The sequence below is a fragment of the Pogona vitticeps genome, chromosome 3, assembly GCF_051106095.1.
Source record: "Pogona vitticeps strain Pit_001003342236 chromosome 3, PviZW2.1, whole genome shotgun sequence".
Taxonomy (NCBI): Eukaryota; Metazoa; Chordata; class Lepidosauria; order Squamata; family Agamidae; genus Pogona; species Pogona vitticeps.
In genome coordinates this window covers 69,083,887-69,155,975 of record NC_135785.1, presented here as the reverse complement: position 1 = coordinate 69,155,975, position 72,089 = coordinate 69,083,887, and the positions used below count along the sequence as shown (strand labels likewise).

At 40.2% G+C, this 72,089-nt stretch overlaps 2 long non-coding RNA genes across 2 annotated transcripts; both read left to right on the top strand.

Moving 5' to 3' along the window:
* The first annotated feature begins 17,886 nt into the window (after positions 1-17,886).
* Positions 17,887-29,598, top strand: LOC144588383 (uncharacterized). Its single transcript, XR_013543916.1, has 2 exons — positions 17,887-18,105; positions 20,353-29,598. It is a non-coding gene; the product is annotated as an uncharacterized LOC144588383 (long non-coding RNA).
* Positions 29,599-32,780: 3,182 nt separating this feature from the next.
* Positions 32,781-51,422, top strand: LOC140705498 (uncharacterized). Its single transcript, XR_012084892.2, has 3 exons — positions 32,781-33,099; positions 34,275-35,360; positions 37,323-51,422. It is a non-coding gene; the product is annotated as an uncharacterized LOC140705498 (long non-coding RNA).
* Positions 51,423-72,089: the final 20,667 nt, after the last annotated feature.

Below are 72,089 nucleotides of genomic sequence, written 5' to 3'. Positions count from 1 at the left end.
CTGTTTTGGCTGTCTGGATGTGACAAGACACCTCAATGAGCAATTTTCAAGCCACATGAGGTTTCTCGCCTTCAATGCAAGTGAGACAATGGGTATGTTTTTCCTCCACAGCTTTGTCAATTTGTGCAAATTGTTCCTGTCCGAAACTATTGTCTTTTCTCCTTGTGGAACTAAGTGCGTACATATATGTACACACACAACAATCGTAGAAGAACTGGCTGATTGATTCAAAACAACAAGACTCAATATCCTGTTCAATATCTACATGCAGATGGAGCTCCAGTTGGGGAAGCTGATGCAGCATGTGATGGGTCATGGACAAGGTACCTCTTGTCTATGACCAGCATGTCATCAGTCCATGGCATCTTCTATAGATAAAGTCTCATGCAAGCAGATACCAGCCAATCCATACTTTGGAACTTGTTTCTGAAATCCATGCAACAAGGTAGTAGGTACTGCATTTTTCTTCTCACAAATATGAAAATTCTAGTCGATGCATAGAAAATTCTTGCCCTCTTGCTGGTCAGGAGAAAAGAAACTGTGTCCTGTAATTCTCACAGGCAAGAATGAGAAAGGCAATGATTTGCACCTCCTTCTCAGTGTTGCTCTATAGGTATAGAATTTCCTGCACTGAGAGACCTGGTTGATTCTCCTTTTGTATGCTCTTTAACACTGCATGAAAACCATATTGTTTAGGCATGTGTTTTGATAGGATGTCTTCTGAAAATTTGGTATATATTTTGAGTTTTTGTTTCTATGGTTTCCTTGGAATTGTTTTTTAATGGTTGCTAGTTTTTAAAATGGACTATGAGGTCAAATACCTAATGGGCAAAGCCACAAATGGACCCTGAAGGGAAAAGAGAGAGAGAGAGGTTCCTTATTAAATGATTTAAAAAATGTCCTTATAAAACAATGATATATCCAAGCATTATAGTTTAGAATAACTTGCAGTGCATAACAAGCATGTTTACCATGACTAATGCCAAATCTGTAGTATGATTAATTGAGGTTTTAAGGTATGTTCTATGCATAATCCTTTTTTTAAAAAAAATAGTGAGTTGTTCCACAATAATTAATGCCTATGTTTATCATGCGCTCGAATCATGCACTTATATGGCTGTTCTTTTTGTGCCTCTGAGGAAGATTGTTGCCAAGGTGTGTTGAGCATTGCATTGTTTTACAACAAAGAGAGGAGCTGTGTTCCATCTGTCCAGATGTTGGACGTTAACTTCTATTGGGTTGAGACAGCATGGGTAGTGGCCATCTCAAAACAGCTGGGCTACTGTTTTAGTACCATTTTGAGCCTTCGTACCTTTTCCTCTTTGCCATTTCTTGTTTTTTATGCTTCTTTTCTTTCCCTCTTTGGAGAGAAAGGTGGGATACTGAAATAATAAGTGAAGGGTTATTCATTCCAAGGTGTGCTTTCCAAATGGGGCAAATGTTTTCTATATGCAGCTTAGCTAGGCATTCAAGGCTGGCCCAAGAATCTTGGCTGTCTGAGGCAGAGCAGCAAACAACATCCATCTGTCCTCCAAATCAAAATACCCATTTCCAAGTATGTTTTTTTTTCTTTTCTTTTTGGACACTTTACCAAGGAAGGAAATGCTTTCACCTCTTCTCAGACAGTCTCTATAGAGATAAAAGTACTGGACAACACATTTTAAGAAAGATGGCAACAAACTGGAGCATGTTTAGAGAAGAGCAACAAGGATGATCAAGGGACTGGAAATCAAGCCCTGTGAGGGAAGACTGAAAGCCTTGAGAAAAGAAGACTGAGGAGAGATATGACAGCACTTTTCAAATACTTGAAAGGTAGTCATACAGAGGAGTGGCATTTCCACAGGACACGTAATAATGAGCACAAGTTACAGGAAGCTAGATTTCAGCTAAATATCAGGAAAAACCTCTTAACTGTTACAGTACTATGGCAATGGAACCGGGAGGTGGTGAGCAGTCCAACACTGGAGGCATTCAAGAGAAAATTGGACAAGCACCTCTGAGATCTGCTTTGATTTGGATTCCTGCATTGAGCAGGGAGTTGGACCCAGTGGCTTCATAGGCACCCTTACAACTCAATTATTCTGTGATTTTATGACAGGGAGGGAGATAGGACTAGAACTCCCTCCCTGCTCACACTTTCAGATCAAACCCTTTCCTGAATACCTGGGTAGGGTTGATCAATATTCATTTCCACACTCTCACTACATTCACTGGAGTTTGGCATATTACCTTTTAAACCATACCATCTTATCCAATAAAGACAGAGTGCTGGCAAGAAGTAGTAAGTTATTTCAAATTTCAACAAAATGTAATAACTTCGGGCATTATGGCAAAGTCTTTTGGCCTCAGTAAATAGTTTATTGAATAATGCCACTGATGTTAGTTGTATTTTATTAATTAACAGAGGACACATATACAGAAGGGTGATAAAAAAAGAAACACATTGATTTTCATTTCAATCCCTGGTAAAAGAAATATGTTGATTTTCATTACAATCCCCAGTAAAAGAAACACATTGATTTTCATTACAATGTTGTTTTTGTTGGCTCTTAACTTTCCAGACCCACCACGCTTTTTCTCCAAAGAGGAATGGAAAACTAGGTGAGAAAACTCTTGAATTTTTTATGGTGTGGTTGGAACATTTTTTGACTACATGGAAGTCCCATCATCAAACCATTTAAATCTAAACCACCAGAGGGCCCACTTCATGGTCTACTTTGCATAAAATCTAGACTCAGCAATTATGTGAGGTATAATCATGACATTTTTGCCACCCATAGAATTAGAATCCAATTACAACTAGGTATCTGTCTTTTGTGTTACTGCCTGAGGAATAGCAGGATTGAGAGAAGTGGTTCAGTTCCAAAGAGTGGCCAGTGTAGGAAGACATACCCTACCAGCCTCTCTTTCTAGAAGTCTCTCTCCTTTCTCTTCCAGTTTAATGCTATATTAGAGAGCCACAGAAACAAACTGCCGAAACTGGACAAAGCCTCTCACCTAGTAATGCTGGCAAATCATAAACAGTGTAACTTTTGAAGGTGAATTGCCCGAAGTTAAGAAATCACCAAAAACATCACCAGTTGTGTATGGAGTTGTGTGGCTTAGCATGCAACTGATCATGTTGGTGGTGATTTCTGAACTACAGTGGGGTCTTGACTTAAGAACGGCTTGAGTTAAGAACATTTTGACTTAAGAACCGCTCTCACAGGAAAATATTGACTTGACTTACATACTTAGATTTGAGTTAAGAACTGAAAAAAAATCATGTGGGAGGCAGGGAAAGTGCAAAATTTGAACTTTCCGTTAACTGTTGGCCAGTGAAAAGGGTGCCTGTCTGCTTCCTCACTCCTCCCAGCGTTTAGAGAGTGGATTGGGAGACAGTCTTCAGACTGCCTGGTACTGCCTGGACTGTATTTTCCCTGCCTTTCCTGAACCTTTCTTGACCAAAGAAAAAAAGAAACAAAATATCCCCCTCTAGTGGTCGAAGGCGGAATAGCAGCTTCCCATTAGTTTCTATGGACGGAAAAGAGCAGATACGGATCAAATGGTTTTCAATGCATTCCTATGGGAAATGCAGATTTGACCTGAGAACTTTTTGACTTGAGAACCGCCTTCCAATACGGATTAAGTTCTCAAGTCAAGACCCCACTGTACACAAGAGGATTTTGGCCAATGGCTTGTGAACTAAATTGTTAATGACAGGTACAGTAGATCCATTAACTCTACAGGACTTACAAGTTCCTTTCATTCCAAGTGGATGTTCGTTATGTGCCATCCAGTCATAACCATTGTCTGAAGGCCTAAACAGAAGCAAAATAGTACAATAGAATACTACCATTTCCCCACAATTTAAAGCCAAGAGCATAACAAAATAAGATTGTATGTAGAAGTTCAATGAGGATGGGAACAAATATCTTTGAACATGGAGTTAAAAACAATAATCTGAAAACCCTGTCAAAAGCAATCTATTTTTGTTTTTTATATGTATATAAACAGAGAGAGAGAGAGAGAGAGAGAGAGAGAGAGAGAGAGAATAGACAGTGGTGAGATCAGTGATTTCTCTCTTAGTAAGCTACTCAAGTTTCAGGCTGTGCATATATATATAAACTGTGGGTCTTTTTCAGTCTTATTTTTGTTGTGTTTCTCAAAATTCCTTCAACATTTTTGTCTATTCCCAGTTTCAAATCTGATTGTAAGATGTTCTTCTTTCTCCACACATGGAAATTCATGCACATTTTTTTCAGAACAGTAGACACACCAAATTTGGTCCTTGAAGTACACAAGTTCTCCTGATTTCCTTTCCCATTTTATGATGGTACCAGAGAAGCACTCTAGTCCAGTGACTGCCTGCAAAAACAGTTCATTTGTTACATTTCAGATAAGATAGACTGGCCCATATCCTGTTACTAGTGTTGCAAACAACACTGTAGTAGGTCCCTTGAATAAATGGGGATTTCATGAATCATTTCTCTACAAATTCCATTGATTCAAATGGGCCTACTCTAACCTTGATTTACTATGTAAGTCACAGCTAGAGCATGCCCATTTGAATCAATGGAACATGACAAGAAACTGACTAACCAAATCCCTGTTGATTCAATTGGTCGACTATAGTGTAATTCCTTGCGCTAAGCAACAGGATTTTGGCTAGTAACTACACATAAAAGAATTTATATCCAAAACTTACCCTATTGAGTAAGAGAAGCAGGCTCTCTCTGTGTGTAGATCTGAATACACAGATCTTGCATTGGGGATAAGATACTTTATAGGTGAATTACAAAAGGATCAGAAAGCAGAGGCTATATGTTGTAGCTCTACAGCTATGCAAACTGAAAACTTTGCAATCCTGATTAAACATGGAGCTTTGTACAGAACATGGCTAAATAGGTTACTTAGGTGTACTTAGAGAAATCTCTGTAGGAGAGCTTTTGCTCTGGAGAAAAAGGACAATGAATGACTAAAAACTTCAGACACTGTATGGCTGTGCAAATTTTAGATTTTATTTGTAGGCACTCTGTTGTTTTTCAGACAGCATAGCAATAGCTTGTCTATGACAGACATGTGGTGTCAATTAGGAGCACCCACCTCCCTATCACTTTTAGTTTTATTATTCCTTTTTATTGGCTCTTATAAGGATAAGGAAATGGGTACTCTCAGAACAAATGATTGCCATATGGATAATATAGAGCACCACAGAGTGTCATATCTTACCTTATATATCATTCAAAAGCCACCACGAAACCATACTATAAAGCTCACAAAGTTTCTTAGCATTAGCTGTCAGATACCATCCTTGCTGTAAGTCTAACTTAATGAAAATTGCCTTATTTTTTAAAACTTTTTAAAACTTTCTCTGCTCAGCAATTAAGACTTACAGTGCCTAAGCAGTGGAGTACAGGGCAGCTAAGTCTGCTTAGAAAGAGAGAAAGAGAGAGAGAGAGAGAGAGAGAGAGAGAGAGAGAAAGAAAGATAGATAGATAGATAGATAGATAGATAGATAGATAGATAGATAGATAGATAGATAGATAGATAGATAGATAGATAGATAGACAGACAGACAGACAGACAGACAGACAGACAGACAGACAGACAGACAGACAGATAGATAGATAGCTTTTTTTGGGAAAGTAAGGAAAGCAGGCCTTATATACATTTTGGCTATACTCACCTAAGCTCATACTCTCCCAAGCTGGAGCCAGAGCCAACATGAGATGTCGGGCTGCCGGACACAAAGAGGAGGAGGTCCTCATTCCTCAGGGCAACAAACTAGATGACAAGAGCCTGTTAAGTAATGAATAAGATGGCACCTCCTCTTGTTCCCAGTGTAAAAGTCACCTGAATGTGAATTCGAATCATACTTTGACCCTGACGAGTCTGCAATATCCTTTGACCATAGAAAAGCAATAATAGAGGTTGTAATTAAGTTTTCACCCAGAGATTTCTGAATCTCCGGGTGAAAACTGCCTACTGACAATGCTCAGTTAAATGTGGGTAGTGTAGCTTCCAGAAGGCAAAGATGAAACATAATGATTTCCTTGTCTCTTAGTCCTTACGTTTCTGTTTTACAAATGGGCAAGATAATTTTCTGGGCAAAACCTAATATAGAATGCCTGGCAGAAAAATAGAACAACAGACATTTCCAACATTGGCTGAAGTCCAGTTGGCACAACAGTGCTGCATAAATTGTGATCACCCTGCACTTTTAAATTTTATTTTTATTTATTTTAAAACTTCCATTTTCCTGTCTTAAGGTTCTGAGGGATCCCTTTTGCTTCGGAAAAGCCTTTGGTAGCCTTGGAATAGGGAGACACCTTGCTAACTGGAGAATCACTGCTAGTGGGCCCACTGCCAGATCAGGACTGGTGACAATGATCCAGCTGTGATTTTTCCAATTTTAAAGGCTCTCTTCCATCTCAGATTCATTTAATGAAGGTAGCATAGTGTGAAGAAACTGAAGATGTGGGAAATATGAAATTCAGTTGCTGGACACATCTATGTCTCTGTGAGTACATGGGAAGCTGGCCGAACAATGGCAGTTCAAACCTTCAACTTATCTTGGTACTGAACACTTCAAAGAAAGGACTAATAGTGAGAAACAGATGCTTCTTTTCAGATATTTTGTCAAAGGGAATATAGAAGTTGCCCCAAAGGGGCTTTAATGCTTGAACTGTCACCTGTGATTTGAAAGAAGGCAGTCTGCTTCCTTCACTGAGAGTTGTGCAAATTTGAGCTGTGACAGAAAGGGAGGTCAAGAGGCTGCATTTTGTCCCAACAGAACATGAAAAGGGACTAAGATGTTGTTAGTAATATTTGTGTAATGGTCCATTTACTTGTATAAAAGGGATTACAAAAACTAGTTAGCCTAGCATGTATCTGGGGAGAAAAGCACTTTGCTCCCCTGCTATGCTGGATAGCTCAGTGGTTTAGGTATGTTGGATGCAGAACCAGAGGCTGGGAGTTCAATTCCCCATTGTGCCTCCCTGACAGGGGCTGGACTAGATGATCCATACAATCCCTTCCAGCTCTGCAGTTCTAAGATGCTGCTGCTGCTGATTCCTTGATGCCTAGAAAGGGCTTGGTCTGACTCTTAAGGAGAGACTGGGTCTTTTTGCCATCTTATGTAACTGTGCTGAGAGGATGTACACTGTGCATGTCCTAGAACTATGCTATCTCTCTGCTAAGGTATGATAATTAGATTGGTGAGATACATTTTTATCATTTTCTAGTGTGTTTTCTCTTGAATGCTTTTATAATCTATCTCTGCATTAGCTCCTATATTTAAAATATTAAACTTTGCTTGTAACCATTTGAAACATTTATTATCTTGTCCTTTTTAACTCCGTCCGTCCGTCCGTCCGTCCGTCCGTCCGTCCGTCCGTCCGTCCTTCCTTCCTTCCTTCCTTCCTTCCTTCCTTCCTTCCTTCCTTCCTTCCTTCCTTCCTTCCTTCCTTCCTTCCTTCCTTCCTTCCTTCCTTCCTTCCTTCCTTCCTTCCTTCCTTCCTTCCTTCCTTCCTTCCTAGTTGTTAAAAAGGAGGAGCCTCTAAAGAAAGAGGTGACAATCCCAATTGTACAGTGAAACACACAGGGAATCAAAGCTAAATTTTAAAGAGGTAAACATTCAAAGCTATCTCCTCAGATGGGAGTTCTTGTCAAAAACCAGCTAACCAATCAAGCAGCCAGCCAGCCATCTAACAGAATACTCACCCATCCCTAATTTCACCTCCATCATAAGTTCATAAGGTAGTTTACACAAGCCTTTGTTGCCTGTGGATTCACCTTTCAAAGGAGGATAATAATTCTTGTGAGGGTTTTTTATTTTAAGGTAGCATCAAAATCTATAACAAACCACCCAACAAAAAGAACAGTGCTCTATTTTATGGGATTGTGGTGAGAATTTCTGTGATCATGTATGTGAATATGTATGAATACAAAGTATTGCTGTAAAGACCCACGACTAGACAGTTGTTGCAAATATTAACAAGGACACGATCCTATAACGGCCCTGTGGGAGAAAGTTCCATTGAATTCAATGGCTAGGATCTTATTGAAGGAACACAAATTGGAAAGGACAATCATGTAAATATGTCCCATGACAGCAGGTTGCCCTTCAAATTCCTGGACTTTCACTGGTTGAAGGATGGGTCATACAATGGTGATCTCCATGGAGTGCAAAAGTACTATAGGATTCCTCATACACTAAGTCTTTCTTAATAGGACCCTAGCCAGTGAGGTTCCCTTTCCAGGAGATAAGATAGATGTAGGCTTCTCCTGTGAGATTTACATATTCACAGGATGGAAAAAAAGGCCAGAGAAATGCAGCTTTACTTCTCAATGCCATGTAAAGAAACCTATAGCTTATTACAGTTTTGCAAAGTCTATGGGGCACCATTGCTGAAGGAAAAGGCTAGCAAAGGAACAGAACTCCCTGTGCATCTGCCAAAGTCTCACTCAAAGGAAAAGCAAGCGTTCTCCCAAAAGCCTCTGTGTATCCTTACAGACAGTATTTAGAATTGCCTTGCATTTATCTTTCTATGAAGAATTCTCTGTCAAGTTGTTTATAAAGGGGGATGTAGTGACACTTGCTGTAAACACACATACATTTTCCAGGACAGGAAGATGGAAATCAGAATCACACCAGAGCACCACCAATCATTTTAAGCAGCTAAACGCCTTGAGGTGGTTATATTTGGAAACCCCACGTTAGAACAACCTTTTATTTCTGAACTTGCTTATACCTTTCCTTTTGAGATAAAGTCCTTAAGGGTCAAAATAATGTGATGCATCAAATCATTTGCCATTTTAAGATTCATTTATTTTTTTAAAAAATAACTTATTTAAAAATAGCTAACAGAGGCTCTGAGTTTTGTCAGAGTATTGTGATAGGAGCAGAGCTTGAAAATGCTACTTTTAATTGAATGTAGCATCCCACAATCAGTAGAGTTATACTCCGTAATGTTGGTGTGTTTGTGTGGAATTCTAGGCACTGGGGTTCAAAAAATTACTTTTAAAAGTTCTGTTCCACATCAAAAAGTTACTACTGGTCTTTTCCCTGTGCCATCTGCTGAAATATTCATCTCCAATATTGTACTAACTTGGAAAAGTTATAGCCTGGAAAGGCTATCTATATGCAATATGTAGTGATCATTTTCTGCTAACAGGCTACCAAGAGTTTGGAGTAAAATTCTTTCCTTAGAGGAGTTTCAAGATTTGCATTATTTACATATTAGGTTTATAGGGCCAGCCCTCCTATTAGGCAGAGTGAGGATGGACATATATGGCTCTGTCCGCCAATGGAGGGGAATGCTCAAGGAGCTGTCACCATGCCCCCCATCCTTAGCAGCAGACATGATCTGCCTGAGTCAAACTCCTTATTCTGCCCAATATCAGGACTGGACCTGCTTTGCCAAGTGCAGCCTTGCTATAGCCAACAAAACTGTTATTTTCTTAGTTTCCTTCAGATATTAAACATTTTTAACAAGTAAAACTATCACAGCAAAGGCTATTCAAATGCACTGTCCCTCCCCCCCCCCATTTAATTTCGTTCTCTCTTCTTCTTTGCCTTATGTCTAAGAAATGGCCTTTAACCTGCACTGTGAATTCCTTGTCTCAAAGGGGGCGGGCGGGCTCTGAAATACTGCCCCCAATTTTATTTTATTTTGTTTTTTAAGGCACAAAGCTTGACTGGAATATCGGAATGTGTGTGTGTGCATATGTGTGTGTGTATACAGTACATATATATACCTGTAGATCATTAGTTCTTTTTCTAAAATAGTCTCCATGTAATTTTTTTCCCTTAGCTCTGAGCAGATTCCTGACAACTTTATTTTCATAGCCCAATTTTTCAGCAGATTCAAGCACAGGCTGTCTCCCTAAGTGTCAGGTGTGTGGGTGGTCTGCTTCATGCGGAGTGTCTCCCGCCAAATGTGAATAGAAAACAGCTTTTTGTTCCACAGACTTTTGGACTTTAACCTTAACTACTTACCAGGATATAATCATCCACACATTCCCTATTGCCAGTACATAAGCTATTAGGCTGCCCAGCACTACAGCTGGAAACGGCCCTGCTTCTCTCTGGTGGCTAATTTAATCAGCAACATCAGAGCAAGAAGGTAGCTCATCGTTTTTGTTCCAATTATGATGACTTGCATCATTTCCACAATCCAAAGACTTGCTCTCTCTGTGTGTGTTGGAATACAACTGTTCAAGGAAGAGTCATTTTCTTGTACCTCAAAGACCAACTCATGTTCTGTTTTACAGTGCTTTAAATAAACAGAAAAATACTTAAGAATATTTAGACACAAGGGTGTCCTGAAACATTTTGATGTTATTATAGTGTTCACAGAGTATAAACAGAGAATGAATTAATTTATTCTATGCCAGGATGAGTCCTGAGAAGAAGGGAATTCTGATTTAGAATGGAAGCAGGGGAAGCAGGAACAGCAGTGGACCATGCCTCTCCACTCTGGAAAGCCGAAAAACAGTATGTTTCCGCCATTTTATGTGCAGGCACCTAAATCGGCCCCTGCCCAATATGAATTAATAGGACTTTTGTCAAGAGCAGCCAAATTGCAAAATGGAAATATTGCTAGGTAATGCCCTAAATCCTGTTGCTTAGCAAAATAAATTGCACCAGAGATAGCCCCTTATATCCATGGGATTAGGTGAGTCAACTCTGTAAGTCCCATCAATTCAGATGGACTTCCTTAACTGCAAATTACTGCGGTAAAGTAAGTCAAAGTTAAAATAGGCCATGTGAATCAATGGAAATTATGGAGGAGCTCTTAAAATCCCCATTGATTCAATGGGCCTACTCTAGTGCAATTTACTGTGCTAAGTCCCCACCCATCAATGGTCCTGAGGCTTTCACTTCATCACTTTCATCATTAGGAAGCCATTTGGGGCTCAGGGTGGGAGGGAGAAAGTTTTAACTACTGAAAATCAGCACTTTAATTGCCTCTACTGTTTTTGTGATCTCTTCCGTTCCAGAAGATGGACATACCTCAAAATGGTCGTAAGCCGAAGCACCATTTCTCATAGGAATGCACTGAAACGTGATTAATCCATTCTGACCAAAGAAAAACATCACCCCCCCCAAAAAAAAATCATTGCAAGACTCATTGGAAATGCGATTAATCCTTTTTGGCCTAAGAGTGGGGAGGAAAAGCAATCAAGTGTGCAAGACCCTTTGGAAATGCACAGAAAACAAACTGAGCAGATCAGAAATGCACAGAGAACACAGGGACCAGGTCGGAAATGCAAATAAAGTGAAGGAAAAAGCAAGGGAAGCATGCAAGATGCATCAGAAATGGGGGAAAAAACCCAAAAGAAACCATCCCCCCAAGACCCATTGGAAAGGTGGGGAAAAAGGCCAACAAAAGAAACCCCCCAAGACCCATCAAAAATGGAAAAAACCCAAAAGCAACCAACCCCCCAAGACCCATCGGAAATGGGGAAAACCCCAAAAAGCAACCAAACCCCCCAAGACTCATCAGAAATGGGGGGTGAGGGAACCAACCAACCAACAAACCACTCAAGACCCATTGGAAATGGGGAAAAACATTCCAAAAAGCAACCAAACTCCCCAAGACCCATTGGAAATGGGGGGAAACCCAAAAAAATAAACAAACTCCCCAAGACCCATCACAGCACAGAAACATGCCCTCCAGCCCAAAACCATGGTGCAAAAACACCCAGAACAGTCTTTAAAAAGCAGAAAAAGCACCTTACCTTACCAGGCAGCTTGAAGCCTCCCTGCAAACACATACTCACTCAGAAGCAGAAGTGAGGCAGTCCCAACCCTCCTCCGATCGCACACTCTCTAATGGTTGGGGAAAAAGAGCTACAAAGACGCAGCCTCATTGCCACCTACAGTTAGCAATTTGAAGTTCCCACCTTTTCCCCCTCCCTTTTTCTGTTCATAAGTGAAAGCTCTGGTCACAAGTAGAAGCAAAATTTTGCAGCTGGAGTTGGTCGTAACTCAAAATGGCTATAAGTAGAGACGTTCGTAAGTTGAGGCACCACTGTAATTAAAGACTTCCTCTTTCCTGTCTCGTGGTACCCAATGACTTTCCGATGATGAAACTGATCACACAGGAGCCTTGGGAATTTTGGGAGAGAAATTAGAACTGTTCCATTTCTGAAAAAATGCTGCTGCTGATGACATCAACAGCTTTACACAGTGTATGTTATGGCAAGATGTTAGCCTATTTATCAGTGTGTCTTTATCTAGCTAGCTAGCTACCCATACACATGTGCTCAAATAACAGATTGGTAGGCAATTTTGTTTGGGTGGCACTCTCTTCCTTGTTTAGGTCCATGATTATATTTGTGTATTTCTAGATCTCCATGAACGGAATTATTGCTACGAATATGGAAATGCAAACACCAAAGACTAAAGATGGAGGATGTGATGCTCAGTTGTGTTTAAATGTATTGTTTATATGGTTTGGAAAGTAAGTAATGAAAGACGGTGAGTGAGGAGCATGGAATTTTGATAAGAATGATTCTGATTGGCGGGGACAAACTAGGGGAGTAGAGTATGATGAGGTCTAGGAGCAGTCTGGTGTGGAGAGATCAGGGAGAGGGTGATATTGGAGTCTGCATCTGAGTAGAAATCTGAGAGAGGACTTTGAGAAAGAGCGACAGGGAAAAGGTAATAGGGTGAGTGAAGGATTGTGTTGAATGCATTTGAAGTTTAACAATAAAGGATATCCCTTCAACATTTATTTCTTTTGTTTGAACTAAGTGGTGCTGAGTTCAGTACCTGAGGACAGGCTTTGTGCTATTTTTGTCTACAAATATATAAATTCCTCTTTAAGACCATAACAAGCCATTACACTTGATGCAGCACTCTTTCCATAAATGGTAGTTAATGCATGAGTATAGGACATAATGCATAAAGCAATATATAAGTGTTTAAAGCAATAAAGATTGCTATTATAGTCTACAGTTTTAAAACTTGCCATTATAGTTACAAATTTAATTCTTTGCTTTGCTGTTTCTGAAAAGCAACTAAATCAGTAAGCCTGTTGTTTCTTAATTCACCAAAAAAACAAAGCAACATAGAAACATACGCCCCCAGCCCAAACCTACCCTCCAAAACCCACCCAAAAGCAGCATCTTACCGGTCCAAAGCCTCCTGGGGGTCCCCACCACCACCATCGCTGCCTTCCCCAGCCTCCAGAGGACTCAGAAGGCACCCCACCACCATAATCTTAATCTTAATTGCTGCTGCTGAGGTCTTCTGGCCTTGGGGCCACGCATGTAGAAATGGAGACCGCCTGCCCTTTGCAAAGATGGTGGCTGTGGCGTCATTTAGGGTAGGGAAGATGCAGCTGCCTTCTTTGCAGCAGCAGCAATTAAGGTAGGAGGGTGTCGGTGAGGGGTGGGTGGGGCTGAAGGTGCGGGTTTACTCATGAGTAACATCTGACAAAGGCATATGTCTACTCATGAGTAAGAACCACATGAGGCATGGGTCTACTCCTGAGTAAGCGTTGCTGAACACCCTGGGTGGGACGTGTAGGTCAGAGGAGCTCCGTGTGGCAGGAGGAGGAAAGAGAAGCGGCCGGGTGCCTGGTGCTTTGTAAGCCGGGGAAGTCTCTGAGGGTGTCAGTGATGGTGGGGTGGGGTCTTCTGAGGCCTCCAGAGGCCTGGGAAGGCAGCAGTGGGGCCGGCGGGGCAGTATTCGCTCCATGAGATGCACACATTTTCCTTCACTTTTTATCATGAAGTTACAGTTATACTGTAATGTAGCTGCACCTGTGTTTTGGATAAATATGTGAATCACATGTAACTAGTTGTTTTTACCCACTCTGATTTTGAAGAAATACATAAATGTTTGAGTATGGTCCTGAGTGTAAAAATAAAGAGCTCCTTGTTGCATGCAGAAAAAGGTAGCAATGAAGTGTATGTGTGTTTCTGCATGTACAAAATGCCTTATATCTCAATAGAAGGTTGTTCACCACAATAGAAAGTGAGTAGCACAGGAGACTTCACCTCCGATCAGGATAGCCCTTTCCAAATAGCAGATGATTAGCAGTGACAATATACTATATTGTTTGAATAAATGCCTCTTAAATCATGAGAAGCTGGTTGGATAGCTCAGTGGTTTAGGTATCTGGTTGTGGAGCCAGAGGTTGGAAGTTTGATATCCCACTGTGGCTACTGCACATAGAACCAATCTGTGTGACCCTGGGCAAGCTGCGCAGTCTCAGAGTTCCCCTAGAAGAAGGGAATGTTAAACCACTTCTGAGTATTCTCTCCCTGGAAAACCCTGAAAAGAACTGATTTCATGGTATGTGGTTATTATTGTATCATGAGATGGGTTTGATCTCCAAACATTTGCTGATAGAGTTTTGGCTTTGAAGTCAAAGACTTTTCATTACTTTTCATTCATTTCAGTGAGAGGTTTAGAGGACATAGTCCTAACCACATTTTGTTAAGAAACTTCTGCTTCAAAAGTCTGATTTGTAGACTGTTGAAATGAATGACTTGAATGGGCTTTGGACTAGTCCCAGACCATACACATGCAGAAGTAATGGAAACATTTTCTAATGCTTTGTTTTTGCCATTCATAATTATGTTCTGTTTCTGTGCTCATTTAATTAAAATGTTGGTGTGTCACTAGGAACATACATCATTTCCATGCAAGATAATGCAGAGCTGCAGAGGGATCAGGTCTGCATTTTTCAAGGCTTTCCAACACATAAGCAGAAAGTATGTTCTCATTTTTCCCTTGTTGCTGAATGCTGTTAAACAGAGTTAAAACAAATAACCATCTATAGAGTTAGTAACATAAGCCCGCAATCTGGAAATTAGAAAACTGTTTCTCAAGTCGAATGCCCAAAAGGAACTATATTTCACTGGCACAGCTTGGACTCTTTTGAACCATTGTCCGGGCAAAGAGGCACTGGAAATTGTCAGTCACAGTCGTGTAAATCACCTCTGGATCACTCTACTTCCAGTAAGGTTAAGAAAGCTGTTTATTGTTTTCAAGGGAATGTTATAGGACCTACAGGAGCTAAATCAAAGGAAATGTACTGCATTCTGGTTCAATGTTATCGTTAAAGAAAAATTCTGTTTAAAGCAAAACTATAAATTTGTGACTGCCTTGTAAGAGGTCGACATTTACACTTCTGGCCTCAGAGCACTTAAAAACAATTTCAAGATGGGCTTGCCAAGTCAGTGAAAACATACAATGCATGTAACTGTTAGGATCTCACCTACCCCTCATCTGTTTGAGTTTCCTTCTGCCCCGTGTTTTTAAAACTCTTCTACATTTTTCACTTGACTTCTATCCAATTGTGGCTTTCAGTTCCTTGTGAAACAGATTTGATAAGCAGTGATGATACTTCATGCTCAGTGGCAGAGGAGTGATACAAACAACACCGCCCGCTCACGCACAATCCATACAAAGTGGATACAGACATAGCACTTTTTATTGACCAGAGAGATATTTAATGAAAAAGAACCCAATAAGCACTGAAGTGTTTGATTGATAAACAAGTCAAGGAATACTTTATTACTTTGAACACATTCCAATCTCCAAAGCTGGATGAACTGCATCCAAGAGTATTGAAGGAACTGGCTGAAGAATTCTCCAAACCACAATTGTTTTCTTGAAATCATGGAGGATGGGTGAAGTGCAGGATGACTTTAGCAAAGCTTTTGACAAATTGCCCAGGAAATTCTGATTAACAACTAGGTGTGGGATAGAACACCTGTCCTGTGAATACACAGTTGATTACAGAATTGATCTCAGACAGTGCTTATCAGTAGCTCCTTTGCAAATTGGGATGAGGTAACAAGTGGGGTACCACAAGGCTCAGTCCTGGGGCTGATGCTCTTCAACATTTTTATTAATGATTTGAATGAGGGAGTGCAAGGAATGCTTATCAGATTTGCAGATGACACAAAATTTGGTGGAATAGCTAATACTTTGGAATACAAAAACAAAATTCAAAAATATCTTGATAGGCTCAAGCACTGGGCTAAAAACAACAAAATGAAATATAACAGGGATAACTGCAAAGTTCTACGCCTAGGGAAACAAACAAACAAACAAACAAATTATTGTGAAATGTAGGGTACTTGGCTCAGAGTGAGAACTGTCTTGGGACTGTTGCTAATCACAAGCTGTATGTGAACCAAGAGTATGACATGGTTGCAAAAAAGGCAAATGCTGTTTTAGGATGCATTAACAGAAGAATAATCTCCAATTATTTTTAGCACTTGTTAGGTCTCACCTTGAGTACTGTGTCTAGCTCTGGACACTTCACTTCAAGAACGATGCTGACAAATTGGAACAAGTTCAGAGGAGGCCAACAAGTATGATCAAAGGGATGGAAGCCAAGCCCTATGAGGAAAGAATGAAAGAACTGGGCATGTTTAGCCTTGAGAAAAGAATACTGAGGAGAGATATGACAGCACTTTTCAAATACTTGAAAGGCTGTCATACAGAGGAGGGACAGGATCTGTTCTCAGTCATCCCAAAATGCAGGTCACGTAATAAGGGGTTCAAGTTAAATGAAGCCAGATTTCAGTTGAATACCAGGAAAAACTTCATAACTATTAGAGCAGTACAACAATGAAACCAATTAATTCAGGAAGTGGTGAGCACTCCAGTGCTGGAGGCATTCAAGAGAAAATTGGACAACCAGCTGTCAGATACACTTTGATTTAAATTCCTTAATGGGGGGGATTGGGCTCCATGGCCTAATAGGCCTCTTCCATTGTTTTACATTTCTATGGTTCTATGGGTAATTTGTCTAAGACATATTGACAGAAATTCAAACCTTCTGCAAACACAGAGCAAAACCACTGAAATAAAATATTTCTAGCATGATTTGCATCTCTTGTTACCAGTTTCAGGGCACAAAAACAACTAGCTGATGTCAGCAATTTATGAGGCCCCAAGGCCATGCAGACTATGCTAACTGAACCTTCAGATAAGCCTTCTTCAACCTGGCACTCTCTTAAAATGATGGATTGTAGGTATCATACCCACTACTCATAATTGTGGGAGTTTGGGCTCTACACAAATGGAAGGCACCAGGTTTGGGAAATATGTCATGAACCATTAAGGCACTAGAGATACTGATTTGTAGCTGCCATTTGATTGTATTATGAGCCATTGGCAGAACCAAGTTAGAGCAATCTAATAAGGCTTTTGAGATAAGTGAGATATTTAAAGAGTGGTTTTACCATTTCCACCCATTCCCACCATGGCCGAATAGAGATTTGGACCCGGGTCTCCTGAGTCCTTGTCTGTCACTCTAGCCACTATACTTCACTGGCTGTTCACCATTTAATTATGACTGTGATACTGTAGTATGGCTATATCAAATATTCAATCACTGTTGTAGATTTAGCTAATTACTCAGTGGAAAGCAATCAATTGAAGTGGCATAGATTGTCACACAGTAAAACACACCTCTCTCTTCCTGCCACATTGGCTCCATTTGCTGTTAAGTGACTGATTTGCTTTATCTCACTGGCTCATTTTTGATAAATTGTTCCTCTCTTTATTGTGCCTTTTGCTGACTAAAATTGTTCATTGATTCGAATTTTGCCAGGAAGCATATTTATTTTATTCACAAAACACATGTATTATGATTGCATTGCATATTTAATTCATATTGTAAACAAGAAACGTAACAGCACTATTATTTTTACTGCCTATTTCATTCATATGCATGTGAGCAAGAACTAAAATTAACTTCCGTTCCATTAAAACCACCTCATTATTTCACCTTAACACATATGCATCATTTGCGGTTTCAACAGTTACTGTTCTATTACCACTATCATTACTGTCAGTGAATCAACCACAAAGCATCTTTGCAGCAGAAATACAAATGCACACAGGTATCCCTAGGGTCAGAGAGAAGCAGATTGGTCTGCCTTCACTTTCAGATGGTTTTGTGAACAAATCAACCCCCAATGCCAGGAGGGCCCCACAGTCAGGAAGGCTCTGAGCCCAATAAACAGAGGCAGGCAGGAAGCAACACCGTCACTTGGGCAGATACAGCCTGTGAGACTGAAGGCAGGTGATCTACGTCACCACCACCAAAGAAAAGGCAGAGGATCATTTAGGACCACTCTGAGGTAAGTGTGAAATTTCCTGCACAAAGTGTATTTCTTTATTAGTTCACAGAAATTATGTCACCATCTTAGAGGGAACACTGAAAGAAACCAAATGTTGCATCCTCAGTGTACAAAACTATTGTTCTCTTGTCTTATCAAGGTGGCAAAATGTTGACCTGCTCAGAGAAAGAGTCTGAGTCACTTAGGATGTAACCGTTTACCCCTCCTCTGAAAGGACACATGGCTATTGTCTTCCACTCCTCCTTGCTGTATGAAAGAGAGCCTATAAAGACTCTTGCTTGCCCAAGTCCAAGGGCAGCCCCTCTCCTTCAGGAGGCAGTAATGATTTTCTGTGTTGGCACCAGCTTCAGGAACCCTGCCTAACTGAACCCAAAGGAGGGGTTCTCATCACATATGAGTGCATCTGCATGTTTATTTTTGCTATCTTGTACCATGCTACCTCCTTGTCAATTATGTACACACTACACCTTCTACGGCACCAATGGCTTTCTCCTAGAATTCAAAGAGGAGAAGCTCATTGGGTCTCTCTGCCTGGTTCATAACTTCCAATTAGCATGCCAAGAGTGGGTCCCAAAACTGCTATCTGCCTTTATTGTAGGCAGCAAATGAGCAGGGGGAAATTTCCAGAGCAGGACAGCACCAGCAGAGTGGTTAACCACCAAAGGGCAGCACTAAGCATTCTTGCTCACAACAGAGGCAGAAAAGTCCCAGCATGCAGCCAGCAAAAGCAGAACATGTAGGATAGGAACATCCTGTAGTATCAGACCTTTGTCTGCTTCAGCAGTTAACAATTGTGGACGTGGGAAAACTAAACGTTGTAAGATGGACAATTCTAGTACCAGCCCAAATCACCCAATGCTTTAAGCGAAAGAATGGCATTAGATGACTAGGTGGTACTTGCCGGTCTTACTGGATCAGGCATGGAGCCTCCAAACTGGGGAGCAGGGTCTAGAGCAGTGGTTCCCAACCTTACACCTCCATGTGTTATTAGGCTAAAACTCACCAAAACTACTAGCTGTGTTGGTCAGGATTTCTGGGAGTTGCAGTCCAAGAACATCTGGTGACCCAAGGTTGGGAACCACTGGTCTAGAAGCATGTTTTTGTTTGACAGCAATCTTAGGATCCATTCTCGCTGATTGGCAGGGCTGCAGTGTAGTATAAATGAACAAAGTAGACTTAGCTGCCTGCTGCAGTGCTCCGCTCCACCCCTTTGCTCACCTACTTGCTTGCCCACCCATCTCCACTAGGCATACAAAAGAAAGCTATCAGATTTGCGAACTATGTGAGATTGGAGAAGCTCCTGCTGCGACAACCAGATGCTTTCAGCAGTCAAGAAATTCTCTCTTCTTGTGTAATGTATGGTTTGGCCCATGGCATATAGGCATGCTTATCACTTTATGGGCCATGGGAGCAGGGACAGCTATCCAGCTGTCGTACTGATTCTAGACAATATGGAAACACTTCCCCAGGACTCAAAGATCCCTGAGGGAAGTCATCTGCATTGCCTATATCTTGCTGTTCGCTACGGGCCAGAATAGTATCCCCTTTGAGATGCCTAATAATGTTGGACAAAGGTGTTTCATTTTCAGAGTCAAGTTATTTTGCTGACTGGATGAAAAGACAAGATGGTTCCTCCTGTTCTATGTGCAGGAGCTGACTGGGTTAGCAGTTGAATTTCACTTCCACATTGGTCATGGCACTGCTTTTTCTCTCACACCTGAGAGCAGCAGGCTAGCTTAGGAGGCACAGGGTAGGCGGTGTGGCACACAAGGCTTTGCCTTGAAAAGACCTTGCCACTGCCTCCCACCTCTCAGCACCTGCCACCGGAAGCATTCTGCCAAATGCTGGGGCTGGCCCTGCAAATAGTTTTGTTTCTCTGAAGCTGTGTTGCTGTGGGTATAAAATAAGAATCATTGGACTACAGCTTCCAGGCAACCCTAGGCAGCATAACCAGTGGGAAAGAATACTAGAATCTGCAGCCCAGCAACATTGGAGGGTTGTCGTTTGTCCATCCTGATGTCAAGTAAAGTTAGAAAAAGTAAGAAACCAGGAAGAAAGTTAGTGCCCGATAATAGTATTTAGCAGTAATAGTAGCTAGTAGTAGCTATTTATTTACTGTTGCTAGTTATTCAACTATTTATTTACTGCCTTTTGTTTTACAGAACTCTAAACCAAGATCGGTAACTATTATCTCTGAAATTTCCAGTCATTTCTTTTCATCCATTTTATTACACATTTTGATTCCAGGAATGACACTGAAGGTGGAGAAAATTAAGGAAATTATGAATTCATCATAAACATTTGCAATTCTGGCCCAGTAAGACTCTTCAAGAAGTGAAAGGAATAAAGTTGTTCCACAGGATGAGAATTCGGTATGGTAACAGAGAAGACTTGGCAAAGCTTAATTGTAGTTGTTAAGAAAAAACACAGATCAATAATATGTGGTAAGATATATGAAATATTTTCCTCTCATCCCACATGAGAAGATTGTACAGCAGGGATGACAAGACTAAGCAGGTCCACCGAAGGTTTTACATTTTATATGCATCAAAATGAACATTTTTTAAAAAAATCACACCCATACCTGTTTCTTTAGAACTAGGAAGCAGAGCAATAGAAGGGTTTGTCCAAACAAGTTTTGAATGATGAGATACTGCTCTACAGATATTTCAACAGCACTGAAATGTGAACTAAAATATGAAGCAATTTGGAGCAAAGTGCAAGTTGAAAGTGGAGCCACAAACCAAATCATAATATCACAAGAATATGTTTGCATAGGGGAAATGGATCTTGGGAGTGGCCAGTATCATTCCATTTGAAATTACAGGTTATTTGCATCACTCCAAAGCAATAAAGATTGCAGTCCTATGCACACATACCTGAGAAGAAGCCCTGGTAAGCTCAAGTTGAAGTTGACGTTCCTGAATTAGATTCCAGGGCCACATTATGTAATACATAATGCAATCTGAATATTACCATGAATCACTATGGTCGCATCATCTCTTTTCATTAATGTTTCTCTCTCATGTGTCAAATGAACTGTGATGGGTTCACAGGACTGTATGGCTCAGTCCCACCAAGGCCCTCCACCTTCTGCATATTTGGTCAGGGTGTGAAGGGACTCCATGGCTCAGAATATACTGTACACAGAATTCCTTGATACAAGAAGAAATCTAATGGAGTTGGCAGGTATCTCCTTAATAAGGAGAAACTCTACACATACAAACTGTGGGAGGGACATGAAAACTCATGGGGCAGAGCTGGTGAATGGCTTTCCTCATTTTGCAGGGATTCTCTAGACCCCCATATTGTTTATTTTCAAGCTGCTGTTAAAAGCACAATAACAGGCACTGTCATTCTGCCCCCCCCCAACAAGGCTATCACTACTGTTGATTGACAGGCAGCTGAAAAGAAGAGCCCAGCCATGTCTTGCCAGGCATAGTCCGGCCTATATTTTTGTCCTCATTTCCAGCTTAGTACGAATAGCAACATCTTCACCAATGTTTGCACTGCTGTTTCCATTGTTAAGGGACATGGTGGCACTGTGGGCTAAACCGCAGAAGCCTGTGCTGCAGGGTCAGAAGACCAGCAGTCGTAAGATCAAATCCACGTGACGGAGTGAGCGCCTGTTGCTTGTCCCGGCTCCCGCCAACCTAGCGGTTCGAAAGCATGCAAATGCAAGTAGATAAATAGGGACCACCTCGGTGGGAAGGTAACAGCGTTCCGTGTCTAAGTCGCACTGGCCATGTGACCACGGAAGATTATCTTTGGGCAAAACGCTGGCTCTATGGCTTGGAAACGGGGATGAGCACCGCCCCCTAGAGTCGGACACGACTGGACAAAAATTGTCAAGGGGAACCTTTACCTTTTACCTTTTCCATTGTTAAAATATCTATAGAAACCGTACCAGATTTTCCTGTTGTCCAAGGAGCCCCGGTTAGCTGGGTTCTACTGATTATAGGGTTGACTCTAGGTCTGAGGGGCCCCTTTGGGCAAAGTACACTAAAGTGGGTCCCTTCTTCATTGATGAGACCTGGAGGGCTTACTTTTTTCAGGGTCATGGTTCAAGACATCCTTTTGCAGCTTGGCCTAACTCTGTTTTAAATTTCCTAGTGATCCAGTGTGATATTAGGTCAAAGGCAGTGATATTAGGTCAAAGGGGAGGTGACCAAGACATGTGAACCCAGACTGGTTGCTTTTTTTCAATACTATTGTTTTTCAGGATGATTCATAGTTGCTATTTTATTATCCGGGCTTCCTCATCTCTATCCCTGAACCTGGGCTTTTGGCCAGGTGGCAAAAATAAGGGATAAAAATACGCTACCAACTCTGACTTGGATTCCTTTGGTAGTTTTAGGCTGTTGATCAAATAGTCATGCAGGGGCTCCATTTTCTGGACAGCATGAGGTATCACTTCACTTACTTCAAAGCAGACTGTACCTGGGTCCTCGCCTGCTATTTGTTGTGGAGTGGGGCTTTGGATATCTGCCTCCTTAGCCATTATGCAATACTGCACGTATGTCATACCCCTTAAAAAGTGGGAGTACTGACCAAGTACTGGAAACTGAGCTCATTATAAATAGTTATAAATAGACTAGTATTTCAGGCTTCTTTCTCACATCAAACGTTTCATGGCATATTTATGAAAAACAGGTAAATATTGTGGAATGAAAAACTTTGTTGTCTTATGTATGTTTTTCCCCTTAAAAGTGTTGAGAGTTCAATTAGCCAACAAAAAGATCCTGTCTGCATTCTAAAATAACAATGAACATGTTTTTGCAAACTGTGTAGATTCCCAACTTCAGAGTATAGCTCTTAGGAAAATGGTCATTTCCAGTGGTTAATGACCTGTTAGTCTGCTAACCATCAGGAGGGGAAGCCAATGGTAGTTAACACTTTAGGAAGCACAGCCGTTGCTAATAACTGTAATGAACCATATCTAAGGCTTGTTATTACTAGTTCCAGATAAGGGCAGCATAATAGGACCATTCCACCTGGGGTGGGCAATTAAAATGGCATAAAGACACTGGACCGATGAAGGATACAGTAGTGGACTAGTACCAGAGATTCTATGTGATTAGTAATTCCTGTTTTTTCAAATATCAAGATGTGAGTGCTGATGCTTATGTAGACAAAATGGCACCACACATACGCAATAGGAAAGTATCAGGTTGTTTGAAGGGTACCTGAGTTTTATCTTGAGGAGAGAAAAACTTAAGGAGGAAAGACAGCCCCCCCCCCCAGCTCAGTGGTATCTGATTATGTTTCGTGGCCCCTAAATGAATACATAAGCTTGGCAGATGGAAGTGAAAATCATGAATATCTGCAACTTTCCTGCCACATTTCCAACTTAAATGTGATTCAGCTAGCCCAAGACCCTTATCTTAAAAATAACTGGGCAAAATTACACAAATCATCCATGAGCATTGGCATTGGACAAAGTATTTCATAGCTGTTATGGAATGTTTGAGTGTTCATGCTTGCTCAACTAAGCCTTCAGGAGTTTGATTACTAAAGGGTGTAAAGCACCCTTCCCCACCACACTATGGTTAACGCAAACATTTTTCTTCACAAATTTATCAAACTGATTAGCAAGTGTTTGTCTATGGATGCACAGTTCAGTTCTTAACATGAATGTGGGGAGGGGAGAAGGCATTAAACTTTCTACCTGCAATATCCAAGTCTCGACTACTCACCAAGATTAGTGCGTCAAGTGCAATTGAAAAACACTTTAAGGACATGGACAAGCTGTGCAACGTGGTGCCTATACGTTATTCCTGGATCTGATGGCTATTCTGGTGTTTAGACATAATGATTTATCTAATAACAAAGGGGGGTTTTTTTGAGCCCAGAGAGGAGTCTTTCACTGTCAGATTCCTTTAGCTTTTTTCATAGTTGTTGTTGTGTCACCTCTTCTTTCTTGTTGAACTACCTCCCCCTCTGTCCAAAAACATAATTTTCCAATGTGACAATGATTAATGTGCACTCTTTGATAAACTATTTAATTAGCATGCACTAATTAAAATAAATGCTATCTCCTTTCTTATGTTCCACCTATGTACATTTGAGATCCATGCTTCCATTGAGTTGTAAGGCTCACTGGATGACCTTCGACTAGTCATATTTTCTCTCAGTCTGACCTACTCCATCAGGATCCTCTTGTGAGGATGCAGTAGCAAGGATGAGAGCTGTGTCTTGAGCTCACAAGAGGAAAAGTTAGATATAAATCTAACTGGTGAATAATTAATATAGCTTGATGAATCAAAGCGTTTGGCCATGGAGTTTGAATTCCCACTGTGCAGCCTTGAAGAGATACCAGTCAAAGTCATTAAGAAAAAATCATTAAGAACATGTGACTGATAGGGTTATGCATCCCTGGGCAACCTGAACAGAGCACCATTAGAAGAAGATATTGGCAAGCCAGGGCTGAGGAGGACTTTATTCCTAGAAAATTCTAAATTAGGCAGAAATGACTCAGTGGTCCAGAGTTGTTAATTAATAAATAATAAGCATGGTAGAAGTGATTTGAGCACAGTCAACCTTCCTAATGTAGAGATCATGTGTTCAGGCTACTTTCACCCCACTTACAGCACCATTCTGTGCATGTTTTCTCAGAATTAAATCCCCATCCGTGCAAGGGTTTTAGGCAAGTATTTTGCTGCAGTTTTGATGCAGAATGGAAGCTGTGGAAGTGGCCACAGCTATATGGCAGATTGCCAATTGCACGCCAGTCACATGACCAGTAGATAAGTCAGCACCTTGGCTGGTTCTGCATCTTCCATTTGTGAACTAAAAATCCAACTGTCCTTGGTGTTTTCAGAACTGAAATCCCAAACCACTGCCTATCTCCATCTAAAGTAACAACTTATGTTCCTTCTGACTAGTCTGTGTTTTTGTGAAGAGTAGATGGAATCAACCTAAGCAGATTTTGCTTACAGTGCCATCTCTTCAAAAGAAGTGAGGAGGAAAAGTACTGTGTATATTACTGTAGGCATCGTGAGAAGAAAGCCCAAATATTAAACAAACTAATAAATAAATGTTCTTAATATGTGCAATTGGCTTGCTTCTGACCTATGGCCAGTGACCTCATCATGTTCCCAAAGTAGGATAGCCTACATTTAGGGCTTTTCCCCCTTTGCTTCATTGAGGACTGCAGGCTTGACTTTGATCTTGAATCCACTTATTTGTCTTTCTGGAGACCTATAGTATTTGTAAAACTCTTCTTCATCACCATATTTCAAATGAATCCATTTCTTTCCTGTCAGCTGTCTTCAGATTTCATATCCATTCCTATTAAACCAGAACAGCACAAATGATCTTTACCTTGCCCTCCAGTGACACATCCTTATACTTGAGCCTCTTATCTATTTCCTTCTCAGTTGCCCTTCTGTATCTCAATCATCTTCTGATTTCTTGGCTGTAGTCTCTATTTGGATTAATTATTGGACCAGTTCAAAAAAATCAATCAATAAACTATGGTTTTGTGTGTAGAAAGATTAATTCATAAGGGAATCTGTACGCAGAAGTTTATTTTCATGCATATTATTCTCATTGTACTGAGAATAGCATCTTAAATACAAATGTTAGTCCCAGCTAGACTAGGGTAGACTAAAATCAATGGAACTTACATAAGGATCGATTTACCAGGTTCCCATTGACTCCGTGTGTCAATTCTAGATGGGGCTAACAATTGGATTTAGACCAGTAATTGGGCAGCCTTAAAAAATTACAGTAAACAGGTTTATAAATACTGTTTGCAATCAATTGGGTGACTGGCTTTTCCAAGTAGATTTTGTTTAATATAATCCTAAATAATACCTGAAATTTTTTTTAGAGCTATGTGATCTTTTTGAATATAGTTTTGTCCTAGATTCTTTAGATACATGCTTTTTGTTGTGTTAGCAGTAGTGTGTTCTTGGATTTGATGCACACACAGCTAACAGAACAAGCATGTGTGTCATATACTCATGGGCTGCTGTTTATTGTGGTTTAGAGACAATTTTGTGCTGTGTGTGGGGGGTTTTTCTCCCTGCTTATTTTCTGAGCTTTGCAGTCTGAGTGTAATCATACTTTTTTAAAAGCTTAAAGAAAGTCAGCAGCAGAGCTCTGCCAGCTTTGTGATGAATTACAGTCCTTTTGTTTTGGCTTTTAACAGCGATAGTGCTCCATTACTTGTTTCAATGTAAGTACTATCAAAAAATGACTTGACAGCAAGTGGGAAATGGTTTCTTTTGAGATCATACCAAATAACATTTTAAAAAAAGATTGGGAGCCAAGGAGAGTCTTCGAAGTGACAATTGGTAACAATAAAAAAATATAATTGGTTCTGTTCCCCCACTCCCCACTTATTTTGTAGAAGGAAGGCATAATTTTTTATAGTTATTTGCCTGAGCATTTACTACACTGAGCTGCAACGCAAGAACAAAAGTATGTGCCGCTGCAACCAGCATTTTGCTGAGAATAGAACATATTTTTTCCTGACGGTGCATCTTTAAGGTTTGTATAACTACACATTCCTCCATTTTTCATTATTTTTATTGTGTGGAAAGTTACAGCTCCAGACATGGAAACAGCAAGAGTATTTAGGGTTTTCGGAACTTGTTCCAGCTTTATTGCTTCAGTGTTTGCTATAATGAGATTATTCACCATATAAAAACAAAATAAAGAACAGATTATTGAATATAATACAAAAAAATACAATATTCTCTTGATATTCGTGATATCTCATACTATTATGCAAGCATTCATTGCCCATGGGCTATCATTCCAGATCTTGGATTCAATGGGAGCATGGCACAGGCAATATTTATTAGACCATCTATTAGCCAAATCAGATTTCACAAATGTTGCTGAAACCTCCAAAGTGTGTTTTTCTCATCTATTATAAGTAATCGAGTCTACTGACAATAGGAAATAGAAGTTACTTAAGTTCAAGAGGGCTTATTTTTCTTCCATTCTCCTGTTTATAAAGCCATAGTAAAAAAATTTGGAATTGTGTAGTGCCAGGTAGGCTAACTTATTTCATTCAGTTTGTGGGAGACTGAAATATGAACTACGAAGTCAAAGCCCTTTGCTTCAATCTTTCCTGAAGAGCTTCTCTGTTCTGGGTCCGCTGTTTGTATTCCCATTATTTCTCTCATCAATGACTCCACCATTCTGACTCTTTGCACCAACGTCCTCTCACCTCCTCAGTGAGACCTTCTTTCACATTTTATATTGCTTATCCATCATCACTACTATTTATTTCGGGCATGCAACTACTTCCCCAAGTGCCTATCTTCTTCCTTGCTTCTTTTTCACTGCTCTTCTCTTCTTTAAAAATGGCTGGAAAGGGTCACATATGAAGTTAGTGAGGAACCGCCTTCTCAGTTTACTTGAGGGCTGAAAATGTCTTGTACTTTTCACTTCCTCTTCTAGTTTTCTAGTGTCTTTCCAAAAGATGAAGTCCACAATCTTCATTTGTCTAAAGCAGCATTCTCATATATGTAGATTACAATCAGAGCAGTGTCCATCTATGTACAGAGACAAAACGTTCCCATGGTTTCTACCCTTCTTCATACCTATGCCCCTAGTGATGGAAGTATTGGACTAGAAATCCATCTTCATTGCATTGTTATTTGTCCTGGCAGAGAACATTATTTTAAAAAGGCAAAGGAAGATGGAAAACTCTGTCTGGTGATGTCACAGAAGATATTGGCCCTATATCCTTGAATTATAACTGTCATAACTGGAAAAGGATGGATAATTCAAAGGGACAGTGGACTTTGATTTAGCAATTGAGAATATCATGACCCATGGCAAACATTGTTGAAATTTGTGATTTCTCAGTGGTGCAGATGTTCAGGGCATGTTCAACAACATTTCAAGTTAGACAGAGCCCAAGAATTCTTATAATTAATTCCTAGTAATAATAGATGAACTTGACTTGATTTGGGATGAGTTCAGCTAAAATGAGTTATTTCCCAATTTCTTTGAGATGGAAAAAGACACCCAGCTCTATTTCTTAGCTTAGTTCTTCAATTTGCATCACACATCATTAGGACTGCATTTGCAACCAGTTCCAAACCCCTCCCCTCCCTGTCTTGTGAGATGCTAAATACACTTGTGAGGCCTTGGACACAACCTTGCTCTATCCCTACGCCAAATGTAGCAATGATGACACCTTGCTTGAGACATCTCAAGCAAGGCTTACTCATTTCCCCCTCTTGCATTTTAAGGCTTATAATTGCAGTACTCATGTATGTGAGGTAGAATTAAATAATGTCATTCTGCCAGGGGAAATTATATTCCATTTTCAGACACCCAGATGCTGACTACAGATAAAGAGGGGAATCCAGCACAGTTTCTAGTTGCACTGGTTGCCTAGAAAAGGACCACAGCAGCAGATGCACTGCTGCCTACACAACTGGAAAAATCAAGACAAATTTGCTACTCCAGGGTTTCCTTCCCACTTACTAGACCTTGACATTTGGTCAATGTTCTCCAGCATTCTTGAGTTCTTTTAATAGATGTCAAATTACGTTGAAACTATAGCTCTGTTCAAGCATTACTCCTTGAAAAGGGGGAGGGAGGTAACCATAGGGAACCCACACATAAGTACTGCCCTCAGGACACCTGTCCAGAAGTCAGGAAGACACTCACACATTTAACACAGAGGTCTGAAAATAAGCTTATAATGGTACTTTGTTAACCACGATCACACCACTCTTGTAATAAGCCTCATCAGAGCTTCTGATTGCAGAAAACTTAACCATGTTCAAATGAAAGTGTTCGCTGACAACTTGTACTTCCATTATTTCTGGACTTTGGTTTCATCACTTATGTTGAGTTAAGGGTTGAAAAAGGAGGTCCCTAAAAGAAAAGCCAGTTTGGAAATGATATTGTGTGACCTGAAATACCTCCCCTTTTTCCTCATAAAGGCTGGAATGGCCTGCCATTCCTCCGTTGTACCTCTATATATGTTCAGATAGAATAAGATTCAGGAAAATGTTCCACTCTAAGGTTTGAGCTGATTTTTTTTTTTTTTAGAGCCATGTACCTGGTCTTAAGCTGAGGAGAAAGGTGGGATAAATGCAATTAATAAAGAAGAAAATTAAGGCTGAAAGAGGTAAGCCACATATGACTTAATTAATCATGGAGGCAGCTCCCTAGAATGGTCTTAGTACTATTGGTAATCATGGCACAACACACATTTATGTGTTTTACCCTATAATCTAGTTTTAATGCATTTCATTTTAGCTTATATGCTTGAATGTGTAAATATATGTATAAATTAAGAATACCTGGAATTCTTTTTAACCTGAGAACTCTATCACAAGAATGGGAGAAGTACAGTGGTGCCTTGGCTTATGAACGTAATTGGTTCCGGAACTCTGGTCGTAACTCAAAATGGCCATAAGTCGAAGCACCATTTTCCATAGGAATGCATTGAAATGCAATTAATCTGTTCTTGCCAAAGGGGGAAAAAATAACCAAAAAAAAAACACAAACAAACCACTGCAAGACCCATCAGAAATGCGATTAATCCCTTCCAGCCAAGGGGGGGGGGAAGCAAGCAAAGCATGCAAGATCCATTGTAAATGCAAAGAAAGCAAAGCAAAAAGCAAGCAGATCATGCAAGACCCATTGTAAATGCAAAGAAAGCAAAGCAAAAAGCAAGCAGATCGTGCAAGGCCCATTGTAAATGCAAAGAAAGCAAAGCAAAAAGCAAGCAGATCGTGCAAGACCCATCACAAATGCAAAGAAAGCAAAGCAAAAATCAAGCAGATTGTGCAAGACCCATCACAAATGCAAAGAAAGCAAAGCAAAAAGTAAGCAAATTATGTAACACCCATCAGAAATGGGGGGGAACCAAAAAGCAGGGAAACCCCCTAAGACCCATCGGAAATGGGGAAAAAACACCAAAAAAAAAACCCCCAAACAAACCCCCCAAAATCCATTCCAACACAGAAACATAACCCCCCCAGCCCAAACCACACTGCAAACCCCAGCCAGAATATTTTTAAAAAAGCAGAAAGCAGCACCTTACATTACCAGGCAGCCCAAAGCCTCCTCCGATTGCACTCATTCTAACCGTTGGGGCAAAAGAGCTACAAGCAGCCTCTTTGCCTACCAACGGTTAGCAATTTGAATTTCCCACCTTTTTCCCCTGCCTTTTTTCTGTGCGTAACTAGAAGCTCCCACCACAAGTTGAAGCAAAATTTTACAGCCGGAGCTGGTCATAACTCGAAATGCTTGTAAGTTGTGATGTTCGTAAGTCGAGGCACCACTGTACAGGAGGATTACTCTGCTTGAATCCACATATTAGTCTGGGAAGTGCAGATCAGGTTTGCCCCAAAATGAAGAGCAAAAGAAATATTTAAACATGCTTCTCCCAGAATTACTGTATTTTTCCATTTATAAGACCCCCCAATTTTCTAACCCCCAAATTAAGAAAACTTAGCTTTGAGGATTCAGCCTCTGAGCTCAGAACGTCGAACATTTTGTCTCTGTTGTATCTTGAGCCTGCAGGCTCCACATCAAAGGAGGTGTGTTCCAGTTGGTTTTTTTAGGGTCAGTTCCATGAGGCTTCTGATTGGAAAAAGTTATTTCTCCTGACTGTAGGAAACTCAGCCTCGTGGCTGAAGGGAGTCTGTTTACTGAGGCAATGTATGTGCCCTTTTGTTCTCTTCTCAGCTTACTTCTGTGTAAAAGACACCCCTCAATTTTTAGGGTAATGGTTTTAGGAAAAAGTAGCATTTTATAGATGGAAAAATATGGTACTAAACTGCTCATTGCTCCAAACAGGGCTGGAGATGATGATGATGATGATTGCATGACTCTTTTGTCTGATGCAGCAGGGCCCTTCTTACATTTGTTTTTACACAAGTTTTCCCAATGTATTTAACATGTTCTCTAAAGAGCATTTTTCCAGTAGAGATTTTTGAAAGAGGAGGGATGAGGGGCTACGTTCAGTAAACAGAGCCATAAGAACAGTATAAAGGTTTGGACTTAAAAGTTTCTGACGTAAGTGGTTCCTACATGATTGTTAATGAGCTATTCAAACATTAACCATGTTGGAAATGAGCTTCCATTTGAATGTCTGTCTGTCATCACAAACAGTGGGGGATTCCAGCTTTAATTTAAAAGTCCCTCTATGCTTTCCATTGGCGCACCCAAGTACTTAGAGTTTTATTAATGTGATTCCAAATTTGGCATGAAAACTGAGTCCAAATGTCTGAAATAAGTTGCTTCATTAGGTTTCATGGCTTTTCTGAGGTTGTTGTTTTGTTCTGCTAAGATTCAGCAACTCTGTTGCTGGATGGAATTATATTCAGGTTAAACAAGATTCCAAGATTAGTTCCACTGCATGACATATGTTTTTTAAAAAATATGGAAAAATACAGCATGAACTATCATGCACGCGTCAGCATGCGATAGCTTGGAAACGGAGAAGAACAAAATGAATTTGAGTTATAGTCATTAAGCTTACAATAATTTTTGTTCCTTTTTTCTGCCAAGGAAGAAAAGAAGCATGTTTCATGAAAAAATTTTTAAGCTGACTGGGACCTGAAAATAATCTATAAAACACCAGGAGGTAGGCTGTGAATATATATAGAAAGCACAATATTATGAGGGATGGTCAGTTTTTCATGTTGTAACCCAGAATATCCTTTGTTTGAGCTTTGTCATGGATGTTATGACCTCGACTCCAGCATTTTCTGGTTACAACCTTGAAATTAGTTTAAATTTATTGCTCACCCAGAGTATTTAATACAATGCTGTTACAGTTTGACTTGTGGCTACTTATATAGCTGACTGAAAACAACTCCTACCCTTCTCTCCATCTACTCCCATGCTTAGCTTAACTACCTTCTTTCTTCTTGGGAGTGTTTGGGGAGTTTTATAAGGACGAAGGCAAATGTCAACAGTGTAAAGTTACTTTAATAAAAACTGACCAAGATTGAGTTTCTTCCTTGGCAGCTTGCCACCAGGAATCCCTTTGTTTGTGCTGTAAAATTTCCTGTGACAAATAGGGCTCCTTTTGTTATTTTGTGATCTTTGACTGAGCACAGTTTAATTAAAAGGCGAAGAGAGTGGAATACAGGCACAGGACTTTGCTGAAACCATTTGTAAAATAATGTAAGATTTGTGAATTGAAGCTGTAGTTATCTGACATGGAAACAGCCCCAAGAAGGACAGAACATCTGCATTTGAATTATTTCAAGTTGTGGACCATTATTTATTTCCACAAAATGGTAGCCTGAAGGATGTGTCTAATACAGACTGTGCAAAGAATCAAGAAGAAATAGCTGTGCTTCTGTGCTAGGTCCAGGGACAGGAAAAGTTACCATTTACACAACTCCCAAAATGCCTATGGAATATGTATGATAGAGGATTCTGGGAGTTGCAGTAAAAAAAAAAGTTACCCTTTGTCTTCTCTGGCCAGACCATCATGATGGTGGCAATCTTGAGCACATGTAAAGGTTGTGCTTTTAAACAAATCCATTAGATTTCCATTTAGAAGAGACCCTTTGACTTAATGGTTTCAGAATTCCAGTCTATCTGTGCCTCTGATCAAATACCATTTCTAGGAATTATATTATAAACAGAAATATATATATTTCTCCAGGAGAAAGAATATATATATATAAATAAATATATATATAAAAGGGCTCTAGGAGAAAGAACCAAAATGGGATATCATATTGAAAATTAAAACACAGTAAAAATGATTAAGCAAAATGTAAAAACTGTAATATAGTTGTAATAAAGAATGGAAGTATTTGGCTCCACCAAATGCTAACTTTGTTCCAACTATGTGAACATAAAATAACAAGGAACTAAAAAAAAATGTGAAGCCTTAAAAACCATGGTCAAAATGTCTTTTCAGTTTTAAAAAAAATCTTATTCTGACTGAGAAAAAGAGGACTTCCATGATTATATTTTGTCTCTGGGTGGCATCCAGCGGTGGGCTTCCACAGATGGAACATTGGATTCCAGTTGTACTAGGAGGTCAGTAATTCCCCTGTCCATTGGAAAGGATAGTTCTAAAAGAAAGCTGGATTTAGATTTCTGGAAGATCTTTTTCACACCACCCCCATATGGCAATCTATCTCCAAAATCCACTGCAGTTCCAATATCACCTGAAGTGGGGATTCCTTAATTACCAAAAATGTGTCCCACCACTGAAATTATCCCAGCAGTGGTGGTTTCTGGTGATCTCCCTCTGGTCCTGAAGCCCATAGTTCAAGACACTCTTCATCATATTCAGGTCATTTAAGGCACTCCTTACAGGTCCTTGATGTCTACGTACTTTGGCATTTTAAGGGTTCAAAGTGCTGACATTTGAACAAAAATATTTACAGTGATGCCTCACTTGACGAGGATAATCCGTTCCAGCAAAATTGTTGTAGAATCCTCATCAAGCAAAAATAAAAAACCCATTGACATGCATTGAAAACTGGTTAAATGTGTTCCAATGGGCTAAATACCTAATCGTCCAGCAAAGATCCTCCATAGGGAGGCCATTTTCCAGTGCCTGTAAAGTGAAAAATGCCTCCTAAAAACAGCAGGGAGCAATTTTGCACAGCGGGTGGCCATTTTGAAACCCAACAATCAGCTGTTTACAGATCATCATAATGCGAAGAGTCGGTTCCCAAAGCAGGGAACCAATTGTCATAAAGTGATTTTTGGGCATTGAAACATCGTTTTGTGATCGCAAAAGTGATTGCAAAAACCTCACCATCAAGCGGATTTGTCATTTTATGAGGTAATCGTTAAGCGAGGCACCACTGTATTGACAATTACTGTAGCAAAAGAAGGAAGTGACATAGAAGAAGATGGACAGCTGAAGTCCTTGTAAGACTCAAAAGCTCTCCTAGAAACTGAAGTCACTGAATATGTCCACTTAACCAAGCAGCTATTCTTCTTACAGTCATAGAAGGGGATGATAGTACACTGTGTATTAGAACTGTCTTTTTTCTAGAAATTTCTTGCTGTATCTTTTAGGTAGCTACAATGAGTCTTCATTATCTTTAGGACTCTGTGTGAGGGAATGTGAGACAGAAGACTGAATTTTTTTGTTCAGGCTATAAGTGGATAAGTCAAAGAAGTGCTATTTTTCTATGCCCCAATTCTGTTTACTACGTTCTTTAAATTTTGTTAATGCATGTTGCTGGTTAATGCAGAATGGTTCCATGGAACAACAGGAGCTGTGTGAGAAGCAGAGAAAACAGGTCTTGGGAATGGAAGTGGAAAGAAGGAACAAAGCTGGTTGGTATATCTATGAAGATTCTCAGTCATCCAGGTGATGTTATCTGGAAGTTGAGTCATGACAACTGGACTTCTTTCTTATTAGTTTCAAATGTTTCGCTACTCATCCTCAGACTGAAGAAGCCACTTGGATGAGGCTTTCATGAGAGGGTGGAGATTTGTAACAGGATTTTCAGATCTCTTTGACAAATAGGCTAAATGTTCCAAGGACTATCTTAAATACCACATATAGCAGTTGCAAACCACTACAACGCAGAGTGCAGTATGTTTTTAATGGTATATTGCTAATCACCTGAAATGTCCATTTGTTTGTGCAAAATGGAATTTAACATAGCAGACATGCATGCAGCATCTCAGCCTGAAAGCCCCAAGTGTTTTCTTCCTTGCAGCTGCCTAAAACAAGAGTGCCCAAAGCAGGTTGGGTACAGCACTGTTTTCATTTTACCCGCCGTCACTGTTGACTTGCCAAACCAACATCGTTTTTGAAGTATTTATTTTGTCTGGGTCATGTTTTGACAAGGTTCTTCTCCCCCCCCCACACACACACACTTCCCTGTGTTTGGCCCGGGCAACTAATGACCTCCTCTCCCTTCTAGACATTTCTCTAAAACATTTTTTTCAGTAATTCCATCTTGTATGCTCCACACAACAAACAAAATATTTCTTGTTTTTTCTATGGCATGAGGGGAAAGAAACAGTGAAAACCATTGTTGTAACCTCACAATGTAATGCTGCTAATGCAAACTACAAGGAAGATGACAGGCCTCCTAACTGATACATAAGCAGATATATCATGCATAGTTACTGAATGAATACAAAGCCATAATTCTCCTGAAGGGGGATGTTTCTGGTGTTTTGAACAGGAGGTAGACAGCCTGAATGTCTGGTAATATAAACCATTCATTTTCTTTTCTGTTTCCAGGACCAAAGGCTGTAAGAGCTTCCACACTATTGGCTACAGTAAATATACATACATGCTATAAAGATGAATGAGTCCTCTGGTTAGTTACACATTTCAGGAGTTGCGCCTTAATTCTCATTTTACTATTTTACTATCCTCATGAATTTTAAGACATAGAAAAGCTTGTGCTTAATGTTGGGAAGTCCTGAGAACATGCATTCCTTATGAACATACTGACTTAGCTGCAGGGAGAAAAACCACAATATAAGGGTTCAATACAGAACTGAATTGTTTTTTCCTTATGTGGATTTCATTACTTGGCAGTAAAAAGCCTGGAGAATCCTACACATAGATCATCATGGTAAAAATTACCCACAAACGTGTTTGCTTTCATTGCCATTCTAGTGATCAAACAGATACAGATGTGTGTTTTACACAAAGCTGTTCTGTGAACTAAAAATTCTGATTGGCCACAATGGCCAGAACACCTTTAGGCCAACAAATCTTAATTTTTCGAAGGCTGAAAAAGAATGATTTCTAGTTTTCCCATTTGTCTTCATACTGCATGAGTGCTTTATGGTGAAGATTTGACAGGAATAAATTTTTGTTGGCTCTCCAATCTGTTATTACAGTGGCAAGTCAATTATATATTCCTCTTGCCTTTTTTGTAATTTCTCTCTTTTCTTTTCTGTAGATATACTCAACACAATATGCAATCATGCGTGCAAAGCTCTGACATTCAGAAGTAACAGTTCATGCCTGAACTACATATCCAGTAGCAGACCTAGGTCTGATCAACCTAGCCAACAATATGGTGGCTAGACTGGTTGATATGATCTGTGGCAGAGAAAAATGGTTTGGGAACAAGGTTCCCTCTAAGCAAGGTGCACACCTCTGCCTCCCTCCGCACAGCTCTCTTCCCCTTCCATGTAGCAATCTTGTTAGGTTCTGCTCACAATGGAACCCTGCGTGCGGGGGGGGGGCATGGAGGCACATGCACATACAGGAGCAAAGTCATGTGTGTGAACATTAGAGGGTACGTTGGCAGGGAGGCAACTAATTGCCAACTGCTTTTTCTATGCATCCTATCTTTGAGCCATTATGGTTTGGTTCTGTATGACTTTGCTTCTTGTTGCTGGACAACAGAGCCAAGGAGAGGAACTGTAGGATGAAAAGTGGTGGGTTAGGGGTTGTTTATGAAAAAGAAATGAAAGAAATATTGATTTATAGGAAAGTTACCAAACATTACAGATCCTTCTTCATCTTCCACATGCATCTTTGTTTTGACCTAATTATCATGGCAAGATATGGTTCCTCCATCTTTGGCCATCCTTTAAAGCTACTGCTATTTTGAGCACTTCATTGTTGCCTACGGTAGATCCTCAATTCACAATGGCTCACCCTGGGACCCCCTGCTTTTTCAGTCTTCTAAATAGTAGACAATACCTCACGGTAACATCCAGTACTTGTAAATTACCACTGACTCAGAAACATGCTGACTCAATTGGCAGCATTAAGCTGCATGCCCACTGCAACTTTGCCTTTCTTTGCCTTTGCACCAGAGAAGAGGAAATGTATTGCAAAGAATGTTACATCAACAAAAGGTTAAGAAAATTGGTATATTGCCTATATTTTGAGGAATGTGCTTATTTTCAGAAACTAACCCCCAACAGGTAACATTGCACGTATAGGAAACAGGTTTGATTTATGATGGCTTGCTTTGCACCTGCCATCCTGGAACCAATTACATTGGACACCTGTGGGTTGGCTTTACTCATAGGCATTGGTATGCCAGGGTTACCGATGCCACAATCTTGCTGGTTAGGAAGGAATTCATCTCCCATGTAGCCTTACTAGAGATTATGAACTCTCCCTCCCTCCTTCTTTTATATGCTTCCTTAGAATTTCTGCATAATACTTGAGGCAGAAAACGTACTATAAAACATGAATTCATAATGCAGTATTTAAATCATCACCACATTTCTATTTATAGAGGAAAAAATTCATATTCACTGATAACATTTTCCGATTTCTTTTACATCTATCCTGCATTAAAATCCAGATACCCTAGACTGCCAGAAAGATGAACAAGTGGATCCTAGAGCAAAACAAGCCTGAACTATCTCTGGAGGCAAAATTGATGAAAGAGATTCGCTGGAAAAGACAGTAATACTGGGAAAGGGCGAAAGCAGCAGGACAAGAGGAAGACTAAAAATGGGATGGATTGATTTCCTAAAGGAAGCCACAGGCTTGAGTTTACAAGACCTGAGCAGAGCTGTTGAGGACAGGACATTTTGAAGATCACTCATTCATGAATGAGGTTGCTGTATGCTGGAGGCAACTTGACAGCACATAACAACAATACATTAAAATAAATAAATACCCATCTGTTCTGTTAAGCCATTGAAATCATTTTATATGTATTTATTGTATATATTTCTCTCTAATATACTTTTAACAATAGTCAGTTGAACGGGGATTTTTATTAGGAATGAGTCACATTGCATTATAAAATTAAATAACACTTTCTCATACATAGCTCTGCATGTTAAGTTAACCAGCACAATATTTTTACTTTTGCTTTAAGAAACAAGCAAGCAGTTGTTCAATACTGAGCAGTACTCTTGCATACCTACTGGGGTCAGGAAATGAGAAACAAGATTGAGTATTCAGTCACAAGTTTTGAAACATTACTAAGCTGGCAGAAGTTACTTATCCAACCTGGAATGTGTCCAAAATGCAGATTAACACCACTGTTCCTGTGAGACATGGCATAAGGTCTGCCATTTTTTTCCATTCCCTTTCCACCCATAACCATAAGCAGTTGTGAAGTTTTCCATTTGAGCAAAGGCAGCGTGTTTTCTTGTGCCGCTAAATTGCCACATCATTGGCTTGATCTGTTTTCAGAAGCATGAGCATGGCCACATACTGGTCTAACACTTCCAGCCAACAGCAACCATCCAAGTATCTGAACCCTGTTAATCTTCACATCAAAATTTGGAATCACAGAGCAATTTCACAAAAACCGTTGGTAGGAAATGCCTTAGCACAGAAGACAGATATTGTGATCCTCTGGTTTTGATGTAAAGTGTAGGAAACATGGCAGCAGAAAAAGCTTTTGTCCTTAGGGATCTGATTCTGGTTCCTTGTTATTGATCCCACCAGTTTGTAAATGAAACTGTTAGATTATAAAATCAACACAAAATGTCTTTGTGTGTCTCTTTGAATTGTGAGGAAATGAATTGGCACAGAATAGGGACATCTGCCAAGATAAGAACGCACCACTACATCAGAGTTCATCCCACAGTTTGGAAGTCTTTATTTATAAAGCCCTGAATAACCTTATAAATTCAGGATTCATTCCCCCCCCCGAGAATTCAGAAGGAAATATTCCCTATGACAAAAAAATTATTTATTTGTTTGTATTTAATTTATTTATATCCCGCCTATCTGGTCGGATCAGGACCACTCTGGGCAACCCAGATCCCCATATCATAATTTACCAGGATAGAAATCCACTTTGTCAGTGGAAACAAGAGCACACCTCCCTTTTTCCTATAAAAAATGATATAACATGAGCTGGGAACTCTTGGGTCCCCTATTTACAAGCATTTTCTCTTTCTCAAATAAGCATATGGAAGGGAATAAAGAAGGAGATTATGTGAATGGTTGGTCTGCAGGACTGGATGTGTGCACAGGATCCTTAGGTCCTAACATTGCATCATTTGTATAGTGGTAAGCAGACAGAGCCTACGCTTGCTTGCTTGCTTGCTTGCTTGCTTGCTTGCTTGCTTGCTTGCTTGCTTGCTTGCTTTATTTATTTATTTATTTATTTATTTATTTATTTATTTATTTATTTATTTATTTATTTATACCCTGCCCATCTAGGCCCAAGTCTATTCTGTGTGGCTAACAGTAAAAATTGCATAAATATGCTATAATAAAACAGAGAACAACAATAGTAATATCATTCAAGATGGGGAAAATAATTCCGCCACATACGATGTATGAACTGGGGCATAATAGATGCAAAGTGTTCTGTGGAAGATATGTCTGAAATCCATAGATCTAAGGATACTCGGAGTTATTTGGTAAGCTCTGTCTAAGAAAGATGAACTGAGGAGGAGGCAATGCTGCAATCTATAATATTACAGTTTATGAGAAAAGAAGATGCTATGTGTGTGACATTCACATATTTATGAAGGGCTCTCATGTAGAAAATGGAGCAAGCTTGTTTCCCTTTAAGTACTGCAAGGGCTCTCATGCAGAAGATGGAACAAGCTTGTTTTCTCTCAGTCCAGAAAGCAAGACCAAATCAATACATTCATATCACACTAGAGGATATCTGAACTCACCATGAGGACAACCTTCCAGATGGTAAGAGCTGCTCAACAGTGGAATGCACTGCCTTAGATGGTACTAGAGTCTCCATTCTTAGAGGTTTCTAGCAAAGGGATTGTGACCATCAGTCAGCAATGCTTTAGTTATTGATTCCTGCATTGGCAGGGGAGTAGGTGGAATTACCCTTGAAGTTCCTCCAATATCACACCTCCATGCTTTGCCTTGCCTAGGTTTTCTCCCTCTCTTTCTCAGTCCAGTCTAACTTTATGTTCAATATAATTCATGTTAGGCTTGGATCTGGAACAAAATCCCTCAAGAATAATGAATTCACTGTGTGGCCCCAGAATGTGCATGTTGTGCATTTTTCTTTAGCTATGGATTTCTGGACTACAGCTTTCTGTAGGCTCTTGCTTAGAGCTTTCAATTCAGATCAATGCATTACATCTTTTTGTTGAAACCGTATACCTGTTGCTATACCAAAAGTCCAAGAAAGTGAATGGCATGTGGAACGAAATTTTTTACTTAGTTTTGGATTAGGAGGGCCTCAAATCATATATTCCAATAAAGAAAAGTGTCAGTGCAAAACAAGATAAAGTCTTCACCTGACAATTTAAATTGAAATTCTGTGGGAAGTAATACACTAAGATACAATGTCTAAAGCTGAAAGTAAAGTGAACGGATTTGGGGTGACAGGGAGAGGAGTGCTTTCCATTTAATGTTAAGGTAGAAAGAATTGTGGCAAATGTGCTAAAAATTAGGAGTAATATTTTGCTGGGAAATGAACGTTATATGGGAATGTTTTACTTGCCAGATGCTGTGTTCAATCAAGGCAGCCCACATAGAAAAGCCTTTTATTTTTCCAAGAAGAGGTTAGTGGTTAGGTTTCTATCCCGGATCGGCAAACTAAATGTTACAGCAGGCAGGATAACAGCTAGTGTTTAATTTACAGATGACCCAATCGATCAGCTCCCTGTGCAAGGTTAAACATGATCAATTGGTGTTCCAGGGTCTATAGCAACCAAACAGTATTAAGGTCACACCCTCTACAAATCATTAAGGTCATTCCTTGTTTCTTTTAAACATCAACTGAATGTAATTTGCTTTTTGTAAACACACATGGATTTATAATTAAATGTCTATGACTAAATAATTTATATGCAAAAGAAACAGTGTGTATGAGTGACTAAATGCAAGTGATAAAAGTTTTAATGGACAAAGGACAGAGACACACTTTCAAAGGAGGAGTTTTAAGAAGGGAAGGAGATGGAGAGAAAAGACATTGGGGGAGGTGGGAAGAACCAGCAGAAGATTCCATTTTCACCACTACCTATTACTGTGGTTTCCATATGTTCTTGGACTGCAACTCCCAGAAATCCTGATCAGCACACATAGTGGCTAAGGCTTCTGGGAGTTTTGGTCAAAGAATGTCTGGAGATCCAAGCTTGGGAACCTATCTGGAAGTTTTTGACTGTTGCTAGAATATCATTGGCAAATATCTGGAAATCTAACAATTATCAGGACAATAAGACTGGCTGACAATAGTATGGCCCATATTTATATGTACCAGAAATATATGAAAAGCTGTGGTTTTGGCCCAACCTTCAAAATATATGCCATATACGTATGCATTCATGGTGCTTATTTTGAAAATTCAAGCAAAATACAAAGATTAGTCATATATATAATCATACTTTCCACTGTGTGAAATATTCACTGTTCAGTGATGTTAATTTGAATTTGGACTTAGACATACATAGAGTAGACCCATTAAGTTAATGAGATTTAAATGAGTCATTACTACTTTGAGTTCCACTTGTTTCAATCTGTCTCCTGTAAGTATAACTAAGACTTAATCCAACCTGCTGCTTCATTTGCTCTCTTTCTCTCATTCAAATAATTCCTATTACTTTCTGCAAAATAATAACACGTCCAAATGTGTTATCTTCCATCACAGCAATAATATGTTCATGGCTTGATCCTTGATTGACTGGGGTCACTCCTCACCATTTCCAATCCCATTTTCCTAGTTAGCCTTCACAGATAACATCATATAGCCAAATCTGATTGGCCGTGCAATGTTGTGACATCATCCTTAATTAGGCACTTATCTAGGAAGATTAAAAAGGGATAAGGATGGCATGGAGCTCCTTACCAAGGAAATTACTTTCCCTTCCACCAGCAATCAGATCTTTTTGTTCAGTCAGGCCTTTGGCAGTTAAGCAGAATGGGATTTTTAGAATTTTTGGACTACAATTCCACAGGTTTCCAGTCTTCCTGAAAGACAGGCCTCTTATAGACACCAATATATGGTTCACTTGAGATAAAGGCTTCAGCTGGAAGACTTTGAGGCTGTGTTAGGCCTGGCTCTGCTTCTGCCTAGCATCCTGTTTAATAAAAAAAAAAACCTCCCTGATAGCACTGAAGCAGAAAGTGGGTGAATCCAAGCCTAGCTCAGACCCAGAGCAATCCAGTTGAGGCCCCTCACTGAGATCAGCCACATTTAGGCAGAATGTGCCTCCCACCCCACCAGCTATAATGGGATTTCGCCATGGCAGATTGGTGAGAAGTTCATTTCAGTGTGTTTTAGAATAATTTGCAGAACTTCACACATTTCTTGGGATAGAATGAACATAAAATTTAAAAAGTTTGAATGCAAGCATAATTAAACTGACAGATTTTCTGATCCTCAGTATGTGCTTAGGATCATTTCCTCTGGAGCAAGTTGGAGACCTAGCATGTGGTGAGCAATCAAATGTACTTACACATAGTAAAATAGTTCAATTAACTATACAAGGTATACCCCTGTCTTTCTATGAGTTGCTTACTGGAGCACAAATAATATATTTCATTGTTAAAATATACAGTGAGTATGCTATTAACAAATTGAACTGACACATTTTCACTCTCCTGGCCCCTGACCCACAGCAAGAAATTTTATTTAGTCAACAACTTTGGTTAGTAAGGTAGAGGGGTGCACCATTTGCATTTTGTATATTGCCAAGTGAAAAGAAAACTTCATAGGAAGGCAGGCATGCCATTGCCTTTTTTGGTCATCTCTTAACATCACAGTGAAAAGATGGATTTGCCAGGGGAGGCTGTGTAAAGGAGAGGAAGAACAATTGCTCGCATCTTCAGTAAAACTCTTTCTTTCAGTGGGAGGAAGCAAGCAAAGTCCATTTTAAATCCTGTACATTTATTACACAATTCAAGGTTTGCATTGTAAAAGTCAAGGGTATCCCTCCTCCCACTCCAACACACTTCAAGGAAGCTGTAGCTTTACAAACAGGTGGCTGCTAGGACAAAGCCTCCCTAAAAGGGATAGAGAAGTTTGCATTTCCCTACAAAATTATCATTTTCCCCTCCTGAGACCGGAAAATATGTAATGTAATGTAATGTAATGTAATGTAATGTATGTATGTATGTATGTATGTATGTATGTATGTATGTATGTATGTATGTATGTATGTATGTATGTATGTATGTATGTATGTATGTATTTGAAAAATTTGGGGTAAATGCTGAAAAATAGACAAATGTCTATTTGGGTAACGAGGGAGCTTCTAACCTGATGCAGAACTTGGAGGGTTCATGCTTGTTGTTGGGGTTTGGAGAAATGGAATAGAAATAAGGCAGACAATTTTGCACTTCCATTTGCACTGTTGTAGGATTTGTAGGAATGACTGTTGAAGCTGCTGAAATCAGAAACTGGCTTTTAAGGCTTCCGAAATCAAGACTGTTCCTTGGAACGGTGATATGCTGGAGCATGGATCACTGCATCTAAATAAAGTTACTTTTTGGAAAGAATAAAACTCAGTAGTTCTTCTCTTGAACAATCACAATCACTATATTCTTGTTGTCATGCTTTGAAACACAATATTGAGTGAAGCAAATGGTATGAATGGTGTGGAGGCATTTCTTGTATTTTAATAGAGAAATTTGTGGTCAAGCAATATATATTTATTCCAAGCATGAGAGCAGAAAATCTAGGATAGTCAGTTTTGCTCTCTTGATGCATAATTTGATGTATGCCCTAAACTCCACTGCAGCCATTTCCTATGACCTTCAAAGCTCCTTGCAAAAGGAGGGATAGTGAAGTAATTCTGATTCCAGTATATATTGTTAAAAATGGAAGGCACATGCCAACAATGTGAAATCTAGATGTGACAGTGAAAGTTAGTCTTTGTGCCATTAAAAAAAATATAAGTTCAGTATTGCTTGTGCTTTGAATTACCTCCAGAGCTTTGGCAGCTATTACATACCCGCTCATGCCCAGTTCTAAAAAATGAAAAATTATCTTTGGAGGCCGCCACAGAATGCAGTGCTTGTGCCAGAGAGTGGAGGGGAAGAGTGGCTGGGGAAGAGAAAAAGTAAACGTGGAACAAAAAAGGAGAAAAATGAATTAGTATAAAATATTTGTATCTACACTACTGTACCATTTTAAGTGTGACTGTCATAAATGCGTCTCAATAAACATGCACAGAATGGCAGGCTTACTCCTCAAAATGACTGAGGGTCACCTGAATGGACACCTGGCCAGATGAAGCTGTGCAGAATCTAAACCCCTCCCAGTTTTGAGATGATGGAAATTACTTAAGACTACTTTAATCTTGGCCTAACTGTGTGCTGGTATAGTGCCTGTTCCTCTGAGATGGAAGAGGTTTGGATTGGGAGCCATTCAGCTGTTACCTCATCCAGTCTCTCCGTTTTTGCTCTTCTGCCTACAAATCTCAGCCAGCAGGGCAGTTCTGCCAGCACACCCATCTTGAGCTATTAGCAAATGTTAAACTTGTTTGTGAAACACCAATCCTATTCATGGGTAAACAGACAAGAAGACAATATTGTCAGCCCGCCCTCAAGACGCTGCATACACCCACCCATAAAACAAAATTGCATGCCGAATGCAATCTGAAGCTGTATGTAACTGAGGCATTTTGCTCTGACAAAACATTGACTGAGGGTAGGCATTGCCAGGTCAGTAGTATTCTCTTCTCTGAGATTTTTGGGGGGCAAACCCTCAGAGCAGTTCTTTGTGATGTCAGAGTGATGACTTTTCTATTTCAGCTATATAAAATGCCTTTGATTTAAATATGACCTTCCGATAGGAACACTGGACCTGGACTGTTGTTGGATTACAAGTCACAACAGCCCAGCTGATGCTGAAAGGATAATGAGAATTGCTGCCTGGCCTCATTTTTGGAGCCACATGTTCCCTGTCTTTGTCCTAAAATAATCTTCTGTCCACTTGACAACTTTATATGACATAAAAAAATTGTAGTACAGTAGTTTGTCTTCCTCAAACTTCATGCTAAGGCTGTTTTGTGGTTTTCAAAATAAAAGCTAGGAATGTAGAAACCTGAGAATATCTGCAATTTGCCTGCAAACAATTTCATGATCTGACTTGGATTTTAGTCTGGCCCTCTCTTTCTCCCTTTGAATTAATTCTTTAATGTTGCCATTCCCATTACCCCATCTCTGAATATCTAATAAGGACAACTAAAGGTCACCAGAGGGCAGTCATTTTTCATCACTACATCCAATGTGCATCTGGAAGTTGAGTCATGGCAACTGGACTTCTTTCTTATAAGGTTAAAACATTTCGCTACTCATCCAAGTAGCTTCTTCAGACTGAAGCCTATTCAGACTAGGGGGAAGTGAAACCAAGGTGGAGGATATATCAGGGGGTCTCCTGCCAACTCTCCTCAGACTGAAGAAGCTGTTTGAATGAGTAGTGAAACATTTCAACCTAATAAGAAAGAAGTCCAGTTGCCACGACTCTAATTCCAGATTACCTTACCTGGATGACTGAGAATCTTCACAGATACCCAATGTGTAGTTAGCATTTTCCCCCACAATCAAACATTCTTAAAACCATATTTTGGAAAAAAAAGTGTGTGGCACCTTTAATACTAATAGATTTATTAAAGTCTGAGCTTTTGTGAATTATGGTGCACTTCCTCAGAGACATGTAGTACAATCGTTAGACCACTTTTTGCATTCACAGTGTACCTTGGTGTGAGGCAGAGATGAGATTGAAATGGGATATGGAAAGTGACCGTTCGAAAATTAACACTATAATGAAATTTCAGAGCATTGACTACATCAACATCCTGGTGAAAGGTACCTAATTAGCCAATTTTAAGCATCTTATTATGGTATGACATTATAAAGTGGGATATACAGCTGCAGTCTGTGTTCATACTTAGAAATTTATAAGCAGAGGAAAATTCTCACGCAACAATCTGGATGTCACCCCAAGATGAATTTGGGAGCATGAAGGGGATCAAAAACTCCCCACATATTCCATGTACAAGCACACTTTCATCTGTATAATTCCTGCCAAAACTAAGTTCCACTGAGATAATTGTTTTGCTAGTTTGAGGAGGGAAAACCAAATAAGCCAGCTATATTAGAAGGAGTTGAGATATTTGTGTAGAAAAGATTCTTCAATACTAAGAATTCTCTCCTTTCAATATAACAAAAACAGAATTACAAGCTTTGGATGGCAGGTCAAATTCCACTGAATATTGTGGAACTTTTGTTTTGCTGATCTGCTAAAAGGTACTTGAAACCAGTATGCTTCAGTTTACCAAATAAACAGGGAAGAATAAAATATTAGTTACATTTAAGATATTCCTGGCAATATACAAGTTGCTTTTCTTGGAATGCTTTAAAATTCTTTGACTGCCTCCAGAATTCTCCATTAATCTTGGGCGTATGTAAAGTTGTGTGAATCTATGGACAATGAATTTTAGCCCTGGCCAAATGGGGGTTGGAGTTGGTTTGGTACTCAGCATAAATGTAAGCCTCGGCCTAACCTGGAAAAAAAATTATAAGCTTATGCTGAGTGTAGAAGTTCGCACAATCTTTCCTGATGTGCCAGTTCCTAAAAACCAGGGATTTCAAAAATTAGAAACCTACTCTTTCTTTTTATATCTTTCTTTCCTGACATACTTGTAATGGCTCTAGTTTTTGTATGGCTGTTTGGTCATTGATAGTGGTAAACAACAGAGAGTTGACAAATGTGAGCATTTTGAGGCATCTTAAGGCTACCCACTCCCATAAAGCAAGTATGGGCAAATTATCAGATTTGGAAAGCCATAGCAGAGCCCCTTCCTCAACCAATCAGTGCCTGCCATGCTGCAGAATGTGCCACTGTTGTTACAGAGGTTTAGGACTGATGATTTTGCAAAAATCTGGAACTATGGTGCAGGTGGGTGTTGAAGTGTCCTCCTACACAATACAGCTTGGTGTCTGGAAGTCAGGAAATGATGTTTCCTGTTTGAAACAAGGAAACAACCCCTATTGTAAAGGGAAGCAAGAAATGAGAATGTCGCTTTGGCAATGATGGCAGTATTACCATAGCATTTTGACCGGTGAAGTATAGAGGATCTCTCAGAGGTGCTGATTTTTATTTATTTATTTATTTTTGTGAACAACACCCATGTTTCAGGCACATGATTTTGGCCATGTTGGCAGAATAACAAGGCCCCTTTAAAGATATCTTTGGGGAAGAAGAATGTATGTAGCCATTGGGTTGTGCCATGGTCCCCACCAGAAAGGTTATTATTGGATCTTGTTGGTACTTGTATTGTGAAAGGTCAGCTCCTCAATTGGAATCACAAACAACTTCTCTGCTCCCCCATTTGAGTCCATCGAGTGCAGGAAACTTGGAATCTCCATATAAGACAGGGTTTGTTGTGTGAATAACAAATATTTGGACACTTTAAGGTTCTCATGACACAACTGGCAGCTATTCTGAATGAGCTTGGTGCTAGTTTTGATTAGATCTGGTCTCGCACACACAATGTTGAACCTTCTCTGCCTCCGTTTCCCTCTATATCTTTGTTGCAGATCACTGTCATCTGAGTGGAAAAAAATGTTAAAGAAAACCTATTCTAAATGTTCTCAAAAACAGCCTTTGGGTAAAAATTGAAATCCTGACAAGGGAGCTTAACATCCTCTAAACATTTTAACTGGAATCCCATCTGTCCTTACCTGCTTTGTAGAAATGGTGTCAAAAAACCCCACTTTGTAATAGAAGCATGCAGAGATTACAGCCCGGTGTGTACGTGGAAGGTACTTTATATATGAATGACATGAAAGGTCCTCTGCAACCTTTAGAACAGATAATGTTATAAAGTGTGAGGTAGTCATTCTGTGCACTTCCACCCCATTATTTTCATCTTCAAGGTGCCTTGTGTATAATATTTGTAAAAGGGCAGTAAAACACCAGGCTGGCTTAGCACTATCAAGGCCTGCTGCAGAATATTTTTCACCTTTTTGTTTTTGATGTATTTCTTACAGCTTGGATAAGTAGAGAAGGATTAATCAGATGCGTTCTACATGCTTTTAAAACATTTTAAAAGCTTTTTGGATTTAAACTGAGAGAACAGCCACGTAACTTGCCATGAAAGGTGAAGCCATTGCTTCATTATAGCACTGTGTTAGAAGACTCCCACCCATCCAATTTCAAGACAAATTGCTTCCTTTAGCGATTGCTCATTCAATGGAAGTTTGCGGCTAGATAAAAGCACATCAGAAATTACCAATCAGAGCAGTCAAATACAAACCATTGTTCCCTAGCTCAGTCTCTAGGAGAAATTACCTGATTTTCAGGTACATTGAGAACATTGCCTTGATTTGTGCTTGAATCATAGTTTGATGGTGTGGTTGAAAGCATGGTCCTTCTGAGAGGCCCAAGTCCCTCCACCTAATGAGCCAGGCTGTGAAAGAGAATGACTAAAGAAAACTGACATCACAAAATGTTGGACATTCATAGGATGCAACAGAGGTGAAGCACATATTTGCAAGGTCATGGGGTATTATCCAAAGTCCTAAACAGGAATATAGTGTGTTGAAATAAATGAGATTGTGAAAGCTTTGGCTAGGTTCCAAAGAAGCCCATGTGGGCTTGCAAACATGCTTTTGTATGTACAGGAACACTGCTTGCCCAGATAAGTCACTGATCGGGGGTGGGGTGGGGTGAGAGTGTCAAAATTCCCTTGCATATAGAGAACACTCCACATACCAATCTGGTTTTCTACTTTTGTTCCTAAAGTTCACCAGAGTCTCCCTTTTTCAAAATGTCTCCTCCTCATTCTGCTTAATACTAAACAAAGGGAGAACAGGGGAAAGGGAGGAGGAGGAGGAGGAGGAGGAGGAGGAGGAGGAGGAGGAGGAGGAGAAGGAGAAGAAGAAGAAGAAGAAGAAGAAGAAGAAGAAGAAGAAGAAGAAGAAGAAGAAGAAGAATGCAATTAATGTTGGTGTAACTGTATACGATTTCGTTACTTGGTGGCTCAACCTATGGTATGTTGACCTTGGATCTCATAAAACATCCCTTTGCAGAAAAAGAGTCCAAATGAGCGTTTGAACATGAGCATTGGTGGTTTTAATAAAAACACAGCTTTTCATTTAAATTTATTGGAAATATCCTTTGCAAATTTTTACTAGTTAAAGAAGATGTGGCAGTGGGGAGGGGGCGAAGGTTGTGGAGTCCTTCCAGTGCTTAGTACTTTCCAGGACTTTCTTTTCTTTTAAAGGCTGGGTAATTATGTATTCTCTAACTAACGGATGACTAACAGTGGCCTAAAAAGAAAGAAAGGCAGGCCCTGGAGGACATTCAAAACACTGAGATGATCAAAGCCTAGAATAAATGACATCATGAAGAGAGTAAATTTGGCAAGAACCTCTGCTATCCAAAGGAGATGCAGGGCCACTTCATATGTGACTGAGATGCCGACTGTAGGAAGCCTGCCATTCTAATTCAACAAAACATTGAAGTTCGGCTGGCACTGCGCACTCCTTGCAATGTTTGGACAAGCATCTTGCGCCCTTGTCCAATGATCAGTTTCACTGATGTACCTGGCTAAGGATCTGACATTTGTGCTAGGAAATTCCTGGTTCGAACCTCATCCACACCCTGGCAAAATAAGATAAACCTCAGAATAGTCCTAGAAAATGTAAGTATTGTAAAAGAATAAACGCCCCTTACAAAATTCCCTGTAGGTTTTTATAAAGGCTCTGTCAAAGGGTATGGAAAAGCCGTTATTGCACTCTTCTTCATGCTTCTTTTTAGCAGAAAGCCTGCCTGGAGAGAAGGGTCTTTTGTTTGCTGGTGGAAGGATAGCAAAGATGGGGCAGCTTGCCCTCTTGTAGGAGGGAGTTCCAGAGTCTGGGAACTGGTGGCAGAGATAAACTGAACCCAAGAGAGTTTGCATATCAGTGTTGTCACAGTTGTTCTGTCATTGGTGGGATACACTGATCATATGTCTGCGTATGCCAGCGGCAATTTCAATGTCAATGGAAGCTTTTCATTTCTGCATGTGATAACAAGGGATGTGGCTAGGGACAGAAGGATTTAAAACAGAGCTTTACAAGCAAATTTTTGATCTATCCTTCCCAGAATGAGAGAGCAAATTTCTCACGAGAAACTGTCCATACAGGGGTAGAGAGTTCGCACAACAGCCGGGGACCAGGATATCTTAGGGATGGAGTCTTTTCTGACAAATCTGTTTGAGATCTCAAGTTATTTGGAGGCTTTCTTTATTGCCTATGCATCCGCAGCTGGTGGAGAAAAGAGATTGAAGGCCCTTTTAATTATGGTGCTCAAACTATGGGAGAGTCTCTCAGGAGAGGATCTTTTAGCCCCCTACTCACTAATTTAATGTATGAGCCTGCTTGAGTGTTAAGATCATCAGGGGAGGCCTTTCTCTCAGTCCCATCACCTTCACATGTACATTTGGTGGGGACATGGGAAAAGGCCTTCTCTGTAGCTGTTCCCAGACTCTGGAACTCCCTCCCACATTTTTTTTAAAAAAATATTATGCCTTTTTGCTTTGATGTTTTTTTGGTATTGATTTTGTTTACCATTTTTAGTGTAGTATTTGATTTATTTTTAATATTTGTATACTTACTGTTTTCAAGTTTTAAATATTGTCTTAATAATCTTAGTCACCTTGGGTTCTTTTTAAAGAGAATGTTTCGATTGCTGGCAAGGCATTGCCTTTGTCCGGCGTAAGCGACCCTTGCTGTACACCCGGGATAGAGCGAGGCTGCGTTGAGCCTCATGAGATGTTGTGCAAGGGGTGGGAAAGCCATGGTTCTTTAAAGGGCTTTCCCCCTCGCACTGCCCTCCTTCTTTTTTGGGCTGCTGAAAGGAGAAGATCGTGCTGCCTGGCTCATCTTTTCTCTGCGTCAGCGCCTCGTGACGGAAGGGAGGGAAGCATTCGGCTCCCTCCCTGGGTTTGGATTCTTCTGCTTGGTTTATTCATTGACAGTTCATCATTTAATCCAGTTGATTGTTAAAAAAGTGTTGTTGTTTTTTTTAAACATTCTGTTTAGGGTGCAGTGGCGGTGCCCGTGCCGCTGCGCTGCAGCAAGAAAGGCAATTTCGCCTTTAAACTGTTCAGAGCTTTAATCATATTTGAGGGATGGCAAGGAGAATTATTTGGATAGTTTGAGGAAAGAAGTTTATTAAAGTTAATAATAAAGGGAAAAAGATGTAGGGGGGAAATTAGAAGGAAAGCACAAGGGGGCTGATCGGCGGGTGTCCTTTAACCCGTTGTTGTTAGTCCACAGCTTGATTGTTTTTGCTCATTTTGTTTTATTGTTTTCTTTCTCCCCTGCACCAATTCTAGTCTGTTAGCCTTTAGGCTTTGGCTCCCTCACCTGTAATTTTTGCCTTTGTGCTATTTTCTCTTTGCGCCAGCTTGTTTGGTTGCCATTTTGGGTTTAAATTTTGTACGTGAATTTAACGGCTGCGAGCCCCTAGCACTGGTTTGTGAGGTTCGTCTACTGTTTTTGGTGCTACTATAAAATAAAATCATCATCATCATCATCAAAATAAAAATAAAATAAAATAAATAGATATTGGAAGGACAAGCCGATCTGATTAGAATTTATTACAAGGGTAGAGTAGAAGGAGTAAGGGAAATTAAGAAGGATTAATATGTAAGTCAAAATAATAATAGTACCAATAGTAAATAAATAATAAAGAATAAATATTTATTAATTTGATATATATTAAAAATATTAATAGAAACAATAAGAATATTACTTTAGGCTAAATTGTTTTTCAGTTGATTAATAATTACATAATTCTGAGTTCATTATTATTTAGTGGACGAGTGCTAATTACTGCTACAACTAAATAGCCAATTTCTGGAGTTTATTCACTTGAGCTTATATTTCACTTCATTGGTTTTTAAAATTGAAATTTAATAACAATTAGTGGATTGGGAATTGAATATATTTATTATTATTATTTAAAGTTATCAAAGTGCTTTGTGCAGTTTATATTAGGAACAGCTGTTTGTTTGCTCGTGGATTAATAGCACCTGGTAGATGCAGAGTTGCAGGCATCAACTGGGCTGCCAGCTGAGTAGTTCTGTGGTTTAGGTCTTTGGCTGTACATTCAGGCCTGGCTTCACGGCCCTGATAAGTAATTGTTTTTGGTGGTGACTTTTCTTAGCTTGCTGTCACCAGTAGCAATATGGCCTCGAAAAAGCGGCACGGGAACAAAAAAGGTAAGCAACCTACAAAGAAAAGACAGGTACCCCAGGTGTCACCACCTCAATTCTCCTCAACTGAGGAATCGTGGCCTATATGGCAGGAGCTGTGACAGAAGATTTCGGCTTTGGCGGCACAAAGGATGGCTGAGCAATCGCCCCTACCTAGCAAGTCCATCAGCCAGGGAGTTGAAGGGCCTTAAGAAAGCTAGACTGAGATCCATGGCAAAAGATCTAATGGATAGGTTTAATTCCCTAGAGTCTGCCCAGGTTACGGAGTCTGTGGCCACGCGTGATGCAGATGAGGCATCAGGACAGTCAAAGACACATAGCATCGAGAAACATCATGCGTCTATGCCACTTGTGACTGAGCCTTCATTTATTTCTCCAGAAGGGTTTGAAGAAGTGAAGGAAGCTGGGCACAGCATTCCTCAACATGTTGAGGACCCTAGCGTAGCCACAACATCCTTGGGTGAGTCGGCCTTTGTACAAGGCATACAGACACTGTTAGCTGCTTGGCCTTGGGCTGACAGTATTCCACTATGCTGCAACACAAACACACCCCACACATCCATAAACATGGTGTTACCTAGCATGGTTTTGCCTTACACCAGCCCATACTTTAGTGCCTGTGGCTTACCATATGTAGCCACACCCCCATAGGTGCAAGCTGAGAACATGTTTGGTTCAGAATATTGGCCTTACCCAGCTGTTCCCAATGCTGGCTATAATTCAGTTCCCCTCGGGGCACTGCCTTATGGGGATTATACTATGCCTCTAGAAGATCATTTAACTCCTACAATACAGGAAAAGATTTGAGAGGAAAATCCATTGACATATTTGATCTTCTGAATAGAAAGATTGACAAGAAAGAGCTGAACAAGGAAGATGAGCGGGGGAAAGAGAAACTCTGAAGGAAGAAGCCAGATAGGACCTGGGCCAATTGGCTTCCAGGATTTCTCATTTATGCAGGTGTAGTGGTGAAGGCCCAACCATGGAGGGCTCAAGCCCTCTTTCAATACATTGACATCATTTATAGGGCATACACAGACTTTGCCAGCCAGGCTTGGCTGTTGTACGATCAGGCATTCCGTATGAGGAGTGCCATTCAGCCAAACCTACGCTGAGACAAGCTGCAGCCAGGTCTGTGGCTTCAGCATATGACCCCTGCTAGGCCAAACATGGGGGAAAGGTTTGATAGCGGGCATCTAAATAGGAAAATGGCCATCACTACAGTTCCCCGCCCTGGTGCAGGGCAGGGGGTTCAACCCCACCTGTTCTGCTTTCAATACAACATTAAAGGACTATGCACCAAAACGTAGTGCAGGTTTAGGCACAAGTGCCTTACTTGTGTGGGGCAACACCCAAATATACACTGTTTTAGATCCAATGCTCACCGCCAAGACAAAAATAGTGGGAGCTCAAAGAAACCCAATAGCAGGGGTGGTAACCCTGGAAAAGGGTCCCAGCCCAATTAAAACTGAGGCTTTAGAAGGTTGGTTGAGGCTTTACCTTCGTAGGGCTGATGCCATCTATTTACTGGAAGGTTTTAAGTGTGGATTCAGGATTCCAGCCATGGGTGAACAAATTGCGTTCATTGCACATAATCTTAAGTCAGTAGACCAACTCTACTGGGTCTACTGACATATCCAAAATAAGTCAGTATTTGTTCTTTCTGTTTTTGTTTTTTGTATGGTGAGTTTAAATTTAAAAAAAGATTGATAAAGAAGTAAAGAAGGGCTGAGTCCTGGGTCCTTTCTCTTCATTGCCCACTGAGAACCTATGCATCTCTCCATTGGGCATAGTCCCTAAGAAGACTCAGGGAGAATACCGGCTGATTCATCACCTATCCTTCCCAGAGGGGAAGTCAGTTAATTATGCCGTCCCTGAGGAACTGTGCATAGTTAGATACACGTCATCTGAATATGGTTAGGAAGTGTGGTCTGGGGGCTGAACTGGCAAAGGTAGGCATTAAATTGGCATTTTTGATTTTGCCAGTCCATCCCCTTGATTTTAACTTGTTAGGCTTTCAGTTTGGAGGCTCCTTTTTATATAGACAGGGCTCTACCCATGGGCTGCACCACCTTTGAGAAATTTAGTACTTTTTTAGTGGAAAATTAGGCAAAGGGTGTGTTGTAATTCCACAGCCCATTACCTGCATGAGTTCCTTTTCTGTGGGAAAAGGAACTCAGGTAACTGTAGATTCATATTAAATGAATTTCAAACAATGATAAGTGAACTGGAATTGCCCCAGCTGAAGAAAAAATGAAGGGGCCATCCACATCACTAACTTTTCTGGACATAGAACTTGACACAGTCCAGAAAACATCAAGGCTACCCCAGAATAAATTGGTGGACCTCAGATGCAGGATAGATGGGCTGATGCTTAAAAGGAAAGCATCACTCAAAGAACTATAAGAGATAGTGGGGCATTTAAACTTTGCTTGCAGAGTAGTAGCGCCAGGAAGGGCATTTATCAGGAGGCTATGTACAGCCATGGGGAGGGGGTCTTAGTCAACCTACCCATAGGACTAGGATAACTCGCAGTATGAAGGAAGATCTCATGGTCTGGAGACAATTTCTCAATAGATTTAATGGGATCTCCTTTTGGCGAGTTGATAGGTGGTTGCGAGCAGACTTTCAGGTGAATTCTGATGCGGCTGGATCCTTAGGATTCGGCATCTATTTTAGAGATCGGTGATGTTCAGGCACCTGGCCTGGTTCTTTGCATCGGGATGGCATCACAAGAGAGCTAACTTTTTTGGAGTTTTTTCCAATTGTTAGTGCCCTCTGGCTTTGGACTGAAGAATGGTCAAATTCAATCATCCGCTTCTGGTGTGACAACTTGGTGGTTGTTTATATCATAAACAACCTTACATTGCAATTTGTAATTGCAATGTAATGAGACTAGTTAGGGCTTTCACATTGTGGGTCTTGCAATTTAATGTATTGGTGCATGCCCGCCACGTTCCAGGCATTGACTAGAATAGCTGACGCTCTATTGCATCAACAGATGGAGCTGTTCAGAGAGCTAGCCCCAGAAGCCAGGGAGCTGCCAGAATTTCTTCCTTCAGAGATCTGGCAGATTGGCGTAAAGAAGCGTCCAAAGCAATAGGTTTGGCCCTGGCACCCAGGACGAGAAAGGGTTACCTGGCCGTAAGTATAGAGTTTCAGAATTTCAGGAGGTCAATAGGGCTGGAGTTGGTTTGGCCGGCTCCAGTTGAGCATCTTCAACAGCTCATGGTACACCTTAATAGGAAAGGGCTGGCTCCGGATACCATTCAAGGTAAGCTATCGGCTCTGGCCTTTTACTCTAAAGTAAATGGTCATAAGGACTTTTCAGGATATTTCAGGATTAGAAAAATGCTAGTGGGATGGTCTAAGGAGAGGGGCAGAGTGAGGGACACACGAGTCCCCATCTCTCCTCTTCTAGAGCGTATATGTGAGCAATGGGTGCCCCTGTGCAGGGATGAGTATGAAAGGGTTCTGTTGAATGCAGCTTCCCTATTAGCACTCTTCGGGGCCCTTAGGATTAGCGAATTAGTTGCTGGAGGTAAGGCTGACGAATCTAGGTTAGCCTTACGATGGCAGGATGTTAGACTATTGAACGATAGGGTGGATTTCATTTAGACGACCTAAGGCCAATCAAATGAGTAAAGGAAGGAAATTAGTGCTGGGACAATGCAGCATTGCTTGCATATGCCCAGTTCATGCCGTAAAAGCATATGTTGCTAGGTGGGGGCAAGAAGTAGGATATTTCTTCCAACATACTGATCAGTCACCTTTGACTAAGTATCAGTTTTGGAAACTGACTAACTTATCCTTAAACGGGGTAGGTGTATCAGTCCTAAAGTTTGGTACTCATTCATTTAGAATAGGTGCAGCATCCACTGCAGTGATCCTGGGTTACAGCCAAGAGGAGATTAAACAGTTAGGCCAATGGTCTTCTGCACGTTATAGAAGATACATCAGGTCCTTACCTAATGTGTAGTTAGGGTCATGTCTTATATCTTTGCAAGGTCCCCTTGGATCCAGACGGTGTTGGCAGATAGTGATAGTTGGCCATAGCTATGGCCACTGGGCAGAGCACCATGCTGCCACATCCCCGTGGGGGAGCAATTTGGGGCTAGGGGCCCAAGCACATATCATCTGGAAAGGGTTGAAACGTATGCAGTGGATTCAGCTTTCCAGAATGACAGCATTCGGCCAGTCTCCACCAGATGTGCTCGTTGTCCGTCTTGGAGGTAATGATTTGCCTGGAAGATCGGGTAAGGCTTTGATCCTGGACATTCTATGTGACCTTAAGTGGCTGAGTGCCAGGTATCCCAGGATGCGGATCTTATTGTCCAATATTATTCCTCGGTCAGCCTGGCAAGGTTGTGTGAGGCTGTTAACAAGGCTCAGAGGAGCGTTAACAGAGAAATATGTAGAGGCATCTGCATCTGCAGCCTCAAATCGGTGATCAGTCACCACAGGATCCAAGTTTCAAAACCCGAATTGTTTAGAAGTGATGGTGTCCACCTGTCAGATGCAGGTTTGGACATATTTTTGGAAGACATCAAAGGGGGCCTGCTTCTCAAGCGGCTCTGTGGCGAGCATGAGACATAGCATGGCTAGTCCCTATGCTGTGGCGGGTAGTGCAGAAATAACAGGTATTTTCAGTGTGTCCCAATTGTAATATCAGGTAAGTCAACAGCGTCTCCCACTTCCCAGCACTGCAGATAGTGCGATTACAGTGTCTGTGGCGGGAGGATGCGCTGGGCCACTTCTGGACCAACAGTCATTAGCTTGAGGTCTGGGGGTGTTTACTAGTGGTTGGCCGGGTTCCTGGTTTTTGGAGACCGTGAGAACTTGGGTCCGGGGACTCGCCCATTTTATTGACCAAGGGGTGTTGGCATACCTTGCCTTTCACCTGTTTCTGCACTACTGCAGGCCCCCTCTCTTTTGGCAATTGGATTGCTATTATCTTAATTGATGTTATCAATAAAGTGGCCCATATTTAACCCACATCTTTCTCTTACGTCTTTATTCCGGAGTTGGGACAGCAAAGGTGAGATAAAATACATACATACATACATACATACATACATACATACATACATACATACATACATACATACATACATACATACATACATACATACATACATACATACATACATACATTTAAATGCACTCTTGCAATCTTTTTCCTTCCCTCGACATTTTTAAATTCACAGCTTGTGATGATATTCTTTTTGCTTCGCTTTCTGTGGATGCTATCTTGTTATTATTATTGAGAACTTTTATTTATTCATTTTATCACATTTGTTTCAGATTTGTTGGGATGTGTGTACGAAAGCTGTTTTGTGATTTATGAAAGTTAGGGAATGAATTGAGCTTTTTTGACTGACAGTGCCTATTGGCTGTTGAACACCGTGTATGTTTGCGAGTCTTTGGGCACTAATTTGATGTGACTTTACAATGAAGAATTATGTTGGAGGAAAGGATTTGCATAAGATCATTGGCCCACCACTGTGGTTAGAGGCAGACCGTTTGTGTGAGCAGCTTCTAGCAAAATCTTAGCCTGTCCAATAACATGGGAACCACTTTGAAGTCCCATTATTACCAACAGAATTTTAATGTAAAATTCCAGGACAGCAATTGGCTGGAGTTCATATTTCTGTGAAATAAAAATATCAAAATTTAAAGCCTCCAATTTCTCCTCTCCCCCCTCCCCAATTCATGTCACACACAAAAAAACATTCACATGCACAGCAAGCCTTTTCTACTGTGCATATATTTTTTTCCTACATAAGCTTTATGATGTGATTTCTGTACCTCTCATGTCACAGTTTAGGACCTGCCAATATGTTCTTCAACACATTTAATTAGACTTCACAGCAATTATCTCTTCAACATGTTTGTAGTATTGTACAAAGCTGAAAGTGTAGCGTGTTCAGACAAACTCAAACTAAACAAGTAAACTGAATAGTTTCGGCTCAATTATCATGTCATTAAGGCCTATGTAGACATGATGGCAACAGATCTATTTCTGTAAATTCTGGATTACTCCAGCGATATAGACAGTGAGGCAGAACCCAATTTTAATAGCAAATGTGGGTGTGTTTGTGCCTAGATGAAATGGAAGTACTGAACCTCGCCCTTGCCCTCATTTTACCTCCCTATAGTACGTCCCTGGATATTATTTTACCTCAGGCATACTCTAACATTAGTAGTGAACCAATTCGAAGTAAAAGGCTTTGGAGCAGGGAGCATAAGGGAGGAAGAAACAAAGGCTGTAGGAAGTTCATAGTGAACACAGGAAGTGTTCAACATCACCAACATATGTGCCAAATTCAGTCTTTACATGGGGGACCCAACCTCATAATGTGGGTTGGACAAGCTCTGTTGACAGCTTTGTGCCAATCTGCAGAGCATGTGATACATGGGGAAAATAAGAGTTTTATGTAACAACTCCTCCCATGAATTAATTGAATGTAAGAAGGTTGTGTGACTTTCTTCCATGCATATCTTCTTTTGGAGAAAACAGTGCTGCCTTTGAAGGGGTGCTGGAGACACTCTTCTGTTTGAGGGTGTCCTCCACTTGAAGAATCAGATGGCAGAAGATAAGGAAATGTAAAAATCTGCCCTCTCCACTCTGTCCCCCTCATAGTGAGGACCTTGACAGCAGACTCTGCTAGCACATGACACCTGTTCTTAGTCTTCTCCACTGAGGTGAGATACCTTGTACTTCTGCTTTACATTATTAAAAAATTGCTGATTTTGAACCTACAGGTATATCTCATAATTTCCTTTCCTTGCCACTGGGGTCCTCTTTTGTCACCACCCCCCTTTTTGGCTGGTACATGTCTTCCTTTCTGGTGATGTGTAAATGGCCACCTTCTACTATAACAAAGAAAAAAGCTTGATATAAACAAAGACAGATTAGTGGTAAGGTTCTGGAGAGGACTGATAAGGACTAAAAGGACATGTGCAATAAATCTTTCCCATACTCTTCTGTCTGAGATCCATTCCTCCCCTTAACATTTTTTCAGAAGTTTGAAGGCACCTCCTCAGCAGCATGCCCTTTGAACTAGTGCAGTGGTTCCCCATGTTGGGTGCCCAGATGTTCTTGGACTACAACTCCCAGAAGTCCTGGCCAGCACAGCTAGTGGTTAAGGTTTCTGAGAATTTTAGTCCAAGAATAGCTGGCGACCCAAAGTTGGGAACTCCAGCTGAAGTGAGATGTGAAAGGGTCGACTAAGACCAAGTTAAGCAGCAACACACTTGCGCAATTTTGAATCCGGTGCAACATCTTTATATAAATACCTTCAAGACAGAAATGTAGGAAGCTTTGGAAAATACCAATATCGGAAAGAATAATAGAAGAAACATTTAACCTTTTGACATCACGTAACCAGATTTATTGTGCCAAGCTATTGGAAATAATTAAAGGCCAATCATAATAATGTTAGTGCTAGAAATAGAACATAATGTTAATGCAAAAAGAGAGATCTGTACATTCTCTCCAATAAAAGCACAATTTGTTAGAGACAAAATGTAGTTTGTTATTTTATACCTTGCTCTCGTTTCCTGTCATGTAAAATATACAAAATGTCAAAATTAAATGGGTCATGTCCTGCAAAAAATCTCCTAAAGAAAATTATGTTGCCAGATGATTGATGCAAAGACAAATATTTCTGCTGACTCTTTTTGCGTTACTCTGGTTTGGCCACCAAAATTCGATCATTTCCTTTTCCTCTGTGAATGATTGTTTAAAAGGGAAAAAAATCAGCAGTGAACAATATATTCTTTGCTGCATGTGAATCATGCTTACAAAACCACCTTTCACTTGTTTTGCAAGTGTACTATAGCCACTATAAACCTTGGCAATGTAAGTGAATAAAGAGAGCTAAAAGCTACTACAGAATGCATTAAACACCTGGGTAAATGAAAATATTTCAACCTGATACCTTAAATGACTTAAATCAGGTGTCGGATGAACCTATAAGACTGAGGCTGGGAGCACACAGGCATATAACTTGTGGAACAGTCCAATGTTGTTCCTTTCTTAGAGTCAGCTGTAAACTAGTGTTAAGGACATTCTCACAAAAATTGGAATTATGTGGATAGATTTTAACTATACACAGCAGGAATGTGTGGGATGAAGGGATGTAGACTGTAGAAAACCCCCCTATTATAACTACAATAGGACCACCATATCCACGGGATCAGTATCTGCTGATTCACTTATCTGCTACCTAAAAAACCTAAATAACCTCACCAGAAATACATATTTACACATATTTTCAGTGTGTGTTTACCAGAACTGACCACTAGAGTGAACCAGAAACCATGTGACATATAGCATTCAATACTTGCACACGTTTCAACATCCACAGGGGGCTTGGAACTGATTCTGCACAAGTACCATGGTCCTATTATGTACCCAACTTTATGAACTGTTTACTTGAATGAGAAGTAACATGAGGCTGGGGTGGTGAGGTCTTTAGGCACGATAGCAAGTTTCCTCACTGTGAGGAGGTAGGGTCCTCATGCTTTGCCTCACTGCAATTCAGTTACTCATTGGCTGGCTTTTTGTTGCTCAGTATAGTAAGTTGCACTAGAGTAGGTCCATTGAATCAGTGGTTTGTGGGGATTTGGGAATCAATTTTCCAAATTGATCAAATGAGCCTACTCTATTTGTAACTTACTTTAGAGTAGGCCCATTTGAGTCAATGGAACTTACTTATCAAAGCTCCAGGGATTCAGTGGACCCACTCTAGTTCAACTTACTACACTAAGCAACAGGATTTCAACCATTTTCTCTTTCTTTCTCTCATGCAGGCACCCATGCACACACATTCCTCCACTCACATTCCCATTCCTGCCCCCATAAGCTCAGCTCCTATGGTGTAACTTTAGGATATTCTGCTTGCGGGAGCTGTCCCACTTTGTTACCAGACTTTGGAGAGGGAAGTGTCCAGCTGGTGTTGACTAGAAGTGGCAATGCTTCTACACACTTTCCTGCAGGCATGCCACCAGAGGAGAAAGAGGCAGGCAGTGGCATATCACCATGCAATTGGCTCTTTCTGGAAGTTCTTTTCTTTTTGTGGAGGGGGTCTGGCTTTCTGGAGTCCTCAGAGGCAACATCTGCCAGGGTGCTGCTTCTTAGTGGGTGCCTACTGGAGGAAGCAGCACTGGGAAGTGCCAAAGACCTCTTCACTGAACTGGCAGTTCATACCCATCGCTAGTCAAAAAGTGGAAGTGGATAGAGCCATCTCTAATGAGAGCTGCTTGCCCTGTGATCTCTGATGTCTTTCTTTCTCAAGTGTATGGAGACACTGCTACTGCAATAGGGAAGCACCTTCCTATCCAGGGCTTGGCTATGCAATAGCAATAGGCTGCAGTAGCGTACTTGCCTTCAGAACCAGAGTTTGGGTTGTCCTGATGCTCATGCCACCAAAATAACCCGCGGGTGGTCCCCATACAGTTGGGGGTGGTAATCACTGCTCTCTCTCTCTCTCTCTCTGCACCAGAAAACCCATGTACCTTCTGATTTTTGTGTCATGTGGCACAGGTCTAGTCACCCTACGCTAGTTATGGTCCTGATGATGCACTGCAGGCTCTTTCACAACTGTATACATTACTGCACTCCTGCTGTTAAATTTCAAGGATTTTAATCTAGGTGAAATAAAGCAGCCGTCTCACAAAATGCAACAGGTTTGAGGATGAAGCTCTAAACATCTTTAGCTTCAAACCCAGGCATCCATCTATTCCACTTCTATGTAAGAGTAGGGCAGGGCTCAGCAACACAGCCCTGAATGTTTACAGAGAAATAAAGACTTCCTGCAGCTTGGATGAGGTTTGCTTTTTCACAGAAATTTTCTGTGGATCCATCAGCACGCAGCACACCAATGAATGGTTTCAGATTACAGTCTGCAGAACACTCTGTATACTTGGCTGTGTTTTGGCATTCTACTGACATGGGTTTACGATGGAGCACGTCTGTATTAGCCATGGGAATGTTTTCCCCATGTCTTCCATCCCTTGGGAAAGGTTTGTGCCAACTTATGTTTTAATTGTTTCACTAACAAATAGACTTTTTATTCTCTCTCCTAGGAAACAATGATAGTTGAGGTTTCCTAGGGGAAATGCAAGAAGGAGTTGCATAACTGATACCAGCAAGACAACTGGCACCACGGAATGACACCTATAAGACAGTTTAAACACTGCCATATCGCTCCCTTTGGGTATGTGAGATGTTGCTCTTGACGTGCTTTGATTAATTCTGTCTGATTTGAAAGCTAGAATGTCATTCTTTCAAATCCGTCTGGGTCTCCTCTGACGGTTGCCAAGAGTTACAAGGTAGTTTGTGGAAGTTTAACTTGTGAACATAGAAATGTCATTTCTGCCAAATGATTCCTAAGGCACAGGAGCAGCATGGTTCATGTACCCTGATTGCAAAAATTGACATTCGGCGCAAATTAATTCCAGACGTTGCTATTGGCACTTGGAGGAACACATCTAAAATGTCCATGACTTGGTTTGTTTTGTGTTAATATACTCCAGTTCACAAAACATGGAACTTAACTAGGTCCACATTTCTAAAAACCACCTGGGGTACAACTCCAGAATGCTTCAGGTGATGGTAGCAATGGTGGTGGGGAAGGCAGTACGTCCTCCCATGCAGAAAATTAGCATGTATTTCAAGAAAGCAATGAAGAGTCATATGGCACCTTTAAGGACAAATTAAAAAAAGTGGTTTGGGATAGCTCATGGCTGAAAGAGAGAAACCCATGACTAATGAAAATGGTTCAGCTTCACAGCACAAACTTCTCCTACTCCCAAGAGTATACAAACTGCCTTGATTTTGTTTCATGATTAGTTTTCAGGTCTTCAGCACTGGATTCCTTTAAAGTCTCATTTCACAAACATGGAAGGTCTGCCTCATTCACCTCTTTTCAATACTAATAAGCTTTCTGCTCTAATTATGGGCCATCTCTGACATCTGTTTCTGGCCTTAGACTATCAGATTCATTATATTATGGAGTGGTACCCCAGGCTGGCAGATAACCTACAGAGGTCTGCATGTGATGTGTCAAAATGTGAGGCTTCATTTCTGTTTGACTGGAGAGTGGAGGCAGAGGCCAGATAGCAGCAATGTATTTGTGTCACTAAGCAGAGGTTTGTATTAGGTAGATAGTCATGTTACTGCATGCAATTTGTTTAGATCCAACAACCATCCCAGGAATATATAATACTCTAAGGGGCTGTTGATGCTTAACTTCCACTAAAACATTTGGGTGCTGAGAAGGCTGTCTCATGAGAATTGTACTGTCCATTTCATCTTAGGAGAGTTGTTTGAAAGTGTCCTTGCTTGCAAAATTGAATAGTTCACCCATCTGAGAAACCTTTTCAGAAAATGTAAATTCTCTTCCTGGTGATCCAGGCCATAACTTTGATTTGAGGATAATTCACAACACATACGTTACAAATACGTAAGGGCACATACTATCTATGCACATAGTCCTAGCTTCAAGTTCTTCCCACCCTCTCCAGTTAAATCAAGTCAAGTAGACAACACTGAAGTAGAACAAATAGCTTGCTATGAAATGACAGCCTCTCCGTGCTCCTACTCTAAGGTGGGTGGATACCACATGGGGATTTTTTTAACCAAACCTACAGCCTAGATCAGAATGTAATAAATACCCCTTGGTTATATACAATCCACATCTTTTACATAAATTCCATAACATGTCCATAATTTTTGCACACTGTCCAGCTGTTATTGGTTTGCTTCATTGCCTTGTGACCCCAACACTGTTACTTTTACAATTAAAAAGTAGGAATAATGTATCTATTTTCCCCCCTTGACTTGACTGATTCTTCAGCTTTTTGGCCATAACACTTGTTGCCCATTTTTCTCTGTAGCCATAAGGGCTAGGTGCTTATTTATTACATCAATAAATGTTTATGACCCCAACGATTGTATGCAAGCAGTACCAAAAAAAAAATAAAAAATCGCCCAGTGGCATCTGCTGCCCTGAAGACCACATCTTACCCGTCCACCAATCAGGTGGACAGCAATGTACAAGTTGATGACTCATAAGAGAAGCAAACTATTTTGCAACTTCTAGAATTGTGACTCTTGTGAAAGAAGAAACAAACATATTTTAACTTCTAAGAGAGTTCCCCTTAGAACTGTGAGGCTGCTGTCTTACATTTATTTTTTGCTACATAAACTTTTATTTAAAATGTGGAGGTGGGGAATCAGAAGTTCCCTTATTGTCTAAAAGAAGAAAAAGTGGTTCTCCACTGGGCTAAGAGGGATGGTTGCCAAGACAATTGCTTTCCATGGAAAGGCAGCAAAGAGACGGCTTATTCACTTATTACATTTACTTTAATTGCCAGAGCATGGTTAAAAGCTTGTAGAATTATCTGCCACAGGTGCCAAAACAACTTGACTAGCTTTAGGTAATCAACTCAGCAGGAGAGGGACTATTCCAGGCAGCAAAATATCTTGGGCCAGCCATGCCCAATATTAATTACTTGACGCACTCAGTAGCCATACGATTTCTATGTGCCCAGTCACCTCATGGCCTCACTCTCCTCCTCAGAACACAGGCCACCTTTTAATATACAGTGGTGCCTCGCTAGACGATTGCCTTGTGGGACGAAAAACCTGCAAGATAATTGTTTTTTGCAATCAATATGTGCCTCGCAAGACTTTTTTTTCTATTACCATGCTTCGCAAGACTTTTTTTTAGACTGATGCTTTGCATGACTTTTTTTTTGAGACCTATGCATAGGGAACCTCGCAAGACGATTTTTTCACAAGATGATGATTTTTGTGGAACGAATTAAAATTGTCTTGCAAGGCATCACTATATTACTTGGAAACCATTATTAAGTAAACATGGTAACATACCACTTGTAACAAATTACATTCTGATCAAAGTTCTCAAAAGGACCAGAGCAACTTTCTTAGTTGCCTATTTCCTTGTCAAGAAGTGAGAAGCAATACAGGATTAGAAACTAAAAAGAGACTAAAGATTACAGTAACTAGCTTTGAGCATAGCCAGCTAGACCGTGAAAACAGACTGAAGCCTAAAAGTGGCTTAGCTTTTATGCTTGCCAAGGGTTAATTGTCCATGTTTGGCAATTTCTTTCACAGCACACCTCCTCTTCTTTCTTTCCCTTGGAAAAGGATAGAAGCCCTCTTCACATATGAACTACATAAAGTAGGCATGTGATTATTGGGGAATGAGGTCATGCCACTAGCTCCATCTCCAAAACCAGACATACACACCCTCTTAAGCCCATGGTAAATGTCTCAGCCTCATGAGAGCCTTCACACATGCAAGTGCTATGTCTGTTTCTTTACTGCAAACATGTATATCATCATATGGATAGAGTACTGTGTCCAGTTCTGGACACTGGACTTTTAAGAAGGATGCCAACAAACTGGAACAGGTTTGGAGGAGGGCAACAAGGTCTGAAAGAACTGGGTATGTTCAGCCTTGAGAAAAGAAGACGGAAGGAAGATATGACAGCATTTTTCAAAAAACTGAAAGGTAGTCATATAGAGAAGGAGAAGGATCTGTTCTCAGTCATCCCAGAGTGTAGGGCATTCAACAATGGGCTCAAGTTACAGAAAGCCAGCTTTAGGCTAGCTGAATATTAGGAAAAAAACTTCTTAACTGTTAGAGCAGTACAACAATGGAATCAATTACCCCAGAATGTGCATTATTGGAAGCATTTAAGAGAAAATTAGACAGTCATCTGTCAGATATAGTTTTGATTTAGCTTCCTGCACTGAAGATGCAGTCGGAATCTGGACTTATAGGCCCTTTCCAACCTATGATTCTATGATATTCAGGGTTGAGACCAGCAATACATTTAAGGGTGGGGTGGGAGAGCATCCTGGTGCCCCACCAAAAGATTCACCAGTGACAAGGCTATAGAGTTCACACAAAATGTTAAAGGCATAGCCATCATAGTCTCTTGCCACAGTCCTCAGTGAAGAACAGTGTAGCACCATAAAGAACATCACGTTCATTCTGATGTGAGATAATTTCATCAGATGCCACAATATTATCCAAAAAATGGTGGCAAGATAATTATAAGCAGAGAGATCAGAAGTGAATAAAATAAAAATAAGAAACTGTAACAAGTACATTTTTGTCATTAATCATTCATACAGCAGTGTTAGAGATAACACAAAAGTCTGATCTTAAGCTCCTACATGTTAAAAATACCTAGACTATGATTCAATGGTTCAATCATTCATCTATAATGAATAATTTAATTTGATTGAGCTGTTTTTTCTCTTTTCCTTTCCTTTCTTGTGAAAGGAGCAATCATTTGTAATTCTTGGTATAAATGCTAGACAAAAAAAAGGAATCTCCAAGGAAGCATTCGGATACATACCCTTTCCAATTTCTGATGAGCCAAGTAAAGATATTATCTGAGTCTAATTCAAATCATATGAAACATCTTAATTTTTGCCATATTTTCTAATTTCTCCCTTCAGTTTGGTAAACACGTCTACCACGTTGAAGGTAGCCTTCCATTGTATAAAAGATTTATATATAAAGTTTACAGCTAGCAAGGAATCTGCTGGTATTGAAAATACACTGACAAATTTAAAAATAAAAAAAACCTCACCAAATCTGCATTTTACCAACTGCAAAAAAAGGTCCTCCTTTGTGACTCATTTGCAAATTGAATAATAAAGTGCAGAGTTAGAAAAATTACTTCTTGTCTGTTAGGCGCTGCAAATGACCAGATGGAAAAGAGAGCATCACCATCTTTTTTCATTTAAAAGTTGGAGGCAACTGGATGTGGTGATGGCTTCCCAGCCTTAATATTCTTTCTATTCCGTGCTCTAACACCCTGAAGGTGAGCACTGCAACAGTGTTTCTTGATGCATGGCAGTGTGTGAAGAACTGTGGTTTGCTGCACAAATTACACCTCAGTCTTAGGAATGAAACAGGAAGGAGGACCAGTGGCCCATTTTGAAAACTACATGAAAAATAATGATGAGAAAGAAAAACATACAGAATATTTCTCTAAGCTTCTAGCCTATACCTTTACAACTGGACACTAGAGAAGAGTAGAACAAAATCAAGGTTGGAGGAAGTGGCTGACTGCAAGCAGAAGTCAATTACACTGACTGAAGGTTAATTGTCAGCTTACTGGAGGATCAGTTATACATTTTATAGACTCGCTTGTCACCTCTGAAAGAAAGAGGATAGATAGTTCAGCAGCAGCAGTGAATATGCTCAGGATCATAACATCATCTGTTGGCAACTATTTTCAGTAATTAAAGGCTTTCATGGCTTTCTTACAATGAAAAGGCTTACATGAAAGTTGAAAAAGCTGCATGACAGAAGGAAAACCTTTTTTAATTACTTAAGACTGCTCCCTGCCTGTGACATCATCACAATTTCACAGTCATAAACTAGGCAACAGGATTGCAACCACTGTTCACAACTCTTCAACAAACTCAGCGTGTAGTTATGCATCTAGTTCTATGTGGATCCTGTTAAAAATTACTCTAGAGGACTAAAATGTCCTGTTTTGGTGCAATCAGGAAAAGGCTGCATGGTCGTGGAAACAAAAACATCTGCAGGAGCAGGTGATATCTTTAGTCAACAATTAGGAATATAAAACAAAAACAAACAGCGAGCTTCCAATGATAAATCATCTTCTTCAAGGCAGTACATCAAGTTCTTGTGGACAGTTCTAAACTTACGTGCTGTTATTAATGTCCCAAATTCACATGGCTGGCAGTGTAGCTTCTTAGATGGAAATACCTGCAGCATCCTAACCTGGCCTCTACACCACCAGCCATGTGAGTTTGGGACATTAATAATAAAGTTTAGAACTACCCACGAGAACCTGATGCACAGCCTCGAAGAGGAAGATTTATTATCAGAAGCTCCCTGTTTGTTTGTTTGTTTGTTTGTTTGTTTGTTTTTTGTTTTATATTCTTAATGGCTGACTAAAGGTATCACCTGCTCCAGCATTTGTACTGTTCTGGGGCATAAGAATCAATGGATATTTTTCTGGTGAGGAAAAGATGGCAGGAGCTGTGGGAAGAAATGGTTAAGCTAAAAATTGAAGGCACTGTTGTATGGAGCTGATGTATAATTATGTGACTGACACCATGAGATTGCATAGTAAAAGCCTGATTTGGAAACACTGTGTCTGTCTTGCAGCATGTCATTCCCACATACTCAGCTGATATTCTAAATGGCCTTTTCACACCAAATTGTGGTTGTTGCATTTTAAGAGATGCTTAATGTGAAACCTTATGTTATAAGTCTCTGTTTCATGCATTGGATGAGATGAAATTGCAGCATAGGTGTCAGCTATAGACAATGTAACTTGTTGCATATTTTGGGATGGAAACCCTGTTGCTACACATACTGTTCAGCAAACTTAAAATATAAAGTCTCATTGTCCATATTCAATTGCACAGTAGCATTCCAAAGCTTAGATCTAGTAGTAAATTGCAACTAGAGTAGGCCCACTGACTCTTACAGAGGAGTTCACTCACTAAATCCCCACTGAATTTAGTTGTGGTTTGCTAGTGGATTTCAGCCAAAGTGAGCCTGCTGAAATAAATCTAGGCTTAATGTTTGGATGAAAGCTGTTGTACATTGATGACATTTCTCAGGAACCTCCTTAAAGATTATATTTGTGCTGAGAACTGCCTTTTTTGTTATTACACTGATCTGAGAAGTAACTAGTTATTATTATCAGTTAACTAGTTATTACTGGTTAATAAATAATATAACTAATAGATCCAAAGTTACAGCAAAAGTAATATAAAAGACAATTACAAAGTTAATAAACAATTTTTCCTAGGTGTCTTTAAAGGGCATCCTAAGGCATTTCTGAAGCAATTTAACAGGCGGCTTTTCAAATTTCACACCACTGGATTATCAGTCTTAAGTAACAAGGGAAGTATTCTTGGTTTTGTCTTTTGCATATTTATAAGGTAAATGGTTTCCCAGTGGCAAAAGTGTCAAACAAGGATGTATTTTATCTCTTTATCTGTCCAATCTAAATATAGAACATATATGGAAAACTGGATTAGAACCAGATGAAAGAGGAGTGAAGACTGGGGAAAGATTTAAGATAAGCAGATGATAATCATACTGTTGAAAGAAAACAGCAATTACTTGCAACAACTACTGAGGAAGGTGGAAGGCGGAAGCACAAAAGCAGGACTACATTTGGACATTAAGATGAAAAACACCAAGACTACAGAAGAATGTAGAGTGCAGTGAAGACCAATGCTAAAATCGTTCATTGCAGTATTCTTAGTCACTGTGCACTGATGTGAAAGCTAGACAGTGAAAAGAAGCTGACAGCAAAATAAGAGACATTCACTGAACGTGTTTTGCTGGTGGAGAGAGCTTTTAAAAATTGATTCAGTCAAAAGGTTGTGTTGGAGGAGATACCACAAATCACTAGAAAGATAAATAAGTGGATGGTAGATCAAATCAAGCCTTTCTCTAGAAATGAAGATCGCTGAACTTTGGCTTTCATACATTGGAGACACAATGAAAGGACAAGACATGGGAAAGACATTATTCATGGGGAAAACTGAAGGCAGCAGAAAAAGCAGAAACTGAAATAAGAGATGGATTGATTAAATAAATAAATAAAGGAAGACATGGCCATGAGCGTGCAAGAACTGAGCGCAGGGCAGATAAGACCTTTTGGAAGGCACTAATTCATAGGGTTATAGGGACGTGGTAGCTCTGTGGGCTAAACCGCAGAAGCCTGTGCTGCAGGGTCAGAAGACCAGCAGTCGTAAGATCGAATCCACGCGACGGAGTGAGCGCCTGTCGCTTGTCCCCCCTCCCGCCAACCTAGCGGTTTGAAAGCATGCAAATGCGAGTAGATTAATAGGGACCACCTCGGTGGGAAGGTAACAGCATTCCGTGTCTAAGTCACACTGGCCATGTGACCACGGAAGATTGTCTTCGGACAAAACGCTGGCTCTATGGCTTGGAAACGGGGATGAGCACCGCCCCCTAGAGTCGAACACGACTGGACAAAAATTGTCAAGGGACAATTTACCTTAATTCATAGGGTTGCCATAATATGGAAGAAGCCTGATTAGCGCACACAATATTTATAAGATCCAATGTCGGAATCAAATACTAGAGGGAACTGAAGAGTGGCTCCTAGCATTTTCGGGAAATGCAAAACAGTCTTAACATTCACCACAAAGATTACTTGCATGATTGGAGCAGTGAGTCCTTTTTTAAAATAATGTTTCAAGCTTTTCCTTCCATCACTGGCCTATATGCCTTATAAGTGTCTTTGAAAAGATTAGCACAGAAGCACCAGAATTTCCAACAGACTCTTCACACCAGTATTTTCAGGAGCATTTTTAATTTAATGACAAAATGCCATGTAAATGCTTTTTCTTCACACTGTAAGGTTTGGACATTTCTACTTCTTTTTACCAAGTTCTTTTTTTCCTCCTTGCATCTTTTGGTCTGTTGAATATTTGACATCTTGGGATGTTTGCATTTTTCCAGTTATTTGTTCTGCTTATTTGCCCTTTTCAATGCTCCTGCGAGCACTATTATTTTTGAGAATTGTCAACTATATTGTGTCCCATTTTAGCATGGCAAAAACCTCTGTTCCAACTGAATGCGGCTTTTACGATTTAAAAGAAATAACCATTTTTTAAAAATCTATGTGGATGAGACCAAGAGCTCCCAATTACAGTATGCTTCTGTTTTAGCTAGGTTGTCTTCATAATGCTGCTGCCTTACAATAGCTTTAAAAAAGCAGTACTGCGCTTTAATCCATCATATAAAGGTGTTACACAATTCTTTGTGTTACTCTTTCTGCAACATACTAACATGGCTGTCTCCTTAGACATCACATAAATGGTAGCATGACTAATGGTTTTATTACTTGACATATAAGAATCACATCTTCTGTAAGATAAACAGTTATAAGATTTTACTCTATATCGGACTCTATCCAAATGAAAACCCAATTAATGGGTTAAAGTATTGATCTTAAAAGCCTCAGTCTAACACTGTATGTTGGTTTAGGGTGACATTATGCTTGTGAATCCACTGGCTGGTCAAAACTTGTCAATGATTTACTCACTGACTACTTTTTTTTGCTACAGTCAAAAATGATATGAAGCCAAGAAGGTCACTGTGTACTGCGAGTTCATCCTTTTGAAATTAATGATGGCATCCTTCAGTGAGATATCACATGCAGCAAGCCTAGACGTCTTACTAAGCTTTCCTACTGGCCACTAGCTAGGAATACAATAATCTTCAAACAGATAAACAACAGAATCTACTGGAATGACACCACTGGATGCTGGCCAGAGTTTGCTCCTACTACAAAAGCAACAACTACCTTCACAAACAATAATACACATATTGATTTATGTGGGGGTGGGGGGCCCTTGGGAGCTGCTTCTGCTCTGTATAAACAGATCTGTGGCACTGGTGAACTGCAAGAATGAATTTTGAAAAACCTCAGGTGCTACTTCTGAAGTGAAACCAGACTTTCTGATACTCCAAAACAATATCATTACCATATTATAAATTGCTTCATAACATTCTGGCTAACGTTAATTAAATTTGGGTGAAGGAGGTTGTGCTCAGGGGAGGGAAGAGAGACATGTTTTCCAGGTAGCCTGTGAAACTGGTCAGCCGAATGCTTTAAAGTGGACCTCTGACAGTGACAAACTTTCTGTTTATAAAGAAGCTTTGTCTCTTGCTGAAGACTAATAACGTGTGCAATTATCTGGGAACATATAATCACTTGCTTACTTTCATCTTGTGTGCAAATGAATCTGGGAACCAAGGTAAATTTACAATCTAGTTTTGCATAGGGCTTAATCATGCAGTCTGTAATCTTTTGATGTCAGTGGAAATTTTGCCTCACTGAAGAAATGCACAGTCAGGGTGCTGGAGCTAACCTGTTACTGCCTTTCA